At 36.7% G+C, this 72089-nt stretch overlaps 3 protein-coding genes and 2 long non-coding RNA genes across 8 annotated transcripts in view; 2 read left to right on the top strand and 3 right to left on the bottom strand.

Annotated features, from left to right (window-relative positions):
• Positions 1 to 18229: 18229 nt before the first annotated feature.
• On the bottom strand, positions 18230 to 18726 carry LOC116164876. Its single transcript, XR_004144019.1, has 3 exons — positions 18683 to 18726; positions 18515 to 18634; positions 18230 to 18461 (listed from the first exon to the last, which is right to left on the bottom strand). It is a non-coding gene; the product is annotated as an uncharacterized LOC116164876 (long non-coding RNA).
• A 12220-nt stretch (positions 18727 to 30946) lies between these two features.
• Positions 30947 to 31465, bottom strand: LOC116163148. Its single transcript, XR_004143683.1, has 3 exons — positions 31370 to 31465; positions 31163 to 31312; positions 30947 to 31115 (listed from the first exon to the last, which is right to left on the bottom strand). It is a non-coding gene; the product is annotated as an uncharacterized LOC116163148 (long non-coding RNA).
• Positions 31466 to 35172: 3707 nt separating this feature from the next.
• LOC116163752 lies at positions 35173 to 39534 on the top strand. 2 transcript variants are annotated; one of them, XM_031477853.1, is made up of 3 exons: positions 35173 to 37059; positions 38203 to 38391; positions 39074 to 39534. In XM_031477853.1, the coding sequence occupies exons 1-3, from the start codon at positions 35176 to 35178 to the stop codon at positions 39098 to 39100; spliced, it is 2100 nt and encodes a 699-aa protein (XP_031333713.1). In that variant the 5' UTR covers positions 35173 to 35175; the 3' UTR covers positions 39101 to 39534. The 2 variants fall into 2 exon arrangements, with proteins under 2 accessions (XP_031333713.1, XP_031333712.1); XM_031477852.1 differs by having other exon boundaries at positions 38203 to 39534.
• A 12662-nt stretch (positions 39535 to 52196) lies between these two features.
• Positions 52197 to 54991, top strand: LOC116163156 (solute carrier family 25 member 40-like). Its single transcript, XM_031477006.1, has 6 exons — positions 52197 to 52403; positions 52454 to 52620; positions 52676 to 52970; positions 53018 to 53214; positions 54011 to 54089; positions 54183 to 54991. Exons 1-6 carry the CDS (start codon positions 52298 to 52300, stop codon positions 54482 to 54484), a joined length of 1146 nt encoding a protein of 381 aa, XP_031332866.1. The 5' UTR covers positions 52197 to 52297; the 3' UTR covers positions 54485 to 54991.
• Positions 54992 to 57708: 2717 nt separating this feature from the next.
• LOC116163155 (synaptic vesicle glycoprotein 2B-like) overlaps positions 57709 to 72089 on the bottom strand; it is a 14670-nt gene continuing 289 nt past the window's right edge. The window contains exons 1-13 of one of the 3 annotated variants that reach the window (XM_031477005.1): positions 71793 to 72089; positions 71442 to 71676; positions 71333 to 71387; positions 71181 to 71275; positions 70962 to 71124; positions 66950 to 67131; positions 66722 to 66906; positions 58978 to 59159; positions 58730 to 58877; positions 58560 to 58674; positions 58342 to 58504; positions 58165 to 58292; positions 57709 to 58105 (exon numbers count right to left, since the gene is read on the bottom strand). The exon at positions 71793 to 72089 is cut by the window's right edge and continues 289 nt beyond it. In XM_031477005.1, coding sequence (XP_031332865.1) covers positions 58050 to 58105; positions 58165 to 58292; positions 58342 to 58504; positions 58560 to 58674; positions 58730 to 58877; positions 58978 to 59159; positions 66722 to 66906; positions 66950 to 67131; positions 70962 to 71124; positions 71181 to 71275; positions 71333 to 71387; positions 71442 to 71526 — 1557 coding nt within the window. In that variant the 5' untranslated portion in view covers positions 71527 to 71676; positions 71793 to 72089 and the 3' untranslated portion in view covers positions 57709 to 58049. Of the gene's footprint in view, positions 58106 to 58164; positions 58293 to 58341; positions 58505 to 58559; positions 58675 to 58729; positions 58878 to 58977; positions 59160 to 66721; positions 66907 to 66949; positions 67132 to 70961; positions 71125 to 71180; positions 71388 to 71441; positions 71677 to 71792 lie in introns of all 3 variants that reach the window. The other 2 variants (XM_031477002.1, XM_031477003.1) reach the window with 2 other exon arrangements.

The raw sequence follows: 72089 nt of genomic DNA, 5'->3' as shown, positions 1-72089 counted from the left end.
TTTTCGTTATGGAACGTTTTGGAAATACTTCCGATGCTAAAATTAGTGAAGAAGTAAATAATTTAATGCCGACTAACACGGTGAAAACTCATAAGTATGTATGAAAAAGTTTATTTCGTAATCTCTCCAAATACCCTTTAGGTACGTTTGGAACCAGTTTTCTCAATTTTGCAAACACAGGATTTGCGTTTTAACTAGCCAAACTTCAAACGAGGAACTTTCAAGTGTCTTAAAAGACTGGGCCTTTAATATGAAAAAAACAGATGGCACCGACTATAAAGAAAGTGTAGTAAAAACATTATGGAATATTACAGCCAAACTCCTTCAGAAAAAATACTTCGAAGAATTTAATCGCAAAATTGATCCCTTTAAAGATATCATTTTTGAAGATGCTAGAAAGGCACGTTCCGCCAAAAGGAAACTTTTGCAAGCAATTCCCGAAAAAAGGAAAGTTAGTTCTGCAGCTCTTACGAAATACGAAATCAGCAAAATTGTTGAAAGTTTTGACGAAGCAACACCCGATGGTCTCCAAAAAAAGTTCTATCATTGCCGCCGTGGAACTCGCATGGAGAGGTAACGAAGCCGCTTTTTGTTTGCTAGAGTATTTTAAAAAGGAAGTCAACAACGTGGGCGTCTTTACTGGCCGTTATGAATACAATACTGTATTCTCCAAGACTGCGCAGGGTGGCGAAAAAAATACTGCCAAATGTAAATGGTTGACGCCAAATGTGAAATGCAAAGAACAATGTCCAGTACGTCTTTTAGAAAAAATGCTAAGCAAGAGAACAGCAAATATAAAAACCAATCGTTTATTTTTGACTCCAAATTCGGACTGGTTGCAGACAGGAATTTGGTATAAGAATTGTCCAGTGAGGATTAATCAGTTAAGTAAATGGACGTCTCAGGGCGTAGAACATATTGGATTGGATACCAAAAAACGTAAAATTACGAACCATTCGAATAGGTCTTCAACAGTAAGCAATTTGAGTGAATCTGGCGCAAATCTACAAGAAGTAATTAAAATCACTGGTCATTCTTCTACGGAATCTTTGAAACCGTATTTAAAGCTTAGTAGCCAACACCATTCGCACATAATAGAAAAAATACGAAAGGAATCTTCGCAGTGCACAACACTACTCTGCACTCTACCGCTATTGAAAATTCAACTACGCAAAAAACTGACAATAATGTAACCAACATTTATTATAATAACTGCGTTTTCCATATCAATTCAAAATAAATTAAATTGTTTTGTTGCTAATATATTGATTCCGTGTTTTTAGTATTATAACATGGGACAAATTATATATTATTTAACTTGTTTATTCATTATATAATCTAACGAATACTACTCTTGTATTAATTACAATCAAATATACTATATTGATACACTCAACGTATTTTTTTGGGAACACCACTCGTCCTTCGGACTCGTGATGTTCCCAAAATAGTTATTTGTCCATTAGTTACAAAAAATGTCAGTTTTCGGGACGAGGAAAATAGTTGCCTGGACGACGCGTTAGCGGAGTCCAGCAACCTCCGAGTCCCGAAAACGCATTTTTTGTACCGAATAAACCATAAAATTTTCTCCACCCCCTGTACTCAAATTTATATCGAATTTTAGATTCCAGTCACAGTTTCACTACTATAGATAGAACTTCTGCTTCTTGTCCTGCACGTGTCATGGCCACTCTAGTTTTTAGGTATACTTAGTTACCTTATTCGTTCTTACTTCTTACTTCTCACCTCTCGCGGACTTTGGTAGGGAGCAAATCTTGAGGTAGCATGTTCTGCCGTTTCTATAATCTCTGCGGAGTGCAACCATGTCGCTATCAGTTTTCGAGTCATTTATTGTATACACAATTAATATTGTTATATTTTGTATTGAAATAAAATACTTACCATACAGTTTTTTAATTAAAATTAATTGCAATTAACTTTTTCAAATTTTGAATTCAAAATGACAGATAATAGTGCAATGGGTCTGAAGTAGATGGCGTTACGCGCGACGGCGGGTTGTATACGTATTAAAATTACATTCACGGAATATCTAAATTACGTTACACATGGTTTAAATAAAAATAGCGAGCGTAAATCATTTTCAATACATGTACATACGTATAGGTAACAGCATTATTTGCATTGAATATGCAAAAATATTTGAATTGTATGTATAGAAATATCTTACAACCTGCAATGTAAAACGATGTCAATATGACATATCTCCGTGATTGTAATTTTTTAATTGGCCAACTTTCAAGGTCAATTTCTTTTTGGTACTAGGACCAAAAGTATCCACTTTTTGTACAGTTGCCATGGTGAAAGCAATTAATCCGCAAAACGTCAATTTTAGGTACCGAACACTGTCACAAAATAGCGTCTTATTCAGGTGGTTGGAGAAAAAATACGTTTCGTGTCCAATACAGTATATTCGATTATAATGAATGCACTCGTGGTATTATAAGTGATAATTGCACGTGTGGTATTTCAGCGATTATATCATTCATACGACATTGAGCCAATCAAAACTTCCACTTTCCTTAGATACCAATGCATTAATAAGCGATTATACCCTTGACGACGTGATATAATCGATTTGGTGTTTTCGCTATGTCATTTAAAGTCATAAATCTAGTATACACTATATTTGATGACAATAACAATAACTGTCAAAATAAAATTCTATTAATTATATAATCGTGTCGAATACCACTCGAGCATTACAAAATAATGTTTATACTACCTCGTAACTCGACGAATAATCCGTTGAAACACCACTCGACCTTCGGTCTCGTGGTGTTTCGGATCATTCGTCTCGTTATTCGGTAGTATAATCGATTATTTTGTATGCTCTTGTGATATTATAATTGATAATTTCACGTGTGGTATTTCAGCGACAATTCAACTCATGTATAAAAAATCGCATAAGCCGCAGTGAAATTGTCACTTTGACAGCGGCAAAAGTTACCTGCAACTTTTCCAGCGACAAATGCACTAGTGGTTTTTTCACTTATTCATTTTCGAACCAATAATCGCATTATCCTTACCCATATGACTAGTTTGACGTCTGTCAATAATTGATTAGTTTGGTGAATTTCTTGTTCATTAAATTGTCCTGCCGATTTACACTCGAGGTTTGTATTTAAACCGAGTAAATTTGGGTTGTTGCAATTCAAATCTGTTTCCTTTTAGCAATTGAACTCGAAAAACTGTCAACCTAAAAATGCTCCACCTCCGGTGTCGCATTTTTATTAGTTGACAGTTTTTCTCGTCTAATTGCTAGGCCTCGTAACTCGACGAATAATCCGTTGAAACACCACTCGACCTTCGGTCTCGTGGTGTTTCGGATCATTCGTCTCGTTATTCGGTAGTATAATCGATTATTTTGTATGCTCTTGTGATATTATAATTGATAATTCAATGCGATTATTCAATGACATTTGTCAAACTTCCACCAGTGAAATGACGCGAAATTTTGTCGTATTAACCGGAACATTCTTCTTAGTTTGTTAATCAATTTCGACAACCGACATCACCACATCTTTTAATTTAATCACTCATAACGAATTAGCTTGGACCACAAACGTTCGAATAGAATCAATAGCAATATAAAAAGCAACTTCCGTAATTTATTTTGACGTTTATTGTTGTCATGGAAATACATTCGCGTGGGTAATTATGCTTAATTTTTCTTTTGATTCATTGAATAGTCCTCCGAATACCATTCGTAGTCAAAGTATTTGTAAATTATTTTTGAGCTGCTGCTCCACTCATGCTAGCATTCGTGACAGCACCTCAAAAATATTCGACAATACTTCGAATACTTATGGTATTATATATGAAAGTTTTCAGCATGTAAAACGGGCTCAGTTGCAAAATCATACATTGTTAATATTATTACTAAGAATTGTTTGAACTGTTTTTCTAATAACGGAGCTTTACCATACAACTTACTAGCTTGACTAACCTTGGGTCAAAGCGTCTAAGCATGCGAAAAGGCTTTCCCAATATTCCTACGGATGCTCAGAGCGTCCAAATTGGGAAACACTGTATAATCCCGACATTATTCACACGGTAACAGTTTTAATGCACGACACTTTTCGGAATAATTGAATATTTCTTAAAAATTTCTGTGCTTGTATCTTGACATTGGTTAAACTAAAGATTACACTTTTGCTAACTTTCTTATTATTGGAGTAAATATGAAATTTTTTTTTTCTCTGAAGTACAATGGTGAAATCCGAAAAACAATTGAGCAGAGGCTTATCGAGATCTCCGACAAAATTACATTTTTTTTATGAAAGACCCCACATATTTGTAAGCATTTTTACGGAATTTTATCAAGGATTTTATTAACTATCATAAAACCCAGCTTAGATGCGCTTATAAAGTGTTGCTAAAAGCTTCGACAGGTTTGATAAATGAGTTAGGTAACTAAAGAACCCATACCGATTGGGTTTAATTACCAGCTTATATTGAAAAATGAAACTCAATTTTGTATGCTTGTCAGAGTCTCTTTTCATATAAAATATTAACAGCTTACGTGGATCGGATTATATAGCACACTAACGTGAAAAAGACGCCGCTAGAAGCATTGTGAGCTAATAAATTTCCGGTATACAGCATTCGGAAAACGTGACTTAAAGTTTAGATCACGAACAAGGGAGTAAACAAGAAAAATAAATTGACACAATCCTTTGCAATTTCCTGTAATCAAAGTCAGACGGTAACTTTATAGAAAATTTTATTCATAGCGACGCTTTTGGAAACGTGGAAGTATTTTTCTGATTTTACGTATTTACTGACGCTGAGAACTTTTCGAGAACTTTTTCTATTTATAAGTAGTTTATTATTTCGAAATAAAACTCCGTATGTCACCATAAGCGAACTGGATAAGAGCTCGTTTATGAAGTTTATAAGAAATCATAAAAACATCATACGAATTTCGAGTTGCAAATTTATTCACATGTTTACGTTTACAATTTTTCAGTAGAGATCCTTAATGGATTCCAGATTGGAAACTGAATCTATAGCATTTCCATTTTATTATTGTATCATTTTGAAGAGCACTCACTAGTTATAATGTGTTACATAGAAATGGAGGAAGGGAACGGTTCCACAATTAAAAGTATACCTACAAGAAAAAACCGTTTTAAAATTAGAGCCAATTTTTAAGTGGTTACCAAAATTCCAGTTTAACTGGTAATATTGTTTGCAATATAAATTAAAAATTAGAGATGTATATAAACAGATAATGCTTCAAGTTGCGCTGTTGAAAATTTGACACAGTTTTTCTCCCTTTGATTTTAAGTAATATTTTTGCAAATTTATTCAATTGCAATATGCGGAAGGCAATTTTAAAGACGGTCAAGGTTTCAATCAACCAATCAAATATTCATTATGTCATGTTCAAGTTTTTATTTGGTCGATTTTATTTTACACAGTTGTATCACATTTGGCGCCCCCCATTGACGGGAAATTGTTTCGGTTTACACGATAAAAAGAGGTCATATAATGTTTCATTTCTGGCACGGCGAATCAAGCTTCCAAGGAAAGAGATAAGAACATTTCTGTTATCGGCGTTTTTGTAGACAAACCAATGAAAATTAACGAAATATCGCCGCCATTGCGTTTTAAGTCAGCTTAGTATAGGAAAATTCTGGTTTGAGTCGTCAACCAGAGAGAGAGTTTCGGTTTGGCATCCGAAGTGTAAATACGAGAGGTTAGCGTTTGGTAAGTACGGCGTTTAGTACAGCGCCCTTTTAAAGCCTAAATAATTCCATTTTCTGTGCATTGTGGGCACACAGTCTTCTCCACTCCATAGTGGCCACTAGTATAGGGAAGTCATGATTCTCACGCGGTACCTCTGCCACCTTAGATTTTGGAACTACTAATTGCGGATGGACCGCATTGGCATCAGTAGCGTACCTATATAACATACCAGAAAACATCACATACCCTCCATCAGTAATGCGGGCGTATTGGACTGGAATTATCAGCTTCAAATGCATCAATTATTTTCTTGATGTCCGAGTCATCTATTTGCTCACTTATCTTTGTGGACTATTCCTGTTGCAACAACACTGTAACCGCATCAATATCCACTGCACACTGCCGATATGACGGTGGGGATCATTGACAGATAATCTACGATAACATACGTCTTCCCTGGGATGTAGTCGATTCGGAGATTATACTATTGTAGAATCAGGGCACAACGTACCAAGTGGCCAGAGGGCGATAGTAAAATTATCAAGCATTCCGTCACAGCGTAGACCAGACTGTGTTTCGCGCTCTGTACACCAATAGTTGACTTCAGCTGGACTTAGAATTCGGCCGATATACTCAACTGGACGTGTAACGATCAAGTACTCGTTTTTTGCTCTGACGTTTACCCGTTTTAGTGATCACTATGTAGATGAATACCCGACATCAAGCAGCGTTTTGAGTTGGGGGCTTCGTTACGAAGATTGTAATAAAGTAGAAATTAGTAGGTTAATGTTTAGATCCCCCCGTTAACGAAAATAGGAGGCCGTATGTAAAAATCCAGCATTAATATCGGCAAGGTCGTACAGTTTAAGGAAAATATCAACGTGACCTCGCCGTTTGACCTCACATTCCAAGGAACAAAAGGGCATTGTTGGACTGCTGAATTTGGAGATTAGTCGAATTTTATATCTTGAGGCACAGGTGTAATACTAAGGCAATTTGGAATGTCATTAATGAAAACAGGACCCCTACCTCCCGCCAGGTACACTCACAGCACAGTCCAAACGAAATTAACAGGTACTGCAAATGCAACCTCAATAGTTGACACCTCAAAGATGTATCATTTACCCGCTCAGGTACATTCCAAACATTATCAAAGGTTTCATCTCTCAGAAGTCTCGTTTAATGATCTACGTTTATGGAATTACGGCAAAAATGATCAAAGCTTTCAAAAACATCATTATTGAACCCTTAACATTGCTAATTAACGACTGTTTGTCCCTTGGTGTCTTCCCAGATCATCTAAAGACAACGCAAATGATGCCATTACATAAGAACAAGGGTAACCATTTGGATTTGTCAAATTTTTGACCAATTTCAATAGTTCCAATATTTGGCAAAATCCTAGAGCTGATTCTACAGACCCAAATAAGTACGCAGGTCGAAAATGAATGGATACTAACAAATACTCAGTACGGTTTTAAAATAGATCAACCGCTATCTTGCAACTACAAGATTTCGTCTGTACTGCCTTCGAAAGTTACGATCTGGTATCGGCCCAATTCTACGACTTAACAAAGGCGTTCGACTCCGTATCACATGCTATACTCATAGAGAAATGCAAAATGTATGGATTTGAAAACACGTGTTTAAGCATGACCAAAACATACTTGAGAAATAGCCGAGGAAATAGCCAACAAATCGTTATCGTAAATAACGTTAGTTCGGACGCTTTGATAGTGAGAAGGGGTGTACCACAAGGGTCTGCCCTGGGCCCACTCTATTTTTATTATACATAAATGACATGATTCATTATCTAACAGCATCTAAAACTATCTTATACGCGGACGACACTACGATACTATCGAAAGGAAAATCCGAAGAAACGATGTTACAAGCTATGAATAGTGAACACGTCCTTACAATCGATGGAAAACTGGCTTACTTCGAATGAAATCAAGTTGAATAAGGGAAAGACGCAAACCATACATTTTACTCGACCCAGAGAAGAGAGGTCAATGATCCAGTCAAAGTCTTAGGAATCTACGTCGACGAGGACCTAAAATGGGAGAAACATGTTCTTTACACGGCCAACAAAATTTCTAAAAGCATTTATCTTATTAGAAATCTAAAGCAATTTGTATCGATGGAAGTGCTTTGCACCTGCTACCACAGCCTGATCGTCACGCATATGTCCTACGGTATAAGTGTATGGGGTTTTCTAGTAGTGATAAATTAATTTTCAAACTGCAAAGTCGCGTTGTGAGAATAATAACTGGCGTTCGGTACACTGAAGACGTACGACATAAGTTTAAGGAACATCGTATACTAACTTTACCTTGTATTTATATTTCTCACACCCTCGTCGAAGTGACAAACAACGTACATGTATATGTTACCGGCAAACTGCGAAATCCGGCATTTTGGAAAAACCCTAGGCATGGAAAATGGCAGAGCTTTCTCACTTTGCCTGAATGTTTGGGCATTTTGCGAAATCCCTAACGAAAAGTACGAACTCGAGCTCCATTTCTCACTTTGCCTGCTGCATTGGTCATTTCTCGAAATGCCTAGGGATTTTGCAAAATGCCGGATTTCGCAGTTTGCCGGTAACATATATATACGACACAGAATGACATTCATGCACACAACACCCGTACCAAAGACTTAATTAACATAAAACGTTTAAGACTCAACAGGAGTAGGAATTCAACCAACTATCACGGTCCCAAATTGTTTAATCATTTACCTGACACCCTAAGGTTTGCCCCTTTAAATAAATTCAGAATTGATGTTAAAAAATCTTGCAAACTGGTAGCTTTTATGCGATCGATGAATTTTTATCCTCCAAACTGTGATGTCAATTTTAAATTGTTTTATTTTTAAATGTGACAAGTGTAAACACAGTAATGTACTTTTATAGCATAAAAATATATTATTATTATAAGGTAAACGTTTAATTTAGAGGGGATCTTTTGCCATTTTTGCTTGTTGTAAGCCGGTTAAGTTATCTAGCTTTATAACTTCAGTTCAATTTCGTTTTTTTCAGAATATCTCCGAAAGTAGTTGGAATTTTTTCAGTTTCAAAACGGCATTTTGTTAAGCATCACAATACGCAACTTTCCCAAATAGTTAAACTACCTACTTATCTCTTACAGTCTCCGAGATCCCCATGGTGGCACTGGAATTTGAATCAGCTTATATAATATACTGCTTTTCATTTGAGTGCGTGAAGCTCTGGTGCAGTTCGTGCGGAGCAGCTCATTTTGCAAGTTGTTAATTTTGCACACATTTTTCCAACTTCTTTGTTCAGGTAAGCACTTTAATGTACGTTGAACGCTAACTTCAAATACTCAAAGGTCTCGTGAATCATTCACGAAAAATATACTCACTCTTCCAATTTGGTGCGTTCAACGTGAGATACATGATACCTATACAGCAACCGTGGTGGTTGTAATTAGCGCGTAAATTGCGAAAACGTAAACAAAGGCGCAACAAAAAGTGTACGCATCGATTAATAGATAAAAACGATTCAAACTCTTACGGTTTGTTTTCTTTCGTACAGTTATTTTTATAAACAAAAAACGGCAAAAAATTAAAGGGGTGTAACCCTGGGTATAACGAAACAGTACACAGGGAAACGAATTGGTTAAACCGAATGAACCACTTTAATAAATTGAACACAGAAAACTGAATAAATCTAACGCAAAGCTTTCTTTAAACATTAACATCGACAGCTAACAAATGATTTCGTCAACGCCATTTGACGTTCTATTTTTACATTGAACTACTGATGCGATTTAGGCAATGGTAAATGAAATAACGGTACAATACAATTTAAAGAGAACATCCTAGAGAACATCTATTGTGTGTATTGATTAACGAAATGAAATAAATGCAGCATAAGTTATCAAGGTATTACTTTAAATATACCTGCACATTAGTAGGTCAAATTGTCTTGACTTCACGTATATCATTCTCAATAGAGATAGTCGAGGAGACACTAGTGATCGACGCTTGTATTTTTGATAATATTCGCACTTACAATAAATCTTACCGTCCACTTCCTTTTTTTCCTAATCAATTTCCTTTGCCACTGTCAAGGAACTGCAGTGCCATATTACAATTATGGCTACAGGGTGTTACGGCTTCCTCCATACCACTGTCAATTTACCCCCATCGAACTGGTGTGAGGAAACTTCAAACAACATTACAACAAAAATGTGAGGCGACATTATACAAATAAGTTTGAGGACGATCATGTTTAACACATTTGGATGGAAGCATTGCAAAGAAATGATAGCGAATACTGGCAGAAATGCACCAAACATGCCGAAAAGTTCATGCTGAAAATGATGAAAAACGATTTGAGGTTGTCCAGCCATTAGCCATATCTACTAGAAGCGAATATTTATTTATTTATTAATTATTTATTTATACTTTATTTATTAGTTTATTTATTATCCCTCTTCCTCCTTGTTCTGGGCCCTCAACATGCTTTTGCCCAATTACAGAGTTAGACTAGCTTTTCAGACGTAATCGCCCCTGCTGAAGGTCTTAAGTTGTATACTACTCCGGTATTTAATTTATGAATTAGGAAAAATTGGAAAAACAGATGAAAAATTTTTGCCTTAGCCCAGGTTCGAGCACCCGACCTCCGGCTATATAGCCCAATACTCTACCACTAGCTACACAGTCGCTATTATTTGTTGGTATTACTAGTGCTAATTTTCTTTTCTTCTCAGTCAGCTCGACGAGCTTTGCTTCATCAAAATGACGGACCCATTGTGTTCGGGCAGTTTTTTGTTACCCTTACTCTTTGTGAAAATTTAAGGGAGTCATTTAGCTAAAGTCTTTTAGAGTCTTTTAGTATGAGAATGAAAGAAATTTCCTACTTGTGTAGTTCTTTATCATTTTGACGTAATCGCAATTGTGTACTATTATGCTTTGTGTGTGTTTAGGATTTGTTAATTATTACAAGTTGTTGCATAGGAACTGTACTTATTGATTAAAATAATGATAATTATAATAATGTCTTTTATTAGTTACACATCTTGCAACAAAATTTATAACACATTAAAATAAAAATTTAAATATTTATCGTGTAACTAATTAGGCGAAGTTCAGATGACAGTATAGTGAAACCCACTGCCTCTGCTCTTCCACCTAACCCAGTATATTACTTACATTATAAAGGGCATTTAATTACATATAATAAAAACTAAACAATGAAAATTATTGTTGACCAGTGCGGTATAAAAATTATGAATTCATTATGGGCGTAACTAGAATGATATTAAATAGGGTTACTATATATTTGTTCGTATATATCAGATGTTCATTGGGTACGGATCTGACGTTGGACATGTAAATAAAATTGTTTGGGGCTTAGCTTTTTAAATGAGTTTGGTACAGAATTGTATAGATGGGCAATGTTGTAACTATAGGAACGCTCATAAAATACCGTTTTATTTATCGGCGGAGTGATCAGCACTGAAAACCTGGTATTGGAACTGAAATTGATTTTCTCATACAAATACTGTGGAGATTTGTTCAGAATTATTTTGTGGTATAAGGAGGCAGCGTGCGTGCGTGATTTGTATTAATGTGTCACGTTTGTTATAATGCCTAAATAAATTAGATACTTTAATCTAACTCTGGATTTCATTTTATAATTGTAATGCAAACCTGAACATTGTGCTTTCCCAGTACGCCAATAAAATACCCCGATCCGTCGGTTCCCACGAGAACCAGAATGAGAACTGCCAACGTTTGGACCTATCACAAAATAAAAAAATGCTCAATTATTGAAGGGGATTGACTGCATATTACGTCCTTCGATAACCCGTCGTATCGGTTTATATAAAAAAGGCTATTGGGAAGGAACGTTAAGGTATGCGTGAATAAATCCAATTACTAAGTTAAGACAATGACCCTTGGCAATAGCACTGGCTTTGCTACGAGAGGGATTCTTTACCTTTCCGTACCGGAGCGGGGTAACTCAGTTACCCCAGAGATAATTGTTTCGCTTAAACTTTTCTTTCCTTAAGGGCATTGTCCTTCCAGGCAATCCTTGCTCGGTCAATTTTACGTGGGTTATAGGTCATTTTAAGGAAATTGGCATTAAATTACCTAAACTAAATAAGGTTATAATCGTCGGTGTTGGTCGGTTATCCAGAATATAATTGGAACATTCGAAACTGTTCCCAAGTTATTATGTACACAGGCGGACGTACAGAAAGTACAAATGATCAAAATTTAATTAGTTAGTTGCTTGACCATTGTCCGCCTATTACAGAAAACAAAATTGGAAAATTCGAGCCGTTCGCGAGTTATTATGTATACAGACGGACGGACAGAAAGTCCATTATGACCAAAATGTAATCAGTTAGCCCTTTCACCATTGTCTACCTATTGCTAAAGACAGAATTGGAAAATTCGAAACCGTTCGCGAGTTATCATGTACACAATCGGACAGAGTTATCATGTACACAGACGGAGGGACGGACAGGAAGTCCAAAATCATCTCTTTGTCTCTCGTTAAAAAAATGTAAACAGAAAAGAAATAAAGCCGCTTCAGTTGTTAACAGACCACATTTAAACTGGGGTAACGCCATTACCCCACTCCGGAGAGTACGTGATTTTTCAGAACATTGGGCCGAGAGGGTTAAAGCTTTTGTAGTTTTTATTATTTATATATACCTAAGTATGATCATTTATGCCGAAGGCGACAGAGACCGAGGGCCTCCGGCCCGAGGGATTGTAAGTCGCCAGAAGGATAAATATCGAGTAATGCCTGAGGTGCATACAAAATTTTATATTTTGTAATTCCGAATAATGTATTTCCAATATACAAAATAATGAAATGGTTATGAGTTGTCCAACATTAAAGTGCTTCATACCAATCAAGTAGCACCTTTTTTTAATAAATAATATAACTCCATCAATATATTTGACAGGACGTTTGCGGGCATAATGAGGTGATAATCCATTATGCCCTCTCATTACGCTTTCGAACGTCATAGACTGCGTTATACTCGTATATCTAATATGACAGATATAATTGGCATATAAAAGGGCAAATAATAGTATATTATATACCGCGGGACTGAAGTAGTACTTTTCATCCCGAAGGTACCTGAGGGATTAAGACCACTACTTCAGTCGCAAGGTATATACGATATTTTTCGTACTTCCGAAACCGAAACGCTTAATATGTATGGAGTTAGAGAACGCGTTCTTTCAAAAAATCGCTGCTTAACAAGTTATCATAGGAACGTTGCGTTGGTATGACAATCCCTATGCCATGGTAACAAAAATAATTTGGAAACTGTCATTGCTAGTGTCATAATTTTGGTGGTGGGTGACAAAGGTGTATTTGATATTGATAAAAAGCGGCCAAAGTAGGTAAAGAATTGATACCACCGGAATCCAAAAAACTATATGAGCAGCAGTACGATGCGTTAAGAAGTAGTGCCGCATACAAAATGTGGAACAACCTACTGAAATTGCCTTGTTAGTAATTTCATCCTTTCGGGATTTTCACATGTAATACCAATAATAATTATTTCCGGAAATTTGTTCGAGCTCACGAATGTTTTGAAAATTTTCGTAAAAATATTCGTGAGCAAGAACAAATTTGTAGAATAATTCAAGCACGTGTGGTATTCGGTAAGAAAATGTCACACCATATTGAACCTCAACGACTTATTTGGAGATTTGTTCTCTTTTTGAAAGTTGATCAAGATAGCCTTTGGATGACATTTTACAGATTTGAATTGAAATGGCCGTTGACAGTAAGTTTAGTGTGAGCGTGAACGAAATGATTCAATTCGATCAAGAAAATACAGAAAAGCTATTCGTAGCGAAATTCAGCACCTAACGCCCCAGAATACTAAGGAATCCAAGTCAAGTGTTTGGAAGCAGTTTACTGACTTATACTTTGAAAAAAGTTATGAATTCAATAGGGAAAACATAATTATCTGTGAAGGAATTGGCAATGATTATGGATGATTATTACTATCTACGCCAATTGTGTTTATTTCTGCTAGAATATTTTCTTATAACGCGGACAAGTGACGTTTTATGTCAAAACGTTCTCTTATGACGTCAAAAAATGTCCACTATAATTCGCTCTAGGTTACCCCTGCAGGCAAAAATTTCCGATAAATACCTCGGTTACCATGATAACGTGAGACGAAATCTGCATTTCATTGGTCGAAAATGGTGGGTGTGAAATATTTCGTCTAAATTTAATCCCGGCGGGACAAAAAGTGACACTTCAGTACTTGTCATAATGGAGTGAAGTTGTTACTTTAGTCCCGGAAGAACGAAAAAAATAAAATGTAACGGCAACATTACCAATTCATTCATTTTGAATTTGCACCTGTATATATACCCGTCATAAAAACCATCAACTTATCTTTACAATTTTACAATAAGGGACAATCACTTACCTTGAATTAAAAGATAGCCTCTATACCTACTTAAATATTGTCCCTTGTAACTCGATGAACTGAATATGAGCCATAAGGTATTTTAACCTTTGCAATATGTTTATCTGGATTTGATCACTATCAGAAATTTGTGTTTACTACAAAAAACCAGCTTGAATTAATATTTACTAACTAACATAGCCTTTATCCACCCGCTACTGTAAGCAAAATATTGCTAACCCAAAGCTGTATATATTATGTTCCATATCTTACGGAATATAAATCTCCCCTGGCTTACACTAACAAGCTTAATTTCTGGTTTAGACTTGTCCATTCTTTTGCACGAATAAATTTTCCATTACGCAACATTCACTGAAATTCAACAGAGGTCACGTTTATCACGAAAATGGGCTTTTTTGGTTCAGGAAGTAAATTCTATGAAGCTTCTAACATCTTTCGACATAAAATGTAGGAGTAACGGAGGTATCTATTTCGCAAAAACACTAGGACCCTGACATTAGAGAATTACTCTTGCGTGACTTTCATTTAGGATGTAACGCCGGACAACATTCGTTGAAAGGCAAAGGTACGTTATTCACAAATTAAAATCTCTAAGGTGTATTTGATGGTCATCCATCAATCTTAATATTGGTAGGGGCTACTAAACTTAAATGCAAGTTCTTAACTATAATTAATTAATGTTCACACGTAATATATTTAACCTTGACAGATTGTCACGTTCTTCTTTATCTGATTCTGATAATTAAAAGTAGGGAAAACAAATCGATTAATTTCATTTAGCCCTATTAACACATTTATCGCATTTAGGGCTGTTTAAATGTCTAGCATCGCAAAGGGTGAAATTTACGTTTATGTTGGGGTTGTACAGATAAAGTTACGTTTAATGGTTGTGTTCAAAAAATTAATATGCGTACGCCTATAACTGATGTGAATAAATAAGTTTAGTTTTCTTATGGCCACTTAGGATGATACCTCAAGGAGAGTGGACAGGGGTTTCGTCCGTAACAAACTTATGCGGTAATTTATTGTCTTCTTATTCTATCTAGGTACGCTTTGCATTACTTGGAGAGAAATCAATTTTTTGTCATGGTGTTTTTTATTGCGTATTTAAGACCGAATTTGTTAAAATCATATACCTAGTGTGTCGAAAGTTCGATAATAATGCAGTTATACTTACAGGGTGTCAGAATTAACATTTGCACCTCATGATAGAAACATTTCCGGGAAACTAAGAAATGCATAAAGGGAGATATTAAATCATTGAATTTGTTTATAAATACAATGATCAAATTTACTCGCATTTTTTAGGCCAGATGCCGTCCTCAAGGTTTTTTCTTATACGGTGTAGGTACCTACCTATAGCACAGCCACGAGACCATAGCGATTAAAACTTGTTAGCGAATTTTTGAAAAAAATACGCTATTATATTCGTTATTGCTGGCAGGCCGGCTGTCCGCGTTAGATCTCCACAACTACAATAGCTAGAGACTCCAAATTTTCACTAAAAGCTTTCTGCTACAGTGTAGATGTGCAGGCACTAGTCTATTTTGAGTTAGATTACTTGTGAGATCGATAATTGAAGAAAATAATTTCGATATGGGTTTCGGAGGTGCTATAATTTTATCGTTAGATAGCGCTACCAGTATAAAAACTTATTATTTACTTTGTGATTTGTTTTACAAAATGAAGACGTACCGTCAATTGAAATTAAATAAAATTAATTATTTAACGCAGCCAAAATTACTCGTGAGATCGATAATTTTTAAACTTCGCTAATAAAATACTGACCTGCATTACCAAAAATGCGCTTTAATCATGCATATGCTGATTTACAACTTGTTTACATTAGATTAATCACTTCCTTCCCGAGTTTATTACTGATTCTGTGCGGGGAAAATGCACTTTCGTCGCGTCGGTTGCCAGTGATCACGTCTATACTAGTTTTTTTTATACATGGCTTCCAGGCTTGACTGACAACCACTTAAATTTAAGGGCATTTCAAAGAATAAACAAATCCACCATATTTGTCTGTCCGTCAGACCCTGTTATCGACGTACGTGATTCACTTCTTCGTCTTGGTTAAAAAGACTGAAGATTCTATAATAAATAGAAGCGCGTGACGCAATCTGCGCGTGTGGTGATGTTGGTGGAGGTCAAAATTCAAATTCGAATATTGCGAGTGTTGGAAGAGGGTACTCACAAAGGAAAAGTGGAGTGACAAGCGTGCATTCGTGATGCTTTTATATCTAATGCAAGGATGTATTATTCTGCAGCAGCCTTTGCTTACATTTTTAAAGTAGGTCCTCTCAATCTTTCTCTTTTCAGTACCTAGTTTTATTGTGGAACCCACTACCCTTGAGGGTTTCGCCCAAAATCACGAAGTGTCGCTACCAAGGGGGAGCGCTGTTGATCACATGCGCAGACCAGGTATCGGTGGATTGGTTGAGGTCAGAGCTAGCTCCGTGGGAAGGAGCGAAACTTTGATTCGTCGAAGCGAAGAACCTTCCAAAAGCAGTAAGGGCACACGCCTGGATCCCCCGGACTCGAGTAGAACCGAAGAAGATCCTGAGAAGGGTCGAAATCCAAAATGCTAAAGTCACAACCAGCAAATGGCGTGTGGTAAATAGGAAGGAGGACCCAAAGGTACAAACTTTAATTTCTCCTTATGAACCAATCTACTTGGGACAAGATGGGAGCCACTTGCAACCATCGACCCTATGTGAACTTTACCAGGATGACTTTGAAACTCCTCTCCAGAGCGAAGGTAGACGCAGAGGAGGTACAAACACGGAGTGCGAAGAGGCACACATTAATCTAATCTAATGCGAGGTCTGGGACTAAAAGGAGCGCGACTCAATACTGAGCCAACGGAAATCAATCCCAGATCGTGCATCTTAGCCAGGAATAGCGTTACTACACACAGACATATTTAACAGTTCCATATACTTACACTTAGCTACATGTGATTAACTTAACTTTAGTGTTAATTTTTCGATATCAATTCTTGTTTATATTTTGTTCATTTTTGTATAGTCTGCTGCTTTGTTAACCTTAATCTTATTTTGTTCTATAATTGGATAAATATATATTATTATTACTATGGGAACTCCGGAGAATTCTGTTGCAGAAACCTGGGGAGGAGTCGGGTTCATACCGAATCAAACTCATCAAATACAATAAGGCTATAGGAAAGGCAAAACATGGGTCGTGGAGGAGGTTACTGCCAAGAAATTGAATACATTCCAGAAGGTGACACACTCCAAAGAGCCTTAAAAAAGGAACAGAGGGTAGAATCGGTCCCTTGAAGAAAGTTGAGGGGGATTACCCCGCAAAGCAGACCTTGGGCACTTTCTGGGATCAAAATGAAGCGGGCGAACCAGTTATTCTGAAACCACTTCTCGGGGGAACAGAGGAGATTGGGATTTGGGTCGATAGATAGTGAACTTAACCAAAGGTAGGCGGATAGGGGTGAGGTGTTGGGGTCGGAACCAATCTGTAAACATCAATGTGCCTATCAACCTGTGAACTTGCTATCCACAGTGTAGTGGATGTAGCTGAAAGGGCGATCTCCTGTGAGGGGTGGCCTGAGGGACCTGTGAGATTACAAATAACCAGCCAAACAGGAGGTTCAGGTAAATCTTATGACTTTCCCTTTTTTTGTTGGCTATAATGGGTGTTAACAGTGCTCAAAGATTTGGGAGCTGAGTCGTGGATCTTGTACTGAGTGTTGTTTGAAGGGGGCGCCAACCTGTCTTAAACCAACTTGCCCAATGACAGGTAATCGGACAAGCTCATAACGTAATGCAAAAATCGATCCTATTATTAATTTATTTAAACAGGTAATTGACTCGGTAGGTAAGTATAACTTGACGATGATATCGATAACGTAATTTTTGTGTTTCAGATGAATGATCATTCAACGGACTTCAATATTGGGCTGATAACTCTAACTAACAATTGACAATTTAAGGACAGCACAACATTATCAATTAATTCTAGGATGGACAATTAATAATAGACAAATATGCTTAATTTAAACAAATAAACTTGACATCTCCTTTCAAATTTTGTTATCTCAAACCTCAGAGCATTGTGTGAACCATTATCCACATGGACAGCACGTACATACAGGTGGACGGTGGGATGGCGGCTTATCACCATAGAATTAAAATCTTATCATCAGGAACAGCGCTTGGTATTCCGCAGTTACTTGTGCAGGTAATAAATTTGCGTCCCACGTGACGTCAGGGGCGGCTACTATATATTTTTTCCAATTTCCAGTACTTAGGGGTAAGAGCCCTAAAAGGTAACGCGTACGCTAATATGACGAATATTCCAAATTAATAGCTTACTTAAGGTGACAAACGGCTCTTGAAAGAATTTTAGACAACCATTGAAATGTAGATTAAGTTATTGCCTAATTAGGTTTGTACCGGAATAATTGCACGTAGTATAGGTAGGTAACCAAAATCCTAAAATTATTTACTGTCAATAAATTAATTTTACATTCAGTAACTCACGCGTTATTCTCGCTACCCAGCCCCACTGACTTAAATAAGTCTCGAATCACAACGTTAATTATTATGTCCGTGGGAACGTTTCTTTTCCACGACCGCCACTCGCCCCCTTCTTGGTCCCGCTCAAAAATCCCTCCCATCACAAGTTGTGTATACACGCATGCGCTCCCACATCAGACACAGTGTCCTCCATCGGCCACACCACCCAACCGTTCCCGCCTCATTCAAAAGGAATAAATTGTTCATAAACATAATCCACAATTTCTGCAAATTTAGAACGCTTACAATCTCCCGAAAGAACACTGCAGACATTAGTCGAAAATTCCAGGACAGAACCACTCCAAGATCTTTCTGGTAACCCAAACGGAGAATTAGCGTCGTTCATCTTAAAACTAAGTAGAATGAAAACTTGAGACAGGAATGGTCACAGCGTACTGTCGTTTGAACAAACACCTGCACAAAATGAGATTGATTAATAGCCCATTATGCAAGATGAGGAAGAAAAAACGCCACACCACGTCATTTGCCAAAGTGAAACATACACAAATGCAAGGGAAAGCCTACTTAGAAATGAAAAAATTACACAAAACATTACGTTTATGACCAATGTCGCCTAAAATAAGCGATTTGCAACGCACCGTAAAAAAAGTTATCGAAAGCAGATTAGTGTTTGATTAATTTTTTTATTTTTCCTAGTATTGCAATTTGCAAATAAAGTAATGACAAATGACACAAACTTTTCATGTTTTACTCATACGGCCATTATGATCACCCTATATAATTTAATCTGTAATGTAGGCATAATCTCAACCGCAAGTGAAGAATTTGTGGTACGTATTTGAGTTTTGAAGTTGTCCGTCTTCTGAGACACGCAACGAACCGGACGTTAGCTGAATTTCCAAAAATAACTTTAATCAATATAACTTATACCTATACGTATAAATACAAAATTATGGTACAGATAAGAAGACTAATTTGTGTAACATCTGCAAAAATGATTTTGTCGATTTAACACTACCTGAAAATAAAAGTCCTCATTGTAGTTTACATCTTAGAAAACAACATACACGCAATGAAAATTTCTATCTAAATGTAAATGAAGCGCAATATCTTCTTTTAAGAATTTATAAAGGTATCTCAGTTGTATAATGTTTAAGCTTGCTTTTATTGTTGTAATTGCCGTAAGCTTCGGTTAGTGCCTTCCGGGCACCAGAGCGCAATTATGGCACCGGTTTCGCAAAAAAACTAATAAGGACGCTGTCTTGAACTTTAAAAGTAGTGAAAAGGGCTACAAATTTCGGTTATATTGAAATAATTCCAAAGGAAACTCAAACAGTACCTACTGAAGCTATCTCTATGTCGGTCATGTGAGCAATGTGGAGCAAGACTCTTTACAGTTATTAATGTTAATTTTCAATAGTATAGTTTTTAGGTGGGCTAAGAGGTACCTAAACCTCTCGCCAGGAAAGATTGCCGGTCATAGAACACTTGATCCCGGCCTACAATCTATGTTTTTCTAAAGATGTGAGCGACTTCCGGGATAGTATCGTGTTGAACAAAAAGACTTTACGTTCAACATTGGCACGATCCTATTCCGGAAGTCGCTCGCATCTTTAGAAAAACATAGAACGTAAATCGACACAAGGAGTGACCGGCAATCTTTCCTGGCGAGATATGTATTTCAATGTCCCATGTTTTTAGGATAATTTTTCTCGCTTTAGTAACGTAAATAACTACTCTCGGCGAGTTCATGCTTTGAAAAGTTCAAATTGCGATTTAGAAAATGTAACTCAATATACGAGATTTCGCGATTATTTGATTTAAATCATGAGGGGATCTGAGATACACCGAAAGATTTGACTGTGCGTATACTTTATAATCAAAGACCGTCACCGAAAGTATTTGCAAGACGAATGCAGTAGCTCACCGCTGAATGAATGCAAAAGTATAACAGCACCTGATGTAACGCTGTGTATCAATCGATGGATTACCGAGAAATCGCGCTTGAAAGTTTCAAAGTTTAACAATTGATAAAAGTCAAAAAAGGTTTAAACGAACGTATATATTCCACGAACCTCCATATAACAATACAATCTTGATTTAAACCAGAAAATGTCAGGAAACCGAGTTTATTCCGTACATAATCTGCAAAATTGTAACGGCGCTATGCATTGGGCCGCAAGACACTAGAACGCAGGCAATAGGCCGCGTACATTGGACCGCCAGACCGCCGTTTACTTCTGAAGGTATGCTGCCAGAGAAACCGAAAATTTCCGATTTTGTTTTTATTTTTTTCCGATGTTATTTGAACAAATACAAATAAAAAATAATAAAAAACTTTCACATTGCTACTTTTTGAGCTCTATACAAGACGATGTTGAGAGATTTTCAATATTCGTGTCGGAGGAATCATCAGCAACTTCATTTTTTATATGGTCCGTGAAAAGGTACATACTATATTGAGTACTTTTATTACGAATACGATGTACAGCATAAAAAAACAAAAGTTGGCAACTCTGTTGGTATCAACAGGATGGTAGACAGGCGCACAACATCCTCCTCGTGTGAGAATACCTATCGGGAAAATTTGTCAGTTACGTATTTTTGCACGAGTACACCATTCTGTTGAAACCAACAGTTTCCGACCTTTGTTTTTTTTGTGTGTGCCAGATATCGTTGTATTCGTAATAAAAACTCAATACAGTGTGCACTTTTTTTACGGGCCATATAAAAAAATAAAGTTGATGATCATTTCTCCGAAACGAAACGTTGTATTAAAAAATTCCTTAATAATATCTTGTAGAGTTCAAAAAGTGGCAATGAAAAAGTTTTTTTTTAATTTTGTTGTACCTATCTGTTCAAATAACGCCAGGAAAAAATAATAACGAAATCCGCAAATTTCGGATTTTCTGGCATATCCGTAGTAGTATCCGTAATTATTTGGTTTTCTTTAAACCATGATAATAAATGTTTAATTGCGCATCTTTTATCTAACTTGACCATCGTTGTTTCTTTTATGGTTTCAGATATCCCCATGGTATACATCCTTATTTTGGACCCAGTGTATACTGGTTTTCGATATAATTACTACGTTGTTTGAGATTCATTTAGCGATTATAGCTCCTTTATTTTCTGCGGAAGCCTGTTTTAATTAGTATTAACTACGACTACGTGTTGATCCCTTTTTTTACTAAAAAATTTAATTTAAACCATTGCATAATGCGCATCTATACAAGATGGGCCATTAGTGTGTTGATGGAAGATTGTGGGTCCATTAACACATATTTAAAATCATTGTCGGGGCATGTTGAGGGGCCCTTAAGGCTACAACCCTGAAAATTGCAATTGTGATACAGGGTGATTTATATCAAACTTGCATTTTTTAAATGTACGAGTATATTATTGTATAAATTATTACATATTTCGATTCTTTGGTCAATTTTAGTGTGACTGTCTGGGAATACATTCTTTTTTCAAAGTTGAAGGCGCCTGGCAAGGTGTTAGCCCCGCTTCTCCTCAGCCAGGTCTGCATTTCTGTGTTTGGGTATTATTGGAGAAGCGGTGGACAAGTTTTCAGCGTGTCTCAAATACTTACCCAAAAACGTCTACCAGCTCTCCTACTATAACCATTCGGTTATACTCAATTAGGTCGAGACGAACTAAGTAGAATTCATCTCTACCTCTGCGATCGCAGGGAAAGGACCTATTGATACGTTTGACACGGATACATTTATCGGATTTAACTAGTGCGGTTCATATTGTAACGGAAATGCTCCAAACATGACGTCGCCTTTGGCGCTCTGGAATTTTCTACGCGCGCGATTATTCGAGAATGTACTGGACTTACATTGCTTGCGTGTATAAATGGTTGCGGACCGAACATCGCGGCAGTCTACTACCGAACGAGTACGGACGAAACATCGAGCACGGAAAGATAAATTGCGAAGTGCGAGTGATATAAATAATCGATATAAATTGTACGGATTTTATAGTGTTTTAGTTCTGTTTAATAAATATTGATATAAATCGAACCCGAATTTATAAATAACGTTACAATATAACCACAACTCAATCACAGAAATGTTGTTGGGTCAACCGCGCGATACAGTCGACGTGACCACAGTTTGTGGATGCCTTAGCTGAAAAATGCGGTGGTCGTCCTAATTCTTCATAAGGGATACTTCCTCGGTTAATTAATGCAAATAATTCTGTATTAATCAACCGTCTGTGTCGCTCTTTTTAGCGCATATTAGTTCGTGGACTAGTAAGACAAAAAGCAGATTCAAACGTCGAAATCAATATCAGTTTATGACAACTGGCATTAATTTTTTTGTAAAATGCGGTTCACTGAGAAAATAGTATCAAGTCTTTGAAGCACGCGCAATGAATTTAAAGGCACGATGCGAAGCGGAGGTTTCAGGTACACGCTTATTAAATTAGAATTGCGGAATTCAACTATACTGTAAACCCCATTGTTACTATTGATAGTCGGTTAACAGATGACAATGTGTGATCACGGGTAAATTGATTTCATTTAACTAAATATCTCAAAGCATTGTGTGCGTCGTTAAGGTAGCTTCTCTGTTTTTTTTTAATAACGAAAACGATTTAATGGTCGAATTGTTGAACGCGAAGATAAAACCAGATATATTCCACGAGAGCAAAGTATAATTTCCTCCCTTAGCCAATTACGACCCTCCGCTTCGCGTCGGGTCGCAAACTTGACCGCGGGAGGAAATTACATACTTTGCTCTCTTGATGTAAAATAGGTTATTTATTTTTTATTTTTACAGGCGCCGAGAAAAACACTCGCAGCGACTGCCTTCGGTCAATATTTTACAGCAACTGTTATTTTTTCGCTGATTGAAAATTAGATCCCATCAGAACGATTCTCTGTATAATATATTGACATTGTGGCAACTATTCTGGCAAGAAAAAAGTCCAATTTTAGCACAGATGTATTCTGTCATTTTCTCACGACTTTTGAACTCATGAAACCATCCATAGAGAACGGGATTCAACCACATTTTATAAAATGGAAATTCTAAATGGAAACGGTGAGAAGGAAGGGATCACTAACAACTTTATTTGAGGAGCAACAACCCCGAGAATGTTAACACGGATTGACGAGAAACGATGCGACCTCAGTGGTCTCCCGGGGGAACCTAATGTTGTAAGTACATGTGACAGAATGCGAAGTGACAGAAAAAGACAAGTAGACATACGTGTACTAAATTAGTAATGTAATTGTTTTAGAAAGAATAAGAGTTTTCTATCCAATTTTCTTAAGATGCAATTTTTAAATTTAACAAAGCAAGTTAAATTATATGAAAGTTAACACTACGATTTATATCGTAAAATTTTCAACACAAATCTAATCTAGGTAGCTACATTGCACACGATTTCACTATCGCGGTCGACACATATACCAAAGAGTAATATACTACTCAACATTAGCAACCCCACCTCAACACGGTTTCAGACGCTGGAAAACCCTACCCCGGATTTGTTGCCTGATGGTCTTCGTGTGTAAGACCCGAACAAGTAGGAGTAACCTCTCAAATTTGCTACAAATTTTAAGGGTAAGATTGTGATCGTTACTCTATTTGACTACGTAGAAAGTTACCTATCAATTAAGTTCAACTCGAGGTTCAACTGATACACGAAAAACCATTTCCCAGTAAAGGCAATATTGGTAAGTATAGGTGGAACGTAAACTAATTCTCATGGCGTTCTCCAGGATGCAATTCGGTTACTTGTGTCGAATTATGTAATTAAAGATATTACTTTTATTCTGCTTTTATTAAAGGAAAGTTATCCATTGCACACCGAAGCAAATTAGTTATTTGGGGATGAAAAAGACATTTCATTCGGATTGGAGTTTTGCTGAAAACGAAATTATGAATGCAGTCAAGATCATTCTTCTGCACGATTACGTTTATCGAAACGCAATAGGTATACATATCAGTAATTCTATTCAGCGATAGAAAGATAAATGACTATGCTCGCGGTTAAAAAAAAAGCTAAATCTTTGTTAACCAGCCTTTAAGATTATTATTGACTAATACCCCTAGTCAATGGTTTTATTATATAAGCTATTAGAGAAATAAATAAACGGCTTGCAATTACGAATACTTGCAAAACATCTTTATGGGCGTGTGATACGTTTCTTGTGGTGAAGAATTTGAGGGAAAAAGTTAAAACGTTCATCTGACAATTTAAGTTTCTGGCTTGTTCATCACCTGTGATTTAATTACTCGCATTCAATACCTCATGTTGGAAGCGCTGTGTTTCGCATTTGCGTTTAGGCTTACCAGACCCGTGTGGCTAGGTTGTTGGGTCAGATGGGCAACCCGACGTCAGGGACCAAGCGTCTCAGATCAGAGGGAAGCACTCTAGGGTCTAGCTCAGGGTAGCCTGAGAAGAAGCCTAGAGGTTCTGGTGTACCCATGGGTGCATCACGAACTTATGGGCAAGTCGCTGCGGCGGGGCTTAGGGTGGCCATCGTTTCGGTATCAAACCCTGAGGGTTGTAAAGGGTTTCAATGACAAAACCAACAAACACCATTGCTCAGAAAAACTTCTTAGACAAAATAGCACAATGAAATCTCCGCGCCGGCCGGTCTTTAACTGATACCCAAACGTCGAACTTGATTAATAAACTTCTTCAAATTTACAAAACGAAATCGGCCGCTAACTGGACGAAAAACAATACTCCTTTATCTTTTCCAGACGGAAATCGCTAGACACTGGCAAATTAACTTCACAACCAAACCAACCATAAAACTTTAGGCTCCAAGACTTTCTTACGATGCCGATGTTTCCAAACGACGGACAGCGGTTCGACCTCGATACTGGCAATAAGCGTCCCTTTCTTCGCGTCCCTGGTCTTTATTGCTCTTGATGAAGAAGAAGAATCTCGACTCCAACTCGAAAGAGGAAGTGGGCACAAAAGTCGCGGTTGAAAATGCAAATTGAGGGAGAATTTTCACTAGCGCAGTTTTACCCTTTGCACATTTGTATTACAATATTCTATTGTATAAAGTTTGTGTGAAAATTTAAATTTTCGTTACTGATTTAGCAGTGTACTGTATGGCGGATGAAAGCTTCCATATAAATGCACAGTTGCCTTTTTATCTGATTGAGCGCATGATCTAACAACCCTTTGTAAACACTTGCTAGTACGGAATACCTCAAAGGATATTTTAAGCACACTTCATAATTGTGTACTAAGCCATATAAAGTCCGTCTACAGTATTTTGCCTAATTTCGTAAATCTACACCCTGATCTACACAAACCTAAAAATCGAGAACTGCCTGGTATTTCTTCAAGAGTGGTTTAAAATGAAAGAATTTCACTTATTAAACAGTTACGCCACATTCCTGTTTCTTGGTTGGGGTTGTATTGATTTTATCTCCCTAGGCCTTTATATTCGTATTTAGAAAGTTGTTTCATGTTGTATTTGAAATAGTTTACATTAAAATAACTTTCTATGCAAACACTTTCAATGCCCCATATAACTACACCAAAATTCCACATCATATTGTGCTTAGGTAACTTAAAAGCAAACGCTATAAAGCTGTTGGGATTATAGTCATTTACCTAAACAATAGTGAAGCAAAGTTAAGAGCACCAAATTTAATTCATGAATTCACAAATTGACGCTCTCTACCGACTGGCCTAGGTAGCTTAGGTATATTGCTAGATGTGCGCCGGTTCTACAATATTCAACATTGATTAGATCGAGTTCTGATCACGTGTATAATTATTGCGATGATAACAATTACGGAAAACCTTCTGGAAGAAATTAGGGATGAACCATGATGGCACCTTTATGTTACAAAATCATAAATGAAACACGATCGTCAATCTTGCTTTATTGCTTGACCAGGTGCTTGACTGACATCGGTAGTTCTATGATTTTCATTAGCTTATTTAATTGTAATCTCCAATTTTCCGTATTCTGTGCCATCATAAACTCCAAATGAAGTTAATATATTCTACCTTGAATAATTTGGTATTTCATTTTGAAAGCAGGGAGCGATAGCAGCTTCGCGGGGATAGCGACACGACTTGTAAACTTTCTACCACTTGAATGTCAAAATTGAAAATGTTTGAAATTCTTGACAGGGAAGGATAAAATCCTCGATATAAATTGTCATTAACTGCTAATTTTAGTTTTATTATACGCATCAGGGTGTCGTTCCTCCACATATTGTGCTCATATTTGTGTATGGCTAATACTAATTACCCTTACCCTAATTACAGAAGCAGGACAAAAAGTTTAATATGAAAACTTCCCACTTGATAGAACAACAAAATTATGTGAATAATTTATTATTTAGTATATCACCTTTCATCGTAGAATAAAAATCGCATTTTAAGCCAGATAATCACAGGGGTAACAATTAAAACAATGCAAAGATAAAAAAACGCTTTGGTTGATCGGATATATAACAAAGTTACAAAAGCAGTTGTCAACGACTTGGAAAAAGTACAGCTCTACATTAATAGCTTTGTTGGCCAAAAAAATAATTACCCAAACAAAATTCCCTTACAGCTATTTAACCAAAATAGTGACAAACCTTTATTTAAAAATCACTAACTTATATAAAAATTTCCATTCCAAAATCCAAACCATGGGTCAAAATACAACAAGACCTATAAGCACAATAAAGGGCTAAAGTATAAATTGTTAGGAGTGAAAAAATAGATTTTTGCTATGTAATTTATTTCGTAATTATCGCCGAAAAAATGCATTCCTTGCAGGTGCACGCCTCGATACCATGAGAAATTAAATAGCAAAGTAGAACAATCACTTCACTTCACGGAAAGTTGCCGCTTCTAATTGTTGCGGCAAATGCTATCAACTAGAGCTGTGCGATAATAGAAATTCACTATCGATTATCGATAATAAAAATATTATAAATAGTATCGATTACCGACATTATCAGTTATTTATATTATCGAATATCAATGTTATCGATAATTTTTTCTTATTATGAAAATGGCCACCTGTGGCAAAAAGGGTATATAAATTCTTCCAAAAGTAAATCCGAATAGGAAGAATTTTTTCATTATCTTTATGTACCTACATCCCGATTAGGGCTGTGAAATTTTTATCATTAATTGAGGTCTTGGTCTATAGATAATATCGATAGGTACACTTCATGAATCTATATATCAATTAGTTTTCGCAGCCCTATAATGCTTAAATTTTCATCCAATTTAGCTGGTCTTTTTATAAGTTTTAGCGTTTTATTCAATGGCTTCAGCAAAGAGTAACCATAATACCCTTTGGTTTTAGTAAGTTCGGCAAACAATCCGAAGTTTGACTTGGACTTCAATTCCTATGAATAATTAAACGATATACCGATTGATACGGAGGGAAAATATCCACTTGTATCCCACAAGTTATTTATGTGTTTTACTTTACATTCGCGCGTCTTAAAAAGTGTTTAATGGTGCAAAATGATATATAGCGAAATGTAATTAAAGAAGCCTATCAAATACTAACGAAGTAGCACGCTGCCCCTATAAAAACCTTCACGTTTATTGCAATTTTGTAACCAACCTTTTCTTATCCATTGCGTTCTTTTTGTACTCGAAAATGAACGACCCTTCCGAAAAATTCAAGATGTTCTTTTACTATGCACAAAAGAAAATTGCATATGTCCCAAACGCTATACTTGAGTGAGAAAATGAAGGCCACGTCCTTTCAATATTTTAGATTAATAAGCGCATTTAATTAAAAATTGTGGATTTATTCATGTATCGTGCAAGCTACCCAAAATTAACAACCAAATTAAAATGAATAATTTTCAAGCCAACACTAAATGTATTATAAAGATCGGTGAGACTAACCATAATATTCAATAACTTTTTTCGTGATTAGCGTAGGAGGGATTGCTTTCATGGTACAAGCGTCGACACCATAACGAACCAAATAGCAAAAAGGTTCAGGTGGCAGAGCCATAAGCTACCAAATACAAAAAGAAAAATATTTTGAAAACTGTAGGAGTAGTTAAGGCCTCGGGCGGACGGATTGACGGACGGACGAAGAAAGAGACCATAATAGCACGAGTTGGAAAATGTGGTAAAAAGTAGGTCAATAGCTCTTAACATAAGGATCTGGTAGTGAGATAGCCGTCGGGACGGACGGTTGGACAAAGTAGCCACATAGTGCATTTCGTAAATTTTTGAGGAAATGTTTTTTTACTGACTGGGACGTACTGAATACGCCAATTTTCTGCTTATTCTTTAAATTTGGTCGGAAACAAAATGCCCCTTTAAACACGATCTATTCCTGTTTAAGTAATTAATGCCATCCATTTATAACAGGGTTTTATTTGCTGCACAAATAGTTTCGAAATGGGATCACTAAACGTTCGGTAAAATTTAACTTTCTCGTTGAAATTTAAAATCTACATCCCATCTCTTTCTTCTTTCTTATTATTGTAGTTGAAAATAAAGCAACATATTATGGTTGAGTTAATTACTCAATGATATTATCATTGTATTTAAATACAATGATATTATGTAGTGTTTATTAACTAAAACAGGTTATCTTTGTTGCGATTTTAATACTAATAAAGGATGCGTCAGAGCAAGTACTTCCGTACAGCGATTCACACAGTTTTACTGCCCTTGATGAACTATGGCCCGACTCGATTCCGACCTATTGGCGCAGGATAATTTATTGTTCCGCGATTTAAGGAGATTTCGCAAACGATTTGGTTTAAAACTACCGTGATTTTTTGCGAAAAAGTAAACGTGCTGAATCCGTATGTATTGAGATCTCACGGTTAAAATTAAGCTGTGAATGACTTCTTAATCCCAACTGCACTGCAATCAAAAGGAAACGTAATGACCTCGATTACCGTGCCCTATTAACACGTTCGCTGCGGTACCGCTCAAAGTTGTCTCGTCGTTTCAGCGGCACCAGGCACATGTGTCTGGTGAGTGTTCTTTTCATTGTGACGATACCATACCAGACAAATGTGTCTGGTATGAGATTTTTTTTTATGATAATTTTTATCAACATGTGAAATTATTAAACGGTAATTTTTATGATCTTTACTTGAAAATTGTTCAATGAATGACGCACTTCAGTCGCAAGTGGCTAAATCAAAGGGTTGGAGAAAAATTCAACAACTAATATGAATACATTTATTTCGAAGAAACCATACAGTTATGTAACAAAAATTTATTCTAATTCACTTTAGCAATATTATTGTGTTTTTCATTAAAGCACGAGAGACACATAGCTGGTTTCTTTTCACAATCAGCACAATAACTGGACACTTTGGTAACTTTCTTGTCTGCTTCCTTACTAGATAAGGTAACTCTTAACTTTTTGTAGCAGCCAACACAGTTTCGACGGCGTTTTTTCCCTGGACCTTGTTCGACAGCGAATGTATGTATTCTTTTGGGAGTGGTTGCTGAGCTCATATTCTGTGCTCCAGAACCTTCTTCTACAAGCGCAAATGCAAGATTCTCCCTGAACCATGTTCATGTTCTGGTTGTTTTTGTTCATTTGAAATAGAGGAAATACTATCTTGCTTCAACAAATTCAATATTTTTTTGCTACGCGAAGCCATTATAAACAATAGCAGTATCCGTAATCACCTACACATCCTGCAACACGTGCTCAAGCTGTACCGGACACATATGCCTGGTGCCGCACATGCGTAAACCTATTTTCACAGGGTACGATACCAGACACATATGCCTGGTAGACACTACGCACTATAAAGTAGATAAGTTGCGCATGAGGGTCATATAGGTACCTGTAACGCTGCTATTGGTTAAGTGTATGTTAAGATATATCCTTCGTTGGAATGGGATAGATGGCATAATGAGTAGCCGCCGGAACGAAATTAGAGCTACCAGACCTATATGACTGGTATCGCAGCGAACGTGTTAACCAACAGAAAAACCTTGCATTCCGGCAAATTTTTCCTCAAAACTAAACAGACGCAATTTTAAGGACCAAAAACATCGCAGTAACAGCGCACGCTTTCCCCAACACGTTGTATATCGCTAGACTTATCACCAGAGTTACTCTAGTTCACTTTCCATATAAAGCGGTACAATTGTAAATTTCGCTATATTGAAATGAAATACGAAATCAAAAAAAATTTAAAACTGCAAAGCGATCCCCCGTTACACCAATGAACTGAACATTTTAATTGATAAATAATAGGTAAATAACCTATCTAGTGTACCAAATTAGCGGAGGTTGTAAACTGTTTACATGTGTATAAGGTTGATAATTTTTCGACATTTCACAGTTTCTAAATCTTGGTTCAATTACAATAATTCATAAACCTCTTGTCGTACTAATTGTTGTAAATTCGGAGCTGCATTGGTAACTGTCTATATTCACTATTAGACGCCGAGTGTTCCATTAAAGAAAACCCTTCTCCAATCCTTCCTGAAAATTGTAAAATAAGGTTTTTGATAAACCCTACTCACCTGTACCAAATACAAGAATCAACACTGAATAAAAGTAATAATTTCCCTCTTTTGGATCCTCAAACGAATTCGTCTAAAATTGCGCATTGTCTCCATGTAAAATGGCCTATCACGCTTAAACACAATGATTATGCTGGCTGGCGCTATGAATAAATGCTGGTAAGGAATTATGATTTCTGAAATAACTTCTTGAAAATGGTTGCATATACCTACCAAATTATGTCATGTGTATATTTCTGGTCCCCATGTCTATAAGTATAAGTAGTTCTTGGACCACCTCCACATATTTCGGACGTTGACAGAAGATATCCCGAAATAGCGCGAGAATTATTGTTACTGTAACCAGTCAACCAAATAAATAAATAAAAAATAAATAGCGGGAATATCCGTTTATTCACGATCATATTGTAATCAGTCTCATAATTGTCATTTTGAAGGATAAGGAAGTTGTGTTTTACAACACTTATTTTTCCAGGAGGGAGGAAAGTAGATTCTCGAGGTTAGTAATGTTCGATTCGAGGTTAGTAATATTTCATTACCTACCTCGATTTAGTTGCTAATATCCTAATGGATGGCGCTCTCATCGTAACTGTCTGACACAGATGACAGCTGATTTAGATGCAAATTGTTCAAAACCGCATTTTAAAAACAATTCTTATTCTTATAATGAGTAATATGGACTATTTTAAGCTCTGTGCTTTTTTTTGTAAATTGCAAATGAACGACCAAACGCGAAAATGTGAAATAAGTAAATGCGGACCGAAGTAAACACAAGTAGGAGTTGTGATTAACTTTAGCCAGATTACGGAGATGATGGTTTGTTTCACGTAATCTAAAACTAAACGATGGCGGTGCTAAATGGTTAAGTAAAAACAAAAGCAAAAAGAAACCGTTAATTATTGAAGGATAGGTAAGTGTATAAAACTCGAACTTGAGTTTAATGAAATTGATTGTTACTTTAGAGAGCCCATTACTGTTTAAATTTCTGGGTGGAAAAGTTCAATTCTTGTCCATAAGACATGGAAACATTGGGTTGCGCTTGCGACCCATGAGAAGAGCAAGGGATGGCAATTTATGGCATCATAATGTTGCATATCGGAGACGTCGTATAGCACTACCTGAAGAGGATACTGCCATACTTTGTTATTTTCGCGTGCCCGTAAAGCGAATGAGCCACTGGGCGACGTTATGGGCGACGAAACCTTCTGCTACCTCAGCCGATCTACAGCCACCGAACTGTTTTAAGTTGAAGAACTCCACTAGCACTTGCTAATATTGTAGCGATGAGATGCCAAAAACAATGTCCGTAGGTAATGTAGGTAATTTGTCACATTTTAGAAATAGATAATGCTATTTTTTAGGGCTATCGTATTGGAACAGGTGTTTAGTGACTACCTGATTGGATCTGGAGAATAAATCTTTCGTTATTGACATCTACACAGATTATAATACTAATATTGTAACCCAGTCTAAATCTGTAATCATAAAAGATCGCTGTAGGTACATTTTAGAATAATAAAACTGACATGGTCATTAGGCATTAGGTTTGAATGTGGATCACAACATTATTTGGTCGTTCATAATGTGGATGATTTCTTTACCTTTACCTCATTAAAATAAGCAAGTAAAACATGAAGTTTTACCTATACTTTTTCCTGCCCACCATTGTTCATTCTCTTCAAAAATTCATTCGGGGAGTAAATTTTTTACTACACTCAATTTCCCTTATTTGAGGGGATGTACATTGAAATTCTTTAGTATGGGCCATTTTTTAACATTAATATGAATATTAATTAGGTAAATTTCCAAATCTGTATTACCGACAACATTTTATGTAGGGCAATAATATTGCAGATGGCGCATAAGATGAATATACTACGTATAAATTTAGTGAATTATTTTATTTTTGATAATGGAATGATTATAATGATGATCGTGAATAAAATCGTATACGAACCTCGACGAAAGGTTATTTTTCTTAGAATATAATCACCCTCGGCGCTGCGCGCCTCGGGTGATTAAAATTCTTCGAAAAATAACCTACTTTCGCACTCGGTGCGTAATATACTATTATACACCTACTTATACCAAGACCAACACCGTAAAGTTTTAATTAATGTACCGATCTGTGTGCCATAAACAGTCCTTTATTAAAATACCGCCGTCGCTTTAGTCGTCGTCTCTTCCGTAATGAAACACCTTCTGGATCCAGCCAGTCTTACAGTAATTCGGCGTACAACATAACCATGTTGAATACACCTCAGATACATGCTTCAGATACATCCATCTATATGTATACAATTGGGGCACCAGTTTTCAACTGATCTCTAATAAATCATAAATCATAATATTTGATACTTGATCCCATGGCGAATGCACCTTTCTTTTATATAACTTATGTTTAATATTCATCAAACAAGAATTTAGTTTCGCGTAAATACGACCTAGAATAGTTGCATTACAACAATTGGCAAGTAAGCAGTTAAGCAAGAGTAACAATAAATTATTATCGTAGGTTTTATGTAGAGCAATTAGGAAATGGGTTGTAGGAAATTGTATACTATTAATAACGTTGTCATCAAAATATGTAGAGTAGGTAATTGCAATGTGCACAATCATTCTGTATATAAACTGTACAAAAAGTAGAATAAAGCGACTATTGAATAAAACGTCTTTAGTTCACCTGCATCTGAGCGTCCAGGCCATAATTTGGGGAATGAGGCCGTTCTCCACTCAGTGCAGTTTAATAATATCCCCCCGGATATTAAACATGGTCCTTCGAGCAATTTAAACCAGCGACCTATGGATGGACGGTCCGGATAAGACGTCAAAATAAGGAAAAAGACGTCTGAAAAAGGAACTAAGGAATTAGCACCATCCGAAAAAGGGAATAACGGGTGAGTGACTGAAAAATTTTAGGAGGAACCGAGTGCTCAGGACAGCACTGCATAACGGAAAAAGGAAATAACCACCAACCCAACAAGGCAAGTGGTAAACCAATTGGTAATAGGCGCTAAGGAAGGCGTCAAAGGAAACAAAACGAAAAATAAACACCACACGAAAAAGGATTAACGGGTGAGTGACCGAAAATTTTTAGAAGGAACAAAGAAAATAAACCACCCCGTGGCAAAGGGTAAATAGCGGAAAAATAATCAAAAGGAATCCAAAATGGAGGAAATGAATAAATTGGTGGTACGGCAGCAGGAGATTGGAAATGACATATCCAAACTGCTGTCCAACTCAAAAAAGGATACAGCAGCCCGGAAGACTGCAAAATACATAGAAGAACGGCAGGCGAAATTAGAAGATTACCATCGGGAGGCAAGGAACAATCACACGGAGATAATCAAATTAAAAATTTCAGAACACGATTATTATGCAACAAATTTCATGGACCAAATTGAGGCAGTATACAACACTGCAAAGGCATACTTGAATGGGTTACAGAACACTGAAACAGATGGAAAAATGGACGAACAATTGATGAGGGTCAAAAGACAGGAGATTCGCATTGAACAATTCTACACAACAGCAGCTCAGATTACAAAGGAACGGGAGATGGGAAAGATATGCAAAGCGTTATATAACGACATGCAAAGGAGATGGGAGGTGATAAGCGACAACGAAGTAGAAATACAAGTCAATGAGGTAAGATTTGCTCACGAATATTTTACCTTGAAGAAGTTTGGCGAAGCACAAAAAGAATACTACAGAATACAAAGCCACCTAAAAAACGAGTGTGAGGACAACACTACACGGACGTCAAAAATCAAGCTGCCTAAAATAAGGATCCCGACATTCCGAACTGGGTATGAAAACTGGACTCCGTTTCATGATCTGTTTCAGAAGCTAATACATTCCAATGAAGAACTCTCGGATACAGAGAAGATGCATTACCTGAAAGGCCATTTGGATGGAGAAGCTGCCAAATTAATACAACATCTACCGATAACCGAGCAGAACTACGCCACGGCTTGGGACATATTGAAGAATCGATATCACAACACAACGTGAGGCTGATGGTATCAAACTTACTGGGCAAGATGATGGGTGCTCCGGCAGTCGAGAAAGAGGACGCGGAACAGCTGAAACGGCTTCATGACACAATCCGTGGGTGTCTCGAAGCAATAAATAATTTGGGGACAGACACAGCATCATGGGATACAATTGTAATAAAAATTGTATCAGACAAATGGGATGTTGAAACCAACAAGCTGTTCGAGCAGTCACTGAAGCAACCAAGTCAAATACCCAAATTAGAAGAAGTGATGGAGTTCTTGAAGTTGCGGTTCCAGTCCTTGGAGGCATCAGAACAAAGACCAAAACAATTCCAAGAGCAATCAACATCGAAGTCAAGATGGCAACCCACCAGCGCAATTACATGTTACTACTGCAAACAACATCATTCCATGGAAAGGTGCCCGAAATTTCAGACGCTTGCAGCACCACAAAAGATGAAGATCGTTAGGGAACAGCAGCTGTGCATCCGGTGCATGAAACATCATCAACAATACAAGTGTTATTCCACAATTAACTGTGCAACATGCAGCAGACCACACCATACCATGCTGCACACCCCATACAACGGAACATCAACACAGGCTACAAGACCAGCGAAATCAGCCTCCCACGCAGTCACAAGGTCGGGACAGATGGAGACGAAAAGACAAGACCACCAAGTGTTGTTGGCAACCGCAATGGTGAGAGTCCAGGATATAATGGGCGATCAGCAAGTGCTGAGGGTTTTGGTGGATCCAGGGTCACAAGCATCCTTCATCACCGAACAAGCGGCCCAGGAACTGAAGCTACCAAGAACCAAGATAACTGCGATGGTTTCGGGGCTTGGAAATAATGAACCGAAGACAGCAAGGTCCCAAGTTATGGTTCATCTGCAGCCACGGCACTCAAGTAAATACATGTTAACAACAGAGCTGATCGTGCTACCCAAAATTACCGAAAATTTACCACGGCAATCATTCAAGATGGAAATGGAATCTTGGCAAAATGTGGTACTGGCAGATCCAACCCTAAACATCCCAGGTCCAATAGACATTTTATTAGGAGCACACGATTATGCAAAAATAATAATGGAAGGGATCAAGAAGACAGAAAGCGAGCTACTTGGACAACAGACGCAGTTCGGATGGGTTATATCTGGACAAATCACGTATCCAGCAAAGAAGGGGAGACCGGTACTAGGAATGGTATCGGTGATTAATGAGGACAAACAATTAGCCAAATTTTGGGAACTGGAGGAGGTAGATGTCCCAATTCGACAGAGCGAAGAAGATCAATGGTGTGAAGACCATTATGTTGCCACCACCACCAGAGGTCCAGATGGAAGATATACCGTCAGAATACCATTCAAGGAGGAACCAAAAGAAATGGCAAAATCGCGGCCACTTGTAGCAACACGAGCAATTCACCTGGAGGTTGTTAGTGATATGACAACAGAGGCATTCATTGCAGCACTAAAAAGATTCACGGCCAGGAGAGGACGTTGTCAGCACATATACAGTGACAATGGTACCAATTTCGTGGGTGCCAGCAAAATTCTGGAACAAGTTCAACCCATCGTGCAAGGGAAGGATGTTCAAGAAGAATCCACTTCTATTGGAACGCAATGGCATTTCATCCCACCAGCAAGTCCACATATTGGTGGAATCTGGGAGAGTGGCGTCAAGTCACTTAAATATCACCTGAGACGAGTAATAGGCGAGGCGACGTTAACATACGAAGAATTAGCCACGTTAACTCAACAGATAGAGGCGTGTCTAAATTCGAGGCCATTAATTAACACCGGAGAAGTAGTAGATGACAGCATGCTATTAACACCGGCGCACTTTCTGATTGGAAAACCTATATTAGAGCCGTTTGAAGAAACAGGAGACAACAATGTCAATCTGGGCAGTAGATGGAAACTATTACAAAAAATGAAGAGAGAATTTTGGCAAGCTTGGTCAACGGAGTATCTACACAACTTGCAACAGCGGTATAAATGGAAGACCGCTAGGGATAATATCAAAGTCAAAGATGTGGTTCTGATCAAAGAGGATCATTTAACACCTGGTAAATGGCCGTTAGCAAGGATCGAAGAAGTACACCCAGCAGAGGATGGAACTGTACGAGTAGTAACCGTCACCAAAGCGGATGGGAAAAAATCAAAACGCAGCATACATCAATTAATACCATTAAATTCTGAAACAGGCGATAATGAATGCGTCAAAACATCAACATCACTAGTGAGCACTGCCAGATCACAGAGGGTAGGAGTTAAGGCGTTGCTGATCGCAATATTTCTAATGGTGGTAACAACAGGGGCAAATTACACCATAACATACCCTAAACCAGGACTATATGTGGAACACATTGGAGAAGCAAGAATAGAGAGAGGAATATTTAGAATCGAGGTCCAATATAGTAAAACCAGAATAACTGAAGATATGGAAAAAGCAGCTGTTAGCATAGACAAGTTTAAGGCACTATGCAATAACGTCACATCATTAACAGAAAACTCCCACTGTGAAACATTGGTACAACACATGGATGAACAAAAAGACCAACTACGATGGCTACAGGATGGTCTACAACACGTGATAGGTGTACGTGAAAGAAGAGGAATCTTAGGAGACATCTTAACATCAGTTTTTGGAGTTAATGATGAGGTGTATAGAGAAATCGACACACTGAACAAGAATCAACAAGAAGTTATTCGAAATTCCGAGCATCAAACAAAGATAATGTTATCCGCCATTTCTACATTCAATGACACGGAGACGAGAATTACAAACCAGCTGGAAAGGTTTCGCCTTAAATTAAATGAAGGAATAGAGGCGATAAATCACATGGAAAAATGGTATAGGCAAATCGACGAAAACAAGCTAAATATACAAGTACTTAATACATATCAATTAGCGATGAATCTGGTTAGTGAAATTTATAATCACTACCACAAAGTACTAAAAGTACATTACCAACGAGGGAGCTTTTACGACTTACTGTCAGAAACCCACATCAGGAAGGTAATCTTAACAGCGCAACAACAGCTGCCCAGTAGCATGGAAATTTTGGCACATCCAATAAAACGAACAATGGTGCAACGGAATGACACTCACATACGCGTGTTCGGAGTGTTTGTGGTGGCAGAGATCACGGAATACGTGATTATGAAGATCACCCCCATTCCTTTAAAGATGGAAGATTCAACCGTTTGGGAATTAAGTACAGACAACAACATAATTAGCGTTGACTACAACAATCAATTATACTTCGAATTAACGGACGAAGAATTCAAGAACAGCATTAAGATAGAGAAGCACAAATTTCTATGTGCACCTACAGTAGTAAAAAAGATGGAAGACAGCCCTAACTGCATCATAAGGGAAATTTACAACCATACGGAGAACAGCAATTGTAACATTCAACAGCATACAATTACCAGCACCATATGGAAACAACTTTACATGGAAAACACGTGGATGTTTATTACCAAACAACCCACAAGAGTGGCAATCATATGCAACGGACGTCGACAGGAGGTTATGTTAAACAATACGGGAATCATCAACCTATCCCAGGATTGTCGACTACAAACGAGGCAAAGCATCTTAAACCCGAGAAGAGATAAATCTATAATGGTACTCGGCAGTTACATCAAACACGTTAATATCAGTACTCAACATACCAAGAGGCACCCACACCACGTACATCCACTGGAAGAACCTGTAGTGAAGGCCGGAGAACAGTTGAACCAGCTAAGGGATAAGGAGCAAGAACTACAAAATCACATTAGGGAAACTGCATGGCAGAAAGTAACAACACATTCAATGATGACGAGCACTCTAACTACCATAATAATCATTACGGCATCATTGGCTATTGGAGGAGGTTATATCTGGTATAAACGACGACAACAACCATCCCGGCAAACAACAGAAGACATAAAGATGGAACCAATAATATATGCTCAACCAGAAACACAAGGGCAGAACACCGTTGGAGCTGTCGCGAGTCGGCAGAATGTTTAATATTCATCAAACAAGAATTTAGTTTCGCGTAAATACGACCTAGAATAGTTGCATTACAACAATTGGCAAGTAAGCAGTTAAGCAAGAGTAACAATAAATTATTATCGTAGGTTTTATGTAGAGCAATTAGGAAATGGGTTGTAGGAAATTGTATACTATTAATAACGTTGTCATCAAAATATGTAGAGTAGGTAATTGCAATGTGCACAATCATTCTGTATATAAACTGTACAAAAAGTAGAATAAAGCGACTATTGAATAAAACGTCTTTAGTTCACCTGCATCTGAGCGTCCAGGCCATAATTTGGGGAATGAGGCCGTTCTCCACTCAGTGCAGTTTAATAATATCCCCCCGGATATTAAACAACTTAAAATCGTTTAAAACTCGTTTTGGGTTTCTAATCCTAATTTTGTAATTATGTCTATGCTTTTGAAAAGCTTTTATTTTTTCTGCTGCTATCCTAATTCAACATAGAATATTATTAGACCGAGATGACGACAGATGATTAGTAAACGTCTGTCACCGCAATTTTCTCTTTACATAGGTTAGAATTAGCGTATAAACGTTCCTCATACGTTTGTTGAGCAGTCCGATCAATTTTTATGTAATTTTTCAAATTTTAACAACACAACAAACAAAAGTTTATTAATAAACGTCAATTTTAAAATAATATTGGAGAGAGAAAATAATAGGACGCTAGCATATTGACTGACGTTTTTCGTTGTCTATTCGCTTGGTAGCATATTTACTATGTAATGTTCCAAAAATTGCTCAAAAAAAGTTTGATTGGAGAACATCTGACAATATTTATTTATTTTGCCTTTATTTTTGATTGGGCGGGGTTTCAGCCAAGGCTGCTGTACCAACCTACTGTACATTTACAAATGTCCATGCCCGAATCCGGATTCGAACCAGGGACCCATTGTACCGCGGTACAGCTTCAACTGAACTGCGCCACACGGGCCGGTATATGTCAATATGAAATATCAAATGTATTAATTGGGTGACGTTTATTAATAAAATTTTGTTTGTTGTGTTGTCAAGATTTTAAAAACATAAAAATAGATTTTACTGCTCAAAAGACGTATGATATACGTTTATACGCTAGTTCTAACCTATGTAAAGAAAAAATTGCGGTGACAGACGTGTACTGTCGCTATCTCTCGGTCTATATAGAATTAAATTGATCTTGCCAGAATTATGTGCCATTTCAAGAACCACAAACACATACTCATAAGCGAGCTCATATTAAGACAACTGAACTTCACTTCACTTTACTTGAATGCTGCCTGACAATACTTCATTACAAATGCGATTCTTTCATAACCTAATTCGCTACTGTTGTTTGGAAGCTCGCAGTGTATTACATCCAGTAATGCAAGATAAAGTCGTGCAATCTGAGATACAATCTGGCATTTTTAAGAAGTTTCAATTATGGTGATGGCCCTTTAGAACCATCGTACAAAGCTCATGTTTGTCTTATTATATTTTTATTATTCTCGATGCAAATTTTCGTCGATAAATGTATTCCGATTTTTCACTTTCACAATAGTCTAGTGCTATTATAGTAGTCGATATATCTTATTTACGTAATTTGTTTAATTCTCGCATACTCGTATACTCTCACAGCACGCATCCTATATATAGCGACCATAATTCATTCAGGTCAGGTCTCAACGATCCTTAGGATACATTTAATGTTGGCTTGAAAGTTTTTCATTTTAATTTAGGTGTTCCCTTTGGGGTTGGTTCAAGTAAATTACATTACTTTATCTAAATCGATGTGAATGAAATATTAAAGCTGTTTAAATTGTTCTAAACTGCGCGAAAATATAAATTAATAAATCAACAATTTTTAATTAAATATCTACGCTTATTCATCCAAAATATTGAAAGGTCGTGGTCGTCATTTCTCCACTGAAGTAAAACAATTTTATTTGTTTGCATAATAAAAGAACATCTTGAATTTTTCAGAAGGGCCATTCATCTTCGAATGTAAAAAAAAGTAGGAGTAATTGCTATAAATGTGGAGGTTTTTGTTTCGTAGCGGTAGCATGGTACTTCGTTAGTATTTGAGAGGCTTCTTTAATTACATTTTGCCTTCCTCCGTCAGCAACTATATCATTTTTCCATCGTTAAACACTTTTTAAGATGCGAATGTAAAGTAACGCACATAAACAACTTGAAAGTTATAAATGGACATTTTCCCTGCGTATCAACTATCAAGCGATATATTCTTTATTTATTAATAAATTTAGGAAAATGAGGAACAAGTCAAATTTATAAGGGGTTTTGGGATGTTTGTAGAACTTACAAATCATTTATAACTCGCATTTCAAACCCGTATTACGATACCAGAGGATAAAATAGCAGGTAAATTGGATGAAAATTTAAAAAGAGGGGGATCGATTTTAGGATGAGCATCTTTTATAAGAGAATCCTTGGCAGATAGTCTGCGCTTGAAAATTTATTAAACGATCTGGTTGTATGCACCATATTTACAACCATGATCATAGTTTAAAGAATTTACATAACAACAGTTACTCAGCAATGCCACTCGAAGTTTAAAATTTTGATTCTTATTGTCTCTGAATTAAACACGAGTACACCCACAAAAGGTATAATAAATCTAATTTTATTTAACACAAAAACTAAATATTAAATAAGTTCAGCCCTCAACAGGCTTTCGCCCTAGCTTTCACCCAATTACAGAGTGACCCGCATAATGCTTTTTAGAGGTGCCCCTGCAGAAGGTCGTAAGTTGTTCTATACTACTCCAGTATTTAGCTTACGAATTAGGAAAACTACAGGAAAACCTAATTCGGAGTAGCCGGTAGAATGATCGAAACGGATCTATGGAATTCCCATCTCTGCCACAGATGAAAAATTTACCACAACCCAGGTTCGAACACCCGACCTCCAGGCTATGCAGCCCAACTTGCTACCATACAGACGGTATGGGCAGCTTTATTTGAAAGTCCTGGAGAAAGAAAATTTTTAATAGTGGAGTTGGTGTTTCATTAAATACTGGAATCAATGAAATAACATGGCTGTTTCTCGAAGGTGGGAAAGCGCGTTTGTTTGGAAAAAGTGCTTATCTTGATCCCCTCTATCACCCAATTTTTTTTAAATACGGTCATGTAACATCCTGTATACTTAATATAGTTATGTTTGTAGTTCAAGATTTAATACCAAAAGTTTTATGAATCGGTTTTAATGTTTTTTTATTTCAATTTACTGCCCCGCACTTACCAAATGCGCCGCAAAGTTTAAGAAATTCTGCCTAAGACATTATATGAATTTCTTATCTTCTTTACATGTTCGTGAGAAAAAAGAACATACACGCGATTCGTACAATACCGTAATGCAAAACCTGAAATAAACATAAATTATTTATAGAAAATATAATATAGGGAATGCGTTAATGGAAAATTGCAAACGGTTTTTGCATTGAATCTTCCTTTTTAAATCGGTTAATAAGATGAAACTCATTTCAAACCGTTGGATACTACCCAAGCAATATCCTTCAGGTTCATCCCCAAATTCGTTTAGCGATACGCATAAAAAAACTCTGATTTTTAAATGCGAATTGTGATAGATGCCTGACTATACTACGTTAGTAGATATTTCATCTAAAGTATCGACGATATTGCAGAGAATGGAACAATAAAAACTTCAAAGACACGACACACCAATAAAAACGGTATCAGAGAATTTCAAACATACGTGTTCGCCGACATTCCAACGCTTGTTATTAACAGAAATAATTTTAATCCGATTTTTCTTTTTAAACTAAACAGCAGATAATCAAAATCCCTACTGCTTTATTGCTGGATTTTGGGGATCACATTTAATTATTTCAAACGAAACGAGGCTGTTCTATAAATCGTTCATGTCAAGCGTTTTAAAGTCTAAAACATTGACGACAGTAGATAGGTTTAAAAAATGTCAAACGTTCTGAAAAGGGTTGTATTTTTGAGAATAACATTTGAACGTTTATAAAAAAAAGCAATCATTGTTAAATTTGGGTATTGGAAATAAGTGGAAGTATAGGTATAGTGTCACAATTTCTAGAATTTGGTATGCAGGTAATTACACTCCTCCGGTTTAATTTTTTCCGGTAAAATTGTCTTCATTCATTCCAACTTTTTGTAAACAATGTTGTTCGACAATTAAAGTAAGTTTGTATTGGATTGCGAAGTGGTTGGTATAACTTTATATCACTTTACCGCTTTTAGTCGATAGACGTATTATTAAACCAATACAAAACTTTATAAATTTTACTTAACTCGACTGGAGTTTTTGCTGAAACTTGACTATTAGCTTCTGATATATTTCACGCGTCTAAAAAATGAATTAAAAACTAATTGAGCTTAAAGTAACTTCTTATATTCAACAAGCGTTACAGTACAATGAGTCGTTTCTGCATAATCGCGCAATTATTCCGTATATTGCTTAAAACTTACCTGCACAAAATGCTGAACACTTTCCAAAAGCATACCATACATTTTAATATCGCGCGTTTGCAATACTACCGTACGGCGTACTGCCAAAATATTTATATTTCGAGAAGGCCGCGCGATTGCGAAACGCGACGAACCGCTTTGGGGTGCTTCAAATGAAGAAGTGCGTGGTCAAAGGAGCGTCGGTTGGATAAGGTTGAAAACCGACGCGACGCGCGCCGCTTTGATAAGTTTACACTCTTTGTACCTACAAACGTGAGGATATGATCAACAGGTGTCTATGACGTAACGTAATCGAACCCTATATTCTAGTGTCAAGCCCACTACCATACATTCAGGTACTATGCGATCAAAAATGAGTTACTGTCGAGTTACCTTTGGAATTTTTGTATACATGGGTTCGAAGCCAACTCGACAGCAACTCATTTTTGATCGCTCATTATAGATATCTTTCATAACCATGTAACACTTTTTCCTTCTATTCTTTGTCCATTATTAATACATAATCCTAGCTTCATTTATAATTCGGGGTATTTAATTTAATTATGCCAAACGATAGGGACGATAGAGTGTATTAGCTCTAAAGCTCTTTATACATTAACATTAAAGCGTCAACAATACATGTCGCTGTCACAGTATTTTATTCCATTTCACGTTCATTTATTAATTCATTTAATTGAAAAAGTGGATTAGAAGTCGATCCATAAAACTGGACTATGTAACGGCTAGTAACAACGAATTCTTGCTCCTATATAAGCTTTGATTTTATTTTTTTAAATACAAAAATATGCCACGTTCTTGAAACTTGCCCCGGCAGCTAGCTCAAAAATCAAGAGAGACATTCACATCCACCACTATCTTCAACAAAGCTAATACTATTATAAAAGAACGAAATTTTAAATCCGCTTGGTACTGGTATGCTTACCTTATATTAAAAAAATAACCACAGATAACAAATACTTTGTGACTCATGATCTGTGGTATTCCATATTTCATAATTAGTGACCCAATGTCAGGATAACCCCGAATTAACCAAAATCTCACAAAAAACCTTTTTGTATCACTTGCACACCACACTATCTTAAACCCATAGATATTTCAAAGCAACAACTATTTTTTACTCGGTACTCCAAGATTTATTGAAGGTTTATCTAATACACAAAAAAAATCTTGATTTTAAGAAATCTGCCCTAGGAGGCAATAGATTGAAAGAAAATTTGTCATGTACTTTAACCTAATTTCCAGTTCTAGAACTTCCAAGGAAGTACAATATATCCGGGTTTGGCATAGTACCGGTTGAATGACGAGTTTCGTTCTCTCCTACGGACAATAAAAAAAGGAGGCAAAAGATCTAAGGTAACAAGAGAATGAGATCTGCTATAGTTACACTCGTCGTGAGGCCGTGAGTGACAGATGTGCTTCGGGCGCCAGGAAGTAATAAACCACAGAATCCCGAAAAGAAGACTCAGATCTCAAAATGCTTACAAGTGGCTAACAAGAATATTCAAAGGTTAGCCCAAATAGGGCCGAATGCACAAACAATAAATAATCAGGCGGTTAGTTAATCAGTATGATTAAATTAACCCTTTGATTAAGTTCGATTGGCATGTACAAAACAAAAGAACTTCGTTATTAACTAACCAAGGTGATTAAGCATTGATTAAATATTTGGTAAAAATTGGCGCCGGCAACGTTGTATTTTTATGGAAATGTGTGATTTTTTTTACAAAGCCTACTTTTTGGATCGTATAGAAGGCTTTCCTTTTTTGTTATCTGTAAAAGATCCGTGGCCAAAACTTTACCGAAGTACACGAAGAACATTTACTGCAAGTAATTGATTGAATCATAAGCAATTATTACCTTCTTATTATAGTAACTTAGAGAATGTCCTGAGCTCGTTCAATAAAAGCTCAGGTTAAACTTCCATTGAGTGCTTAATTTTATTGAAAGTGGAGCTTATTCCAACATATATTTTTAACTGCTAGAATAATTTATTACAGTAGCTAAAATATCATAAATTAAGCACTGGTTCCTGAGAAAGTTTCTCACCTTTACACCTCTCGATGCTGCATACCTTCAGTCTTATACCAATTCCGAATACTAATTTTTTTCCAATTTAGCAAAGAACATATAAACTAGAATCCAGAGTGACGAGCTCTCAGAAACTTCCGCATTTCTGAAACATCAAGCCCATGAGAGTTCGTTCACAGAAAATTTCATTTCCGAATCAATCACCAAAAAAAGCAGTAAGCAATTGAAGCACTTTTATGACAACATAAAAGGAAATGCGAGAAAAGCGGATGCATCGAGCAATGTAAGTAATGCTTAATGTTTATAAATTCATTATTAGGATATTAAGTTACTGGTACATTTTTAGAAAGAAAGAGATCGAGGGCAATTAAAGAAGCTCTCGATAGAGAAATGCTTCCAGAAGAAGCTTTACTTGCCAAAAAGTGTGAAACCTAACTTCTTATTTCGAAGGTATCCAGAAAGAAAACTGAACGAGAAATCGAAAGCAGCATTACCGGCACAACGAGTGCTATCGATAATGAGTGCTATGGTAACGCCTCTTATTATGTTACAAATCAAAGTTTGAAATTGCTTAATAAAAACATTGTTTTAAAGATGGCGAGTCGTTATTGCTATTGGAACCTTCCGCGCCAGCAATCATCCTTGAAGTGTCTCAAAGTACCTATATCGTTATCATTTTCTTCCACACCTGACCGTCATTGTACTCCAAAACGTGGAATAATTGCTCTAAAACGGAGACACCCAAATCCAAAATAATAAAACTTCATTTTTAATTTAATTTAATTTTTAATCCGAGACGAAACGAGACTTTCGAAAGTCTCATCTCGTCTCTTTACCTCGGATTAGACCAAGTCAAAGTCTCGTCTCGACTGGTTCAGTGTCGTCTCGTCTCGTCTGGTTTGGTCTCGCTTGGTCTCGACATACTATCCTAGAACGGTGTAGATAGAGCATATTTAAAAGCACCAAGAAAGCATGACAAGTATCTGCTAATCACGAAACACAATTTCTCTATTACTTACGCTATTTTACGGATTTTCTTACCATTCGCCGCTCTGCAGCTAAAAAATATTAGCTTTCATAAAATGTAACTAAGAAAGACACACTGAATTTCTTTCTTATATAGGCACGTAAAGACAATCTGACTGACCAAGTTATTACTTTGTAAAATCTTACTTTTATGGGTTCAACCACGCGGTAAATATGTATAGGTACCTACAAAAGATTGGATTTATTGCCATAAACTTGTGAAAACACAATAAAAGCATTATCCGCGAGAACTTACTTGTTTAGCATAGTAGCATGTAGCATAGACAATTACCATTGCCTGAGTAAGCAGCTATACAGGCCAGTCATATTAGACAATTTTTTTGCCAAACATTGCAAAAAATACTGTAAAGTTGCATTTGTAATATGTTGTTAGGGACTACCTAGACAATATAAATCTAGATTTGCAACCCTCAGAAACATGAGCCAGCCGATGTACAGGGTGAAAATCGAGAAAATTTTGGACTTTTTTCAGTTTTTCGCAAAAAAGTAAGTGTTATTATCTCTTTAAAAGTAGAGAAAATTACCTAAAAGGCGAGGTATGTGCGGGATCTGTAACCCAATTAGTTCCAGGGATACATCTCTGTGAATATTGAAAAGTTTTTTGAAATTTTTACGTTTGTTATATTTTATACCATAATAAATATTGCCATAAATACTCATACATACTACATACGTATGTATGTATCATACAGAAGAGGATTTATGAAATGACCTCTCAGCAGCGGTCTGAATTCGTGTATCGAGAGGCGATGCACAGAATTAAGAGCTCTGTCTGTGTGCTCTGCCGTAATCTTTCCACCACGTCGTGTGACCACATCGCTCATAAATTTTATGAATGGTGTAATTAATAGAGTCCTTAATTATATTATACCGGTGCTGCGTTCTGTGTATATACTAGTACCTTGTGTACAGAACGGTACGCTTGAAAAATTAACACATTGACAATATTGCAAAATGTTTTTGAAATATTGTTAATGTTGATTATATGGTAAAATATACTTCAGAAACGAAAATAAGTATGTAATTGATATTAGTATGAAATATTCTGTAATAATTAAGTAACAATAATTACAAAAGTTTTATTTCATATTTATTTTAAATATTCAAGAAAATAATATCAAATATCCAAGTGTGCTGAAAATGTTTATCTGATCAGCTTTTAGATTGCAAATGTGTTCGATTCTTAAGTCGCTACTGATTATTTAACAGAAGGAAGATGTATTTTAATGTTAGTTGTCTTGTTTAAAAACCAAATCCATCGAAATGCCTGTCCCAGCGGATATTAATTGCTTTATTTATTTATCTCGTGCAAGACTTTGAAGTGTTTCTGCAGGAGGACGCAAGTCATGAGAAAGTAGAGAGAGCGGGCTAATCCATTATAATGGCCCTCTACGGAGGAGATGGTCAACATCCCCTGCACATAATGCGATACAGCAATTTTGTCAAGAGTTCTGCAAATGCTAAAATCAATCTGGCACGACTTCCACCCACGAAAGATGCAACCAAATATCACTCTTTTCGTGCGTACCACCAGGTACAGAAGTGGCTTGGAGTCAAAAAGGCTCCAATACTTTGGGGATGGACGGCCACGGATCAGAGGGGCTACTTCCGATCTCTATGATGCAGAACGCGAACACTGCGAAGGCATCAATTGCACGAACATACCAAGAGCCGAGGAGTTGGATGAAGAGATCTACGCAGATGTGGAGTCACCTCCAGACAACTTTGATAGCGTCTCCTCTCTTCAACCTAAAGATAGCCAAATAGGAAGTTCAAGTACAAGCGATGACTCTTCGCCTCCTCCAAAGATGATTAAGGTTTACGCAAACCGACGCGGACATGCGGACGCGGGAGCGGGAGCGGTACCGGATGCGGGGAAATATTTCTACTGCTGGATAGGCGAGCACGTACACCGATGTGGCGGTTCGCACGCATATACCGCTGTAGAAATATTTCCCGCATCCGTACCGCTCCCGCTCCCTCGTCCGCATGTCCGTGTCGGTTTGCGTGGACCATTACCTCGATTTTAAGTTGTGAAAATTTCTAATGTAATTATTTTATTTTCACTTTTTTTGGAAAACTTGTCAATATTCACAGAGCTGTATCTCTGGAACTAATTGGGTTACAGATCTCGCACATAGCTCGTTTTTTAGGTAATTTTCTCTGCGTGTATCTTAATTTCACCAATCACTAATTATTATATTACATATTGTAACGGAAACGCTCCAGACATGACGTCACCTTTGGCGCTCTGGAATTTTCTACGCGCGCGATAGTGGGATTTGTGTAGGAATATTCGAGACTGTACGCCAATGTTCTGGACTTACATTGCTTGCGTGTATAAATGGTTGCGGACCGAACATCGCGGCAGTCTACTACCGAACGAGATCGAGTACGTAAACAGCGAGCGCGGAAATATAAATTGCGAAGTGTGTGATATAAATAATCGATATAAATTGTACGGTTTTTTATAGTGTTTTAGTTTTGTTTAATAAATATTGATATAAATCGAACCCGAATTTATAAATCACGTTACAATATATTTATACGTATATTAAAGTGGTGTTGTATTTGTTTATCCAAACGAATGCTAAAAAAACGGTTATTTATATACGTATTATCAACGTAGAACGTGAACTCTCTGGTTTATATGTAGATATGAATAAAATTCGTACATTAAACGTAGGTATAAAATTCGTCTACACAAAAACGTATACCATATTACCAATACCGAATTTATCCTATCAAAGCGCTTTTAAAACCGTATATTAAACGTATGTGTGTTTACTGGGCTACTAAATAAATAAATCTCTCTGTATGAAATTGAGAAGATACGAGGGTAGTAATAACAGTAAAAATCAATTTAGGTACGAAAAAAATACTGGTTTATTCACACCAAATATCCAATCAAAAATAAACTCCATAATGGGATAGCATAAAACACAAATATTCAAAATTATAATTTACATTAACCAAAAATCTGAGTATCTTGACTGTGCAATTTAAAATTTTTTCCAGTTTAACCAACTTCCAATTAATGTAAATGATGTACTTAGGATAACAAGATAAAATCGTAATTATATCCTCCTACGGAGTTAAGGACGAATCCATCCATCCATTTCCGGAAGAATCCAGTTACCAGAAATTAATAAAAAATGGTTGATGGTAATTAAAATGCAATGCGTTCCTATCTAACGCTTCAGATTTTAATTAAAATAAACTGCACTCTGTCACGACTCAGTAACGAAAGAGGAAGGCGAAGATCGACAACCAAAAAGCACGACACCTGCGAAATGCGCGCTAAAATTGCGTGGTTCAAATTCCAACAATAGATGGAGCCATATATTCATGGTATAATAAAAAATAAAAATAATAAATAAAACATATATTTAACTCTTCTCAATAGTTACGAGGATCATTCAACAAAATATACTGTGAACAGTAATAATCAGGGTAATAATGGAACAGTAGTGACGAAATAAACCGTTACAACATATGTATGGTGTGTAAATCTACCAAAAAAGGTGTGAAACTACAATTGGATAAGTGCCACTCCATCTTTAGCCAATTGTTCCAACTTGTCCTTTTCTATAACAAGACCCTCAAAAGGGTTGAATTTATCTCAAAAGTTCGTTCACTAGAATATAGACTTGCACCAAGGAAAGCTGAATTTCGAAACGAGGTAAATTAAATTGGCCTTATCAAAACTGGTAATACATGTGTAGGATGTATGCCAAAGCATGGACAAGGTCAAAATTACCATAAATCGTTGAAATGAAACATGCTTGCTTATGCAACCACACATCGCTCTCAAGTTCTGAGCGGGTAGTAGTTGGTGGTTAGGGAGTGGCTCAGAACCCGTATTCCAACAAAACCCCCCACATGAAGCAATTTAGAGACATCAACAACACGGAACAAATCCGATCCAAAGAAAACGAATCAACAATTATCATTATGATATGGTACTAATTTTGGGCTCTTTCGAATTTATGGGAATTACTGTTGATATAAATTAACCATGCTGAAGAACTCTTAAGGCTACAATCTAAACATATTTTTATCGACATTTCAATTGTTATATAGGGGTTATTTATATCCAAGTTGCATTATTTTACATATCTCGTTATATTATTGCATATTTCGATTCCTTGGTAAATTTTAGTGTGACTATATGTATCTATGTATTTTGTGTATTATTGTATTCAAAAAGTAGATGTCCAATAAAAATTAAATATCGCCGTAACCATAATAGTTATTGTGTACCAAGGCCCTAAAAGTGATCTTTTTTGGCCGAAGCTGCTGTTTGTGGCTGAGGCAGTAGCCGAGGCCGCAATTCAGATGAGGTCTAACAAATCACTTTTGGCCAAGGTGCACACAACATATTTTAGGGGATCATCAAAAAAGAAATCAAAAATTTGCTCATAAAACAACATTTTGATACCGCACGGTTGCCGCCAGACATGGTTGAGGAGCACGAACTTATAAATTAAGATGGACTGTTAATGCTGAATTGACAAATGACACCTACATGGGGGCAGCTATGATGTGCACTCACTTGGCGCGAAATTGAAATCAACTAATAAACAAGCATTAATCTCACGTTTTCTAAATAAATTACTGTGGCACATGTCATTTTCCAAGGCTGCAATAGTCTAAAAACTTTAGCACTAGGAAAATTCCCCTAGCAAATAACTAAAACGTGCACATCATGGCCGCGCCCATGCTACGGCCATTTCTACCTCTATGCAACTGTTTCATCAGCAGTCCATCTTAATTTATAAGTTCGTGTTCAGGAGTCACTTGCAGGCTCATGAATACAAAAATGCACGACAGTTCCTACAAACTTTGAGTGAAAATTCGAAAAGCCCGGATTGGGGCCTATTATGTAAGTATACAGCGAACCTACATTACCTAGGGTTGCCCAAAAGTTTTTTAAAGACCAAAGAGGTAATTGAAAAGGTAGAAGAACGAGAAGCCGATCAACCAATAACTGTGAATGATTGAGCAGTTGAGGACAGCGATATATGGATGAGGAAGATAGAAGAAGCTGATGAACCCATCATTCTGTTGTAATATTGATTCAGCTGTGGAAGACAGCGACACGGATGATGAATAAAAAAAAATATACCCACAAAAAACACACGGTAGGTACTTACTAACTCGATCCAGAGACTGGTATAACAAGTCTCTGACTCGATCGGGCTCCCTTGATAAAATATTTTACCCATTTATAGATCAAATCCCGGGCAGCGTTATTCACATGTATTTTTCTATTTCTATTTTCTATCTGAAATCTAAGTACAAAATAGAATTTGTAACTCAGTGTAATCACTAAATTAATTAACAAAATAAAACGAAATTAAATAAAAAACAAAGCTTCAAGTTTCCCCTTACTGTTATGCAACACATCACATTTGCGTATTTTGCAATCTAGGCAACAGCGCGCGCCTGTCATCTGTCACAACACAAATCACAATCGTTCACTTACGCATGGCAAATGTTTACATTTCTTTATTTTGATTTTAGGTAGTGCTTCTTTACAAATTGTTTCAATTTTTATAATTATACAAAAATGTCGAAAACCGAACGGCCAGACATCGATGATGAGATGTATCGAACTACAATTTTTCAACAAGCAGCGGCTTCCTGCACGGGGGCTCTCATAACCTCTATATTGGGTAGGTATTTACATGGGGAGTTAATATTTTCAGTAATTCTTTCCTTACAGTGACACCTCTGGACGTAGTTAAAATAAGACTTCAAACTCAACAAAGAGTAATTACTAATAATTGTTTTTTATACTGTAATGGCTTAATGGACCATTTATGCACTTGTTATCCAAACGGTGCTCAAAAACAATGGTATAACCGACCCGGGCATTTTAATGGAACTATTGTACTAATAAGTTTATTATTCAATCTTTCCATAGCCTTTAATGTTATATCTACAGGACGCTTTTGTAAAAATAACTCGATACGAAGGTATTGCATCGTTGTGGAGCGGTTTAAGCCCGACATTGATACTAGCACTTCCCGCTACGATAGCGTACTTCGTCACATATGAACAATTGCGTTTAGGCTTAAAAGATTATTGTAATAGGGATCGACAAGATGGGGAACCATTTAAGCAGCCTGCATGGATTCCCCTGATAGCTGGTGCTACTGCGCGGTTGTTTTCTGTCGTTTCTGTTAGCCCTCTTGAACTTATCCGAACAAAAATGCAATCCACAAAACTTAGCTATTTGGGTAAGTTAAATTTTTGACTTGTATGTGCGCTATTAATTGTTTGTTAGAAATTGGTGAAGCACTGAAATTAGTTTTGAAGACTGATGGTATTAAAGGACTGTGGAGGGGTGTGTTTCCAACCTTACTACGTGATGTTCCATTTTCGGCTATATATTGGTCACAGTATGAAGCACTGAAAAGGTGGTATGGTCCTGGAGTGCCATCTTTTTGGTTTAGTTTTATGGCTGGTGCATTTTCTGGAGGTGTAAGTAGTTTGCCAAGGAGAATTTTAAGTACCTAATTATACTTTTTACCTTGCTTTTTACATAATCTCGTGAGCAATAAATAAACAATGACAATATTATGGATACTTAACGTTTATGACTGTAGTTACTCTAAGCTAGGCTATTATTTTGCAATTCTGTATATCTTCTCATGTACCCTGTGTCCTATTTCGGTTGAGATTGCGGTGTATCTCAGCTGTTTTTAATAACATAGACTTGGGGTTTTCGCGTGTCAGTTTTTTGTAAAACTTTTTTGCCACAAACAATCTAGCTACATTTGTTTGAGATACAGGGTGAAAACGAAAACTTTGACTGTTTGGGATGTTATCATATCTTCCTACCCATGTAAGATAGAAAAAAGGTGAAAACTGTTTCTTCTTGATATTTTTACGCAGAATTTAGTGGCGTAGTAAAAAAAAATTTTGGACCACCGTTTCTGAGATTTGACCCCATGTTGGCATTTTTTAAATGCAACACCCTATATATTTTAACGTCAATTATTTGCATTCTTTTTCCTGATTACATTGATGTATTACAACCTATATCTTTTTTATATAATTATATATTATATTACTTATGTTTCTCCAAATTTTGAAATGACATGTTTCTAGCTTAACCAAAATAGGACACACAGTATGTTGTTCAAATTTATTTAATCTCCCTCTATTAGCTACCTAAACGAAATTGAGTTTTAGTAATATCTTTTGCTTCAAGGCCAATCAGTCTCCCTTAGCTGAAGGTTTCAAGAATACAAAAATAAAAAAAAAAAAATTTTAGGTGGCATCAATCATTACTCTTCCATTTGATGTTATCAAAACGCATCAACAAACTGAATTGGGTGATCAATCAAATGGGAGTGAGTAGCATCGTTTAGTGACTGTCAAATAAATTTAATAACAAACAGTCGAAGATTTTCCAACAGAAAATCATTAATACGTAACATTTTTAGCACGAAAATCAGGTTCTACTATGAAGATGATGTTACAATTACACAAACAGCATGGACCCAAAGCACTATTTGCAGGACTGGTACCTCGTCTGATCAAGGTTGCACCTGCCTGCGCAATCATGATTTCTACTTTTGAATATGGTAAAATAACATTCAACAGGTTAGGAAGCTACACTTTTGGTACAAAAGAAAATAGCGGCAGAGAAAGTTCTGAAACAGTAAACAATGTCAACAAGTCTGTCACTGGCAAGAACTTCACTGTTCAGAATATTGTTTCAAAAACAAAATCTGAAGTTTTATAAATAGGTCTAGTCAAATTTGGATTACATTCTTTGTTTGCAAAACACTAGTTAACCTGAAAAAAAAATGGTTACTTAGTTCATTATAAAAATGGATGCACCAACTTGTGTTTAGAATTGTTAACACATTCCTTTTGTGTTCTACTTTTACAGGTTGGTAGGTGCAGAATGAACCAAATTTCAACATTCCAAAACAAATTTTGCAATAATTGTTTTGTGTGATACTTAAATAGAGAATTGACCAAAGTTATGTTAATAGAGTTTCCATATCTATTGAAGAAAGTGATTCTCCTATCTCTGTCCCAACATCCCAACCTGTCCTGCCAATGAAAATTTCTACATCTAAAAAGTGATGCATCTCTTGTTGTGGAAATCGGCGTGTATACTAGTTAGATTTTTTAAAATTGTGTACAATCTAAAAGCAATCACATTGTGATTCAGTTTTGTAAGTTCATACTTGTAAATATATCTATGTGCAACAAAATTAATAAAGTCGCTTTATTGATCTAGCATCTGTTGTTAAAGGTCTCAAAAACAGTAGAAGCGTTGAGTGAAGGATTAAATTACTCTAACAAAAAATCACGTTTCAGTAAAAATTAAAAAAAATATCGAATCTTCCTATTGGCCCGTATGAATAAAAGTAAGCAAATGCTTATACTTGCAAAATTCAAAGTAAATACTCGTAAGTGCTCCTTCGCACTGGGCGACTTAGCAGCGCTTCTAAGCAGAAGGACAGGACGCAGTGCAGCGCTGCTAAACAGACCAGTATGAAGGGGCAGGAGTATTTAGTTTAAATTTTGCAAGTTTAAGCATTTGCTTACTTTTATTCATACGGCTATTATATCTTTGAATACCAATATACACGCGCTAAGTATAATGAGCACAGAGTAGTTAATCTGTGGTATGAGTAAAGTGTAAGTCTAACTTAAGTAATATCTATGAATTCCACCCTCATAGTCCATTTGTTATTACTGTTCCGATATACCTATAATTAACCCCACTAAATGCAGCGTTAACTTTTTCTACCTCACGTCGTAGATTTAAACATAAACAATGGTTGTTTACGCCTACTTGATGGTGATGCCATGCCATGCAAGCGAAATTCACTTCAATAAACATTCTTTAACGTAAGCGATACGAGCTGGAATGGCTTAACCGTTGTGGTACCTTACTTTGTTTATTCTGCACGTCAACAATAACGCGTTGCAGTTTGTTTGAGAGAATTATTTATATTAAATCGACGACGTGCAGTAAAAAAAAGTTAACGCTGCATTTAGTGGGGTTAATTACATATCGGAATAGTAACAACGGATATAGTTGTAAAATTTATGTAACAAGTTGCAAATTGACTGTCTTTGGCGTACTAGACGTGTATTTGTCCAATTAGCGCAGCGAATTGCACAAAAACGTCGGCATACTGCATCAAAGACTTCTCATCCTTTTAGGACTGACCGAAACAGTGTAAGTATAATAGAATGCGCTCTCCCGGTTTATTCAACCCCCATATTATCCATAATTAACAGTTAACCATAACTTGAATCAAACAAGTATAGAAATTGGCTAGTTATTTTTTTTAATTTTTTTTTTATTGCCTTTATTTTATAGTGAGCGGAGTGTTAGCAATTTGCTACTCTTCCCACTCAACCCACTATATAATCACAAACCGCCATGCCTCTTACCTGGGATTCGAACCCAGGACCCTTGTAGCCAAAGTTAGAGCTTCTCGTAAGCTCTTCTGAGCAGTTATCGCCTGAATTAGGATAGGCAACCCCTACTCCTACTAATATGGGTTTCCCTGTGCCTCAGTGATGGACCCCAGATATTCTAATCGGTTTTTTTTTTTGTAAATAAGTATCTTGATACATAGTCAAGTATGGCGGGGTGGTCAAATATGTCAAACTGCGACGAACTAGGGTAGTTATCGCGGATAATTGGTGTGCTTCTAACATTAAAAATAAACTCATTAGCGGAACAATAATTTCAGTTTACTTAAAACAATAAATAAATACTTATAGCTATACAAAATATAGTAAACCTCTCGCCAGGAAAGATTGCCGGTCAGAGAACACTAAACTTGATCCCGGTTTACAATCTATGTTTTTCTAAAGATGTGAGCGACTTCCGGTATAGTATCGTCTCAATGTTAAACAAAAACACTTTTCGTTTAACATTGGCACGATCCTATTCCGGAAGTCTCTCGGATCTTAAGAAAAACATAGATTGTAAATCGACACACGGTGTGCTGTGACCGGCAATCTTTCCTGGCGAGAGTTATAATTAATGGATCAGTAGCGACAACCTGTTCTGTCGGCGAAAGACAGCTGAACGACGGCAAGAAACGACAGCAACGGACTGACTCGCGGGCGCCACCAAGCGAAAAATCTCGCGCCTGGTCGAGGTCGGCGGTAGGTATTAATATAACAGTCTGGCGGGTAGTGTACCTCGGGTAAACGAAACCGGAGAAACGGAGGCCAGGAATCGGATGGATCCTGTAGGCACCTCGAAAAAACGGGCCCTTCGATACAAAATTTCAACAAAACATCGGACTTTCGGACTATATTTACCTCGCTGGCGCCGTTTTTTTGAACTCCACGCAAAAAGTGTATGAAAAAGTGGGGAATCGCAAACGTCCTATTTTGGTTTTGGTCCGTTTCAGGGTTTTTGAGAGTGTCAAAGATACACTCCAACATTGAATTTAAAAAAAATTGCAAATATTATGTTGCAGGCAAGAATTCCCTCGAAATGAGGTTCCTTTCTAAATAATAATAGGATGAATTATGACTATTGTAATGGTAAAATGAAACTGTAAAAAAATTTACCTAAGCGCAGGTGTGCAGATTTTTGCCAAAGCAGCCCAACCGTGCTTTACCTTTGTAGCTTCTAGAAATTGCAAAGAAAATTTGCATCTGTTCCAACAAATTGCAACTTGTGAGTTTACTAAATTTTAAATTTGGAATTAAATAGTTTCCCCCAATTGACGCACAGGCCACAGTGTAAAGTGTTGGTTATGGACACTACCGTTTTCATTTTCCGAATCTTCCCATTCTTATTAATGAAGTAAATTTTTTGTTTAGGTAATAAAATTGCTTTTATAAAAAACAGAAGCAAAATTTACAGGCCAACCATTTTCAGGATTTTTGAAAAACGCTGGCACATATGCCAGAAAGACTTTCTTTAAACCCCTACAGTTATGACCGCCACCATATATCTTAATAAAACATTTGAAGTAACCACAATTTTCATTTAATTAGTAAAATTTACACTTTATGTAAACAAAATGGGTAAACAATTAACGTTATCAGTAAATAAGCATAAATTACGTTTATGGTGTCATAAGTATCTAATAGGTATGTACTGTAGTTGCTGTAACTATAACGTACTGTTACATAGTTATACCTACTCTTTGATAGTAACAATAAAAATTAAGAGTTTTGGAGCGATTTCTAGTGAATGATCTCTTAGCTTATAACACAATCAGATCGGCACAACGCATTTCGGACCTACTATATCAATTAAGATGTTGAACATCTTACTGCCTGTAAACTATAATTTCGAAGTCACTCGTATTTTATTTTAACGCTTTCATATCACTATCTGGTAGCAGCATCGCTAGGAACGCGCTAACTAAAACCATAGATTTTTGTTACAGTTAAACTCGTAGAATAGTTTTCTTCTTAACTTACCTAAAATGATCCCTCCGATTGTTAGGAAGGGGTATAGGCACCCAATACCCAGCAGGGCCGGAAATATTATGTTCCCCACGGAGGAACCAAATCTTCCAAATGCCATTGCGGAAGCAACAGCCATGGCTCTTGAATAATGTTTAAGTATAAATAAAATAAAGGACGCGCTATAGGTACCTTAAGGTGGTTGGAAACAAGTCGACAATGGAACTCAACAAGGTGTTGAAGGCGACGTAGTTGAATCCTATGTGAATAGACGACAACGTTAATGTTACCGTAATGTGGTTTCCATAATAAGCTATGATTATAAGGCACAGTCCGGATCCGAGAGCGCTACCACCTGGAATAATATCTACTGTAAATGCTGCGATTTACCAACCTGATATACTCTGTACACAAAACGATCTTTTTTCCAAGCAATCTAACCATAGGTAAACTAAGTAGTAGGATGACGATAGCTACGGCTCCACAAATGGCATTGTTCGCATATACCTCGGAATTATTGTAGTTCTGAAAAAGCACAATTTATGACACACTCACACGGAATGAGATGAATTAGTCTTACAACAGAGCAAGTTCCATTACTTCTTGTTGAGTTAGGAATTAAGGTTTGTAGAGTACGACATAAATCGAAACCTTCTTTCTTTGCAACCTCACTACGATCATTGATCGCTGCAAATAACTGTGGTAGCCATAATCTCAACGTGTTGTTTCTGTTAAGGCACTCGAGTAAGAGATCACATATTTGACAAACATACTTCATATAATTAGAATGTGCGTTTAGAGTTAAAGCTCATATACCTGCTAACTTACCCCATTAGGAGTCCAAACTGAATAATCACAACCATAATTAAATTTATGCAATTTGGGCGATAAAATATTGCCGCTATTTGTCGAAAACCTTCTTTCAATGCCTGAATGTTGCTGCGCTGTGAAGTAACATGTCCAAGTTTTTCATTTCCTTGCAGTTTCGGTTCATCTACCAGAGCTTTTATCTGCAACATTTTCATACTTAAATAATAGGATCTTTTGAGTCGTGAAAATGTTTTTTCGCGTCGGTCCCAAAGTTGACCTCGGACCTCGGGAGGAAATTGTAAATACCTTTACTCGCTTGATATGTACAGCCGCTGATAAGTGTGAAAACGGTGGATTATCGGGAAAAATATACAAGACATCGAATAAAGTTTTGGGGTTTTTCAATTTCTACTAGACAGTAATAATTTTGATTATACAGGGTTGTTCATGAAGGCGTGACACACCAAAAATGCATATTTGATTGAACGCCCTGTATATTATTCGATAGGTATTTCAATTCTTCTCTCAATTTTCCACGAAATGTAGAAGCTAGTGTAGAAGAGTTTAGAAAATACACATACAAAAATTAACAGTTTTCACACGATTTTGTTACTTGAGGAATCCATTAACTCCGAAAAAAAGGCAACCGAGTCAGTTAACAAATATACTTATCAAAAGTTCGAAACGCAGAAGAAGTTAAACAACAGATTGAGGTTTAAAAATTGACGAAAAAATCAATATATTTATACTTTTTTTTAGCTAACATAACAACAATACTTCAATCAAACAATAATAAATTTATAAAAGGTGAAACTTTTCCTCCATGAGCACCGAAGGAGGTAAAGTGCCCATAATGGTAGGTACCTCCGTGAAAATCCTAATTCATGGATAAACGAACGTCCTCGGGATCAAACGGAAGTGAAATGCTTCAGATGTAGTCATTTCGGAAACATTGGACATTGTCCAAAATATGAAGCCGATGCAAATAGATCGGCAAATCAAAGAAGAAAAACGCAAAATAAAAGTTAATTGTATGCCGAACGGAATACTACTCCAAGAACGAACGAGATCAATGAATTTTAGATAGAGGCTCAACTAACCACCCTATATGTTCCAAAATCAACGAATAATTTAATATCCGTGTCCAAGTTGTGATTACGGAACCACAGTCAACTTTGACGACGATACAGTTATGGTAAAACACGAAGCAAACGAAATCATAGTCCAAGGCAAACGTGATCATGATGTGTTAGAAGCGGAACGATTGGCTCGAGCAGATATGGCACCATGCCAAAGGAACGAATGGCACACAAGGCATCCAGATAAAAACGAAACAAGAAAATTCGCAAATGTATACAATCTCAAGCGAAACGTATAATATATACAATATTAAAAACAACAAATTCCCATGGACAACGGAAAATAGAACAAAAAATTGTTTATATCTGGTATGTACCTAGTGATGTAATCTTAGCAATAATTCCATTATTGAAGAGGAGGAAGGAGTGAAGAGTAAAGTTTAAAGTAAATTTGTTGTCTACCAAAAGAAGGTCGAACGGATGATTGGTAGGAAAATTAAAGAATTGAGAAGCATTAATCGAAGCGGATATTTAAACAGGGATTTCGATAATTACCTACGAATACAAGGTATCGAAAGGGAGCTGACCACGCCGTATACGCCACGGCAAATTGGAGTAGCAGAACCGCAGAATCAAACACTTTTAAATACAACAAGATGCCTAATGAAGGAATCGGGAACCTACGACGATTTGGCGCGTGAAGCAATCTTGACCGATAATTACATTCGAATCCGAATGACAACCACGAGTCACAGAGGAAAGACGCCCATACGAAATATGGAGTAACAGGATAGAATGAGAACTTTTGGGCAAATGTTGGTTCAAAATCATCCGAGACAAAGGAGGGGATTTTCATGGAATAGGTATGAACCCTATTCCAAAGCTTGTCGGATATGGGATCCAATACAATAATATGTGAAGGAAGACAACGATGACCATCAAAACCACAATGACATAACGTGGAATGGTTTTATCGATCCATGCATAGACGACGAAGAGGATAGTATGAACGGTTCGAATGAGGAAAATAAGGAAAACAATAACGGAGACAAACGAGAGAAATACGAAAACGAACAAGAAAGCGGCGAGGAAGAATCAGATGCAGAAGAGAGCGAGCACGATACGATTTAGAAAGCCCAAAGTTTGCGAAGTGTGTTTGACATAAATTCTGACGACAGACTGTATCTCGGATACAGTATCTCGCACACAGGATCACCGTGTAAAAGAGCTCCTAGAGAGAAGATTTTACCTTTGTTTTTAGCGCATTTCCACAAAAATAAAAAAATGCGCTAGTGTGGGCACTTTGTCAGTCCGTCCGTCCGCTCGTTCTATGAGACGCTACTAGTTCTTTATCTTAAGAGCTATAATAATAATAATAATAATAATACAAAAACACATACAAACATTTACAAAAAGCAGTCATTATCAACACATGCCATATTGTTCGTAAATTTCTAAACATAACACAAGATACTACATACACAAATGATCCACAACGTATACATGTAAACAACAGTACTCGCTCACAACACGGTACACAACATACTGTAATATCTCAACCTCTAACCCAAACAAACACACAAATACAACTTACCGAACAAACAAGTACAACAAATGATACAACATATACTACAATCAGAGATTCACCTCTGAAGCAAACCACATTATCACGACCCATTAGTATTCAACCCAAACGCAAAAGCCTAAACAGCAGTTTAGACTCACAACATGACACACAACATACTGTAATATCTCCACCCTTAACTCAACCAACCACACAAACACAACTTCCTGAACAAACAAACGCAATAAATACAAGTAACGCAACATGCACTACAAAGACGCCCTCACCCAATAAAGTTATACGGCCTAGCACAGCTAAAAAACACAATACTCTTTCTTCTCAGAAACACACCACGTTATCACAACCCACTCGTATTCAACCCAAACGCAAAAACCTTAACAGCACTACTAGCTCACAAAATACTGTAATATCTCCACCAAAAACCCAAGCAACCTCACAAATACAACCTCAAGAACAAAGAAACACCATAAATACAAGTAAGACAACATGCACCACAAAGACAGGTCCACCCAATAAAATTACATGTCCTAGCACAGTTAAAAAACACAAAACTCCTTCTTCACAGAAGCACACCACGTTATCACAACCCACTCGTACTCAACCCAAACGCAACAACCTTAACAGCACTACGGGCTCACAAAATACTGTAATGTCTCCACCAATAACCCAAGCAACCACACAAATACAACCTCAAGAACAAAGAAACACAACAAATACAAGTAACGCAACATGCACTACAAAGACAGATCCACCCAATACAGTTACACGCCCTAGCATAGTTAAAAAACACAATACACCTTCTTCTCAGAAACAATCCACTCGTATACAACCGAAGCGCAAAAACCTTAACAGCACCACACAAAATACTGCAATATCTCCACCAAAAACCCAAGCAACCACACAAATACAACCTCAAGAACAAAGAAACACCATAAATACAAGTAAGGCAACATGCACCACAAAGACAGGTCCACCCAATAAAATTACACGTCCTACCACAGCTAAAAAACACAAAACTCCTTCTTCACAGAAACAAACCACGTTATCACAACCCACTCGTATTCAACCCAAACGCAAAGCCAAAGAAACACTTACACAATAAACTCCATTTAATAAAATTACAGGAATTATTATAATGATTTTGTTTGTTTGTTTTGTTTTCCTCTTTCCTGATAGCGTTGGCTATTGTGCCCATCAATAGCTATGTTGGTAAGTATGAAATACATACTATCTCTAGATTTCCAATGTGAGGGTGTGAATTTGTATGTTATTTATTTATTTCTTTTATTTTTTTAGGACCCTACATAACTTCACCAGACACAGACACAGACACTAATCGTTACTTGATTTTAATCCGTGCGATTAGTTAACCAGGCTAGACCTGAGTTCTCACAAGATACACCGACCATAATAATAATGACTTTTATTAGCTACTCACAACTGAATACATGCATACGATACAAAAGAAAAACAAATTCGGTATGCTAGGTAGCTAATTGGGCGAAGTTCGACTGCAGTATCAACAGAAACTGCATTCGCTCTTCCACTTAACCCATTTCCCAAATATACATATAATGTTAGAAACGAAAGACTATATGGCTTCTAAATAAAACAATATAAATTGGTGTGCATGGTTGCGGCACAACTTAAGAAAGATAGATGAATGCTGAGCTGACAAAGCGAGTTAATGAATGTGTGATTCGATATGAGGACTGAGAACTTGCTCATATAAAAAAGACCAAATTGACAACGAGTTTATTGCAACTGACGATCAAGTAAGAATAGTTGGACATACTTTTTAAATCTTTTACACGAGTCCGGCAAGGAGTTGTAAAGTTTCGCTATGTTGTAGCTAAAACAGCGCTCATAGAGTGATGATTTATGCAATGGAGGGGTGATAAACGCAGCGTACCTACTATTTGAGCTCAGTCCGACCTTCTCATAGAGGTACCGTGGAGTCTTCCTAGAGATTATTTTATGATATAAGTTAGCAGAGTGACCGAATCTCCTATTCTCCATATTCAGCCATTTTATCTCATGTAATTTATGAGAGATTCGATCATACTTCCTAACACCATAAATCAGACGCAAACACGATTTTTTTCATTTTTTGTATCCTGTACTTATCGGCTGCGTCCAAACAAGGTCCGTACAATGCATCACAATAATTAAACTGGGAAAGGACGAGCGATTCGCACAAAATACTTTTTATCTGCTGACTGATGCAGCGCCTGTTACGAAAAATTAATTTCAGATTTAAAAAAGCTTTCTTTATCATCTCTGACACCTGTTTTTTAAATCTAAGGTCAGAATCCATTATCACACCAAGGTTTTTTGCGCAACTTTGAATTGGTAAGGTTGAGTCCTTTACACGTATTCGCACTGAATCTTTGAGTCGTTCCCTTGCCTTTCTCTTCCCAAACAACATAGCCGATGATTTTATAGTATTAATGTGCAAGCCATGATCCTCGGACGTTTGAACTATTCTGCATATATCACTATTCATGAATTCAACCGCTTGTTCGATATTACATTCGAGAAAGTCGTAGTGCAATTGGGTATCATCTGCGTATTGGTGAAATTTAGCATGCTTTAAACAATTGCCGAGATTTGAGGTGTACAATAAAAATAGCAATGGACCTAATATGGACCCTTGGGGAACTCCACAGCATATGGGAAGAGCAGTAGACCGGTTGCTATTAAGTGTTACTCTTTGGGTTCTACCTTTAAGGTAATTAGTCATAAATGTACATGCATTAGTACTAAAGCCAACGTAATGTAGCAAACTTAGTAAGATGCCATGGTTGATCATGTCGAAGGCCTTTGAAAAATCGAGCATTACTAAAATTGATAGTTTGTTAGCATCCGTCGCAGCGAAAATATCATCAGTGAGATTTAACAGGGCAGTCGTACAACTATATCCACTTCTGAACCCAGACTGCGTTTTTGGCAAGATACAATACTTATCAACGTGACGTTGCATCTGATTAGCTACCACCTTTTCCAATACCTTCGACAGTACGGGGAGTATACTGATGGGGCGCAAGTCATTAATATTTTGAGGGTTGTTTCTAAGCTATTGTTCTACTTTTTTCGCTATTTGGTTCGTTATGGTGTCGAGGCTTGCATCAAGGAAGGAATTTTTTCTGTGTTTATTGCTAAAAAAGTTATTGTAAAAAAACCAACAAACCGTTTTTTACATGTTCCATAATTTTATACTTTTGCCGTTTATTAACGATCGTAGAGATCGTTTATAATTTTGTATTGCTGTCTGTCGTCTGTCTGTTGATCTGTCCGTCTGTTCCTTTGTCTGTCTGTCCCTTTATCTGTCCGTGTGAACGATAACTTTATTTAAAAATGACCGAGCGCTTTTACATCTCCGTTAGTTGTTAACTGAATTGCATGAAATTCAATATGGTCATAGCTTTAGCCATATAATACGCAATGCCAAAAGTTGAGTCAAATCGATTCAAAATTCACAGTGCCCTTTTCGCATCTCGACCATTTATAAACCGGAATTGCAAGCTTTTTTATTTATAAAAGTATTTGAATGAAATTTGATACATAGGCACTTGGAATAAATGAAAATCTACCGCCAATTTCAAAATTTGGTTTTGAGCATGCGCAGCGTCAACTTTTTTATTTATGGAAGCATTTAAACGAAATTTGATACATAGGTGCTTGGAATAAAGGAAAATCTAGCGCCAATATCCAAATTTTATTTTGCGCATGCGCAGTGGCAACTTTTTTATCTATGGAAGCATTTAAGTGAAATTTGATACTTAGGCGCTTGGAACAAAGGAAAATCTAACATTAGTTTCAAAATTTAGGTTTGCGCATGCGCAGTTCCAACTTTCTTATTTAGAAAAGCATTGAAATGAAATTCTTCTTATAAACTGAAATTGAAGTAGCACGTCAAAATTGGATTGCCCATGTGCAACGCTATTTTTCATATCTATGGCCGGATTTTTACAATTTTAACAGAAGTTGCATCTTACAAAATAATGGGAAATGAATGCAAGTGGAAATGCGCTTTATGTAAATCGTTTACGATTACTTTTTACGTGTTTTCAATGTATGCTATATTTTATTATAGTTAATGCGTTTGTAGTATCAAATTAAGACTAATTATAATAAGGTTCTGGTCGAACGAATAAAAATAACAGTTTAAACTGTACATGTCGAACTCTTACCGCCCAACCAGCCTAAACTAGTAGCCTGTTTCATAGGAAATTTTAAAGCCGCATTTAAATTTAAAGTTCCCTTTTAGTTAAAATTGGGCTTCATAACGTTAGAGCTGACTTTAAATTTCTTTAAAAGCTCCTTTAAGTTAAAGGACCGTTAACGCCCTAAAGGAAACATTAAGTTCAACATAAATTGTAAACAGAAAAAAAGACGTAATCTCAAAATGTCAAAATTCAAAACTGTACCCGTAATGAATACTGAAGTTGGCACGTGTTTCTCCGTTATCTTAAAGGTTATTACAAACGGAAGGCCACATTCGAAATCTTCATTAAAGGTGTCGGAATAATGTGTTAATTACAAATGTCTAGCACGATTAGCTTACCATGAAAAAATTAAAAACGAAAATCAGAAATTTTCGTTTTTTTGCGATATCTTCAAAACTATTGAAGATATTTTAAATTTTTTTCAGATTATTATTCAACACGAAAATAAGCGAGAAGCATTCGAAAAATGGACACCGTGTATATATATAATAGAGGACCAAATGGTGGGAGACGAAATGGCATGGGGAAGAAATGATCTAACTTTCGTAATTCGGGTTTATGGAATTATGGAGGCAACACGTAATCTGTCATTTAATCATCATCTGAAAATGTTATTAATTACGAAAAACTTGCTAAAATTGGATGCCTTGCGTGGCATTTCAGACCAAAACAATAGAATGGGAAGCTTATTCCATCACCTTTGGCATTCGCGTTTCTAAATAAGAGTGTGATTTATTAATACATTTATTATTTTTTTATAGTTAGTCCCTCCGTTTGCGATTTGCAGATTGATTTAGTATAATGCAACGCGTTATGGTTGTGAATATGTTCACGACGGAACTCCTTAATTCTATTTCAATTACACTTACCGGATACTCGCCCTTTGTGCTACCATTATTGCACTTGTACATTTTGTTAAAGGTCTTTAGAGCCTCGTCGTTTTTTCCAACAGTCATTAGAAATTTGGGACTTTCTGGTAAAAGTATATACAGGAATCCAGCCATCAAACTGGGAATTGCAGTGGCGAGAATAAATAGATTCCAAGACCTTAAAACTACAACCCCTTTCGTAATAATAATAATAATAATATGACTCACCTATGAAGCCGCCGAAAGTTGATATGTTGATTGAATCTGTGAATATTATCCATGCCATGAGTGGTAAAACTACTGCACCACTATTAACAAAGATTCCGTTAAATAAGGGAATAAAAGGGCGAAATTTGGCCGAATTGAATTCACTGGTGTACGCTATTACTGCTGCAAAACCTCCATTTTCACTAAAATTTCGAGAAAAAAAAAGAATTACTTGCAGCACAAGCCTGTTATGATACAAAAAAGTCCCGCTGCGCTGTTAGAAACGGTTAAGTTCTAAAATGGTTGCCAAACGGCATTCTAAAAAATGTTCCTACTTGAATTGTGATTCTACTTTATTTAGTTTATAAATAAATTGACGTTGTACCTAAGTGTGTAGATTCAATTTTTATTCCCATTCCCGTGGCCGCCACCAAAATGAAAAGGGAGCTTTTATTCGCATAAGCTTCATATTTAGAAGGTTCCAATAACCCTAGCAGTCAATCAAGGTAGCGTTTACAGACATTCTTTAGTGTTTTCAAATAGGTAGGTACTTTTAATAATCGATTAGAATAGTTCCAGGTTTTGCCATTAATAAGATTGCGAATTACTGTATAAATAGATAACACGTTCAAGTTAGGTTTGTAAGTATTTCGTACGAGTATACTAGAATTTAGGCTTGAAAACTGAAAAGTATTTCGATTCATTTAGGAGTTTGCGAACACATGGTGGGCTTGAATTAGTTTTCAGAAATTATTAGCAATCATAGTGGCGTTTGGCATTAATTTTTCTATTTGGATTAAAAATGTAATAATTATTAAATCTTTTGTTTAGTTTATAGGTTGGCCTTAATTATATCCACTGATGCTCTATTATATAATGAAAATAATTGGGTATACTTATTTAATTAATGAACAATAGGAAGAAACATAAATAGCATCCATTTGTCAGTAGGTAGGTATAGCCATTGTATTTCCTCTATGGTACCTATAGCTAAATTAAAAAAAAAAGTTTTTTACTAAAAAGGTTGTTACTTTGAGCAAAATCGCTCACCAACCGAAAACTACACATTCCGTCCTTCAGAAGACCTTAATTGCTCCATTTTTAGTTTTTCTGGCCCATATTGTTAGACCTTGTGTCAGTTAGTGCTATATTGCACTACCTCCAACAACATGTGGGAATTTATAGTAATAGATGATTTATTAAGCTTTTATCGGTTATAGAAACGGGAAATCAGCATGTCAGTTAACTACATGGCCATGTGTACCAAAGTTGTTAGGACGCGAGAACTATCAATGGGGATTGGGTGTTTCATGGTGGTCGAAGGGCTTTCTAAGACACTCGATGATACGGACACTACCACTGAAAATGTAGCTAAGGCTAAGGCCAAATTGGTGCTCACATTGGATGCTCGCTTATTTACGTGCACATAAAAGAAGCAGCTGTGGGACAAACTTAAAATTATGTATGCAGATATTGGTTTTACAAGGAAAATACAGGGTGTTTTTTTTAAGACGACAATGTAAAGGCGTTGAGTTATTTAAAATGGGCCATAGGGAAATTTACATTGCATCAATTGTTTCAGTCATAGCTTCCTCGCGAATCATCTGCCACAGTACTGTAGAAATTGTTTCTCAATCAACAAATTTATTTAAATCAGATATAAACGTATAAGATTACAAACGGTGCTCGAATTGTTTTCCACCGGCAACCAAACAATACCCGATACTCGGCACTGAATAGCTTGCATGCCACTTAGCTACTGTGCTCATTCTTCTACAAATTGTACTACATGAAAACCATTTCCAGCGGCGGAATACATGTTGCTGCTTCGTTGATGCAGTTTGAAGGATTGAGATCGAGAACTGTCAGTGAAATAACTAAGCGCAAGGCCTAGATTTGAGAACAATTTGCGCAATGTAAATTTTCCTATGGCCCATTTTAAATAACTCAACGCCTTTATATTGCGATATGATAGGTGTGTATTTTCTATGGTCCATTTTTAAAAAAACACCCTGTATATAATTGTTAAAGAACCTTATCTCCCTACAGATAGAAAATTACGAGTTTATGGAATCTGTTAATCATCGTGTTTCTGATGCAAGAAACATGAGCATTACATGAACAAGAGTCCTAATAAACATTCTGGTAGTGCTTCGAGTTCAGTGCAGTCTTTATGAACGGGCACGTACATGATTCGGACTGGTTTATTGACTTCGGGGCGAGTTTACACCTGACTGCTCATAAGGACTGACTTGAATAGAGTTCTTTAAAAAAACTTGGGGAGGGAATTCTGGGTGGAAGCCCCATATGCAGTAGTCTGTCGGAACAGAAGGCGTTGTTAAAGGTTTAAACAATAGAACGCCATATGAAATGGGAACACATAAACAACCATTCTGCGTAAAAATATCTAAAAGAAATAGTTTTTACTTTCTTACATGAGTTGGAAAATCGATAACATCCCAAAAAAGTCAAATTTTGGATTTTACCCTACGAAACAAACGTAGCTAGACTGATTCTGTTTGTGGTATTAAAAGTTTCACAAAAAAATGGTAGAGTAGCGAAAACCGCAAACCTTTATGTTTAAAAACGGCTGAGATACACCGCAGACTCAACCGAAATGGGACACACGGTACACAGTAAATTTGGCGAAACTTGTAGTCTAACATAAACTTGCAGTTGGATTCATTCTTCGAATTTTCAAAACATAACTCTGTATTCTTTATTTTCATTTTCAAAGCCACTCAGGTACCTACCCAATCTTTTTCGTACCTCTCTTCAGGGGTGTGCCCCCGAGGGGTAGGAATTTTTGAAAATTTGGGTTGGCAAGCAACTGGACTGGATCTTCAGTGTCGCATTTTTATTAGTTGACAGTTTTTCTCGTTTAATTGTCAAACTAGTCATATGGGAACGGATAATGCGATAACTGGTTAGAAAATGAATAGGTGAAAAACCACTATACTGCATTCATTATAAGAAGGTAGTAGGCTGTGTTTGAAGATAGACAAACACAGGGAAAATATAAAACGGCACCAAATTATTGTAAAGTAGAAATATTCAGCACTGCGAACAGAAATAAATCTTTGACAGTAACAGCTAATGACACTTTACAAAATTCACTCAAAAGCGTGATAAAATCGATTTTATCTTATGCTTTTGATCGAGAGTTTTTGCAAGGAGGCAATAAAATTTCAGTGAACTAAAAATAAAATTATCCTGATTTAAAACCAAAATCGAGTGTATTTTAGGTAATACAAGACAGTAAATTTCACAACCACCAGAGCTGGGTACTGCTCGTGACCGTTTCGTTCGAAAAAGCGCCCCAAGCGGAAAAAGCGATCCGCTCGCAAGCACTCATCGGAGCTGCCGCTTGGTGCTCGATCCCGAGCGTTTACTTAGTGTACTCAGCGCTCGAGCGGTTTTTCGCTCGCTCGTGGTTTTTTCCGCTCCTGAGCGTTTTTTTCACTCGTGAGCGCTTTTAATCGCCCTCAAGCGCTGGAGGATTAAGCGCCGCTCGCGAGCGTTTTTTCCGCTCACGAGCATGTTTCCCGAGCGCTCGCGATAAACCGCTCGGACACTTTTAGGAGTGCTCGGAACTCGCAAGCTGTTTCGCTTTGCAAAACAACTCGATGCTCGCGAGCATTTTTGAGAAAATTAGAGCACTCGTCGCTCGAGCGGTTTTTTAAAACGCTTGACCCAGCTCTGATAACCACTATATTTTACGAATTCCTACAAGCTTTTTAATCGCTGATAAAAAGCTACCTCTGCTTTTAATCACTTAAAAAATTGTCTGATTGGTTAGAATTTGAAACAATCAACGAGTTGATTGGTCGAATATTAATGGAGTGTACTAATCGCTGTAAAAGTTGCAGGTAACTTTTGCCGCAGTCACAGTGACAATCCATATTTCAATTCATTTTGACATAACTTATGTACAAATTATTATGTACCTCATGGGCGATGTGTCCGTTCCTGGACAACGGATATTAAGCAAACACATTATGTATTATATAAAGTCATATAGGTAGATACTTACATGAACCCTTCAAAGAACTTCACAATCGTTAAGTAAGTGAAACTTTTTGAGAAAGCACACATAATTACAACAAATCCATCGAATATAAATGCGTAGATCATTAGTTTCTTCCTGCCTAACGTATCAGTCAAAAATCCCGATAAAAATCCACTGGACAACATCCCTACGCATAAAATAAGCAAAATTTATTCACCTGCGGGCGATATATTTCAATCTCACCAAAGTAAGTTATGGAGTTCAACATTCCCTTGTTGTCCAATGTTAAGTTTAAGTCGCATTGCGCTATCGGAAACACGTAAGACATTGTAGAAGTGCTAAATGAGGTAGCAAACGCTGATGGAATTAATGTTAAAATAAGCATTACATTATACTTCCCAAAACCAACTTCTGTAATGGCCTTCTCGTAATGGGCGGGCTTCTCTTGACCTAAAGTATGTCATACTTCCATTTAGGTGTCCACAATTAGATTAAGTTACTTACTGTCCTGATGAGCACCGTCTGTGTTCCAAATTGTAGACACTGGTGTCCCATCTCCAATTTTATTTAGAATAATATTCTCCACCATTTCTACTCGGCGCAACTAACTATTATGTTAATTTAGATATTTTAGTGTAACAGGTCGAAAGAAACTAAGAATTATTTAGTTTTATTTAAAATAAGGATAAACACCTAGTCAATGGATAAGAGATGGTGCACATTTTAATTCAAAAGTAAACTGCAACAAATTGATAAGTTATACTAGTAGACGTGATGTCATTGCTTTGTTGTAGTGGGGAACGAAAACCACAAATAGGGTAAATAGAAAATTTTAATGTATAATTGAACACTTACATGTTTTATACAAATCAAGTGTGACGAACACCGCAGTAGTGATGGAAAGAAATAATCGATATTAGTGTTAAGATCACGTGAATCTCCTTATAAGCAGGGTTCATTAGTTTGAGCATTATATACGTATAATATAGAACTAAATTACCGAAAATTTCACGTGTGAAATACGGCAATTAAACAGAATGGTTGTGGTAACTGTTTTGGATAATATGCTTTGCCTCACGGTCAGCGGTCAGCCAGGTACCACACGCGATATCAGTAAAACTGAGCAACAAACTAATGACCAGTTACACAATC

This window comes from Photinus pyralis, unplaced genomic scaffold (assembly GCF_008802855.1).
Source record: "Photinus pyralis isolate 1611_PpyrPB1 unplaced genomic scaffold, Ppyr1.3 Ppyr1.4_LG2, whole genome shotgun sequence".
Taxonomy (NCBI): Eukaryota; Metazoa; Arthropoda; class Insecta; order Coleoptera; family Lampyridae; genus Photinus; species Photinus pyralis.
The sequence above is the reverse complement of the archived record's forward strand: the minus strand, read 5'-3'. Positions and strand labels throughout refer to the sequence as shown.

What these genes read in the sequence shown, in the direction of transcription:
- LOC116163752 (XM_031477852.1), top strand. Translation starts at nt 35,176, where the DNA reads ATGGTATCAAACTTACTGGGCAAGATGATGGGTGCTCCGGCAGTCGAG. An exon ending in CAGGAGACAACAATGTCAAT is followed by an intron (nt 37,060 to 38,202) that starts CTGGGCAGTAGA and finishes GCGCAACAACAG; the next exon opens with CTGCCCAGTAGCATGGAAAT.
- LOC116163156 (XM_031477006.1), top strand. Translation starts at nt 52,298, where the DNA reads ATGTCGAAAACCGAACGGCCAGACATCGATGATGAGATGTATCGAACT. An exon ending in GGCATTTTAATGGAACTATT is followed by an intron (nt 52,621 to 52,675) that starts GTACTAATAAGT and finishes TTATATCTACAG; the next exon opens with GACGCTTTTGTAAAAATAAC. An exon ending in GGGTGATCAATCAAATGGGA is followed by an intron (nt 54,090 to 54,182) that starts GTGAGTAGCATC and finishes TAACATTTTTAG; the next exon opens with CACGAAAATCAGGTTCTACT.